At 45.2% G+C, this 50,822-nt stretch overlaps 1 protein-coding gene across 3 annotated transcripts; it reads left to right on the top strand.

The window, feature by feature from the left end:
- The first annotated feature begins 7,137 nt into the window (after positions 1 to 7,137).
- On the top strand, positions 7,138 to 42,967 carry TRIM35 (tripartite motif containing 35). 3 transcript variants are annotated; one of them, XR_010022636.1, is made up of 7 exons: positions 7,138 to 7,579; positions 21,828 to 21,923; positions 24,113 to 24,343; positions 26,502 to 26,524; positions 27,313 to 27,431; positions 28,438 to 29,536; positions 42,929 to 42,967. XR_010022636.1 is itself a non-coding variant. In XM_063086706.1 (7 exons), the coding sequence occupies exons 1-7, from the start codon at positions 7,145 to 7,147 to the stop codon at positions 29,381 to 29,383; spliced, it is 1,386 nt and encodes a 461-aa protein (XP_062942776.1). In that variant the 5' UTR covers positions 7,138 to 7,144; the 3' UTR covers positions 29,384 to 30,655. The 3 variants fall into 3 exon arrangements, 2 of the variants coding, with proteins under 2 accessions (XP_062942776.1, XP_062942775.1); XM_063086706.1 differs by lacking the exon at positions 42,929 to 42,967 and having other exon boundaries at positions 28,438 to 28,910; positions 29,375 to 30,655; XM_063086705.1 differs by lacking the exon at positions 42,929 to 42,967 and having other exon boundaries at positions 28,438 to 30,655.
- The last annotated feature ends 7,855 nt before the right edge of the window (positions 42,968 to 50,822 follow it).

Below are 50,822 nucleotides of genomic sequence, written 5' to 3' on the forward strand. Positions count from 1 at the left end.
AGTGTAGAGACTGCACAACCCTGGTCTTGCCATTGTTAACCTCAGCAATTTTAACAGACGTGGCTATCTGGTCCCAACCCACGACGTGCTGGAAGCATCCACTGGGCAGTGGAAGCAGATTGCTGCAGACAGATGCATCGTTAGCAACAAGCAGAACCTCTAGAAAGAAAGAGATAAAAAACACACCCAGCAAACGCAAGAGTGCTCAGAACACAGGTATCTGTGGCCATTTACAGGAAGAGACCAACAAGCCCACATACCTCATTAACTGCTGAAGGTGTCACTTCATTGCCCACACAGTACAGCCATTACTGTCTATTTGGTGAATCATGAAGAATAGTTTAATTTTATTCTGCATCCTTTATTTTAGAGAAAAAAGCACACAATATATTTCACAAAAGTTTCTGTCCAAAATGTTTTGCAATAAGATAATTGGGGCTTAAAGATGAATTTCACGGGCCGGCCCGTGGCTCACTCGGGAGAGTGCGGTGCTGATAACACCAAGGCCCCGGGTTCGGATCCCATATACGGATGGCCGGTTTGCTCACTGGCTGAGCGTGGTGCTCACAACACCAAATCAAGGGTTAAGATCCCCTTACCGGTCATCTTTAAAAAAAAAAAAAAAAAAAAAAAGATGAATTTCAGGAACATGGAAAATTCGCTTTGATTTTGTTTTGTTCAGTTGCCACGGTGCCTGTCGGTTCCAGAGCATTTTGCCTCTCTAGCTCCCTCACAATGAATAGCAGCAGTGTGTAACCTCCACTGTGGACGATCCAGACAAGGAGTCAAAAGCCCAAATGTCTACAAGGGCCAGGCAGGGACTGAGAGGCAGGCTGGATAGACACTACGGCAAACCAGACAACAAATGTGCCTCCCACAGGGAGCAGCTGCCATTCGCTCAAAACTCTATTGCCAGGCAGGAAAGTAAGCTAAATGTAGCCAGATCTTCCTTTTTTTAAAAGCAAAGGCAGACAGTGATCTATATGAAAAGGAAAAGGAAAAGAAAAAAATTACATTTGTAATAACATTGAAAAGAATGAAATACTTACAAATAAACTTAACCAAGGAGGTGAAAGACATGTACACTGAAAACTACAAAATATTGCTGAAAGAAATTATAGAGGATAAATAAATGGAAAGACATCCTGTGTTCATGGATTGGAAGGCTTACGATTGTTAAGATGTCAATATTACCCAAAGCAATCTACAAATTTAATGCAATCCCTATCAAATCCCAGCAGCATTTTATGCAGAAATAGAAAAATCCATTTTAAAATTCATATGGAATCTCAAGGGACACTGAATAGCCAAAACAATCTTAAGAAAGGAAAATAAAGTTAGAGGTCTCACACTTCCAGATTTCAAAACTTGTTGTAAAACTACAGTAATCAAAATGACGTGCTAATGGCATAAAGACAGACAGATAGATCAATGTACAGAACAGCATGCATGGCCAAATGATTCTCAACAAGGGTGCTAAGACCACACAATGGAGAAAGGATAGTCTCTTCAATAAATGGTGCTGGGAAAACTGAACATCCAGCTGCAAAAGAATGAAGTTGGTCACTTTCCTTATACCACATACAAAAAAATAAAAATAAAAACTCAACTAAAAATGGATCAAAAACCTGATATGAGACCTAAAACTATAAAACTCTTAGAAGAAAATATAGGGAAAAATCTTCATGACTTTAGATTTGGCAATGATTTCTTGGATATGACACATAAATTGCAGGCAATAAAAGTAAAAAATAGATGAATTGGACCAAACTTAAAAACATTTGTTCATCAAAGAACACAATCAAGAGAGTCAAAAGACAGCCTATGGCATGAGAGAAAATATTTACAAATCATATATCTGATAATGGATTAATATATGGAATATTTAAAGAACATCTACAACTCAACAACAAAAAATCAAATAACCCGATTGAAAAATGGAAAAAGGACTTGAATAGATATTTCCCCAAAGGTGATATCCACATGGCCAACAAGCATATAAAACTATGTTCAGCGTCATTAATCATTAGGGAAATGCAAATCAAAACCACAATTAGTTCTCACCTCCCACCTATTAGGATGACTACTATCAAAAAAAAAAAAAAAAGAAGTAATGAGTGTTGGTGAGGATGTGGAAAAATCTGAACCCTTGTGCACTGTTGGTTGGGGTGCAAAATGGTGCTGCCTCCATAGAAAACAGTACAGTAGTTCCTCAAAAAAGTAAAAATTGAATTACGATATGATCCAGTAATTCTACTTCTGGGCATATACCCAAAAGAATCGAAAGCAGGGTCTCGAAGAGGCGTTTGTACACCCGTGTTCACAGCAGCATTACTCACAGTAGAAGATGGGAGCAACCGAGTATCCATCGATGGATGACTGGATAAACAAAATGTGGTATATCCATGAAATGGAATAGCACTCAGCCTTAAAAGGAAGGAAATGCTGACACGTGCTACAACACGGAGGAACTTGCTGACATGTTAAGTGAATAAGCCAGTTACAAAAGGATAAATACTATATGATTCCTCTTACATGAGGTACCTAGAGTAGTCACATTCCTAGAGACAGAAAACAGAATGGTGGTTGCCAGGGGTTGGGAGGAGGAGAACATTAGGAGTTGTTTAATGGGTGTAGATTAAAAGTTTTGCAAGATGAAAAGTTCTGGAGATTGGTTCTCCAGAAACAAGTAAGTATATTAATTCCCAGCAATGGTAATATACTTAATACTACTGAACTGTACACTTAAACATGCTTAAGATGGTAATGTTTATGCTATGTGTATTTTACCACCCTCTGCTATGTAACTCAGGTAAATCCTGATGGGTTCAAGTCAGTTGTCATGGTCTCATTCCCCTTGCCAGGATGAATTTAGAGGTGGACATGTGACCCAGCTCTGAGGGGAAGTCTTCTGGAGGGTTTTAGGAACGTCTTCTTAGCTCTAAAAAGGAGACGTATGAGGGAGAAATGGCCCTATTCCGTTTCTAGATGTTGGCTCAAATCAGGGTAAGATGCTCAGAGCTGCTACAGTCATCTTCCAACCAAAAGGAAGTCACAGGCCAATGACAGTCTGGGGCCACCTACATCACTGGCCCTGAAACTTTGCCTCCAGACTTCTTGTTATGTGAGATAATTCAACCCCTTATTGCTTAAATCATTTTGAGTTGCATTTTATATATTTATAGCTTAAAAGATCAGAAATGATACACGGGGGGGGGGGGGAAGAATATCGATCAAATAAAAAATGTCTGCAGCCGAATCTGACCCAGAGGCAGGCAGTTTACTATCCTGTTTCCCTTGTCACTTGCCTTAAGCCCTAGTTCTTATGGAAGTTCTCCCTGTACTAGTTGGACCAACTAAGAGCCCAGGCTTCTTGTTTCTGTGGTTTAGGACTCAAGGAAGGTCCAGGCTGTCACTGTGTTTCACACCAAGGATCAGACTACAGTGATTTCCTCAAAGATTTCCTTGGTAACTCTCATGAACAAGTCCAATTCCATCTGCAGCTCTGACGCCTGTCTCTGAACATGCTACTGCCAGCCTGCAACTGTCCTATTCAGCAGCTGTTCTCCTTAATGTTTCTTGATCTGAAATCTGCTTTGTCTGATATGAATGATAACCAAAAAAACCCCAAAAAACAAAAAAACAAACCCTGTTCTGATCGGGTCAGCTAAACCATAGTGCCTTGGGAGATCTGGAATAAGTTAGTAATCACGTCAACCTGTCCTGGAAAATGTTATCATAAGACCATTTGTACTTACAAGCAGACTTAATGGCACCAGAAAGTCATAAAATAACCTAGAATGCTTCTTGTAACCTTTATGTAACTTAGTAATAATCCCAAATCCACATGTATGTACAACCAGTAGAAAACCTGATGAAGTAATTTAGGCAGGGCTGTCTTTTTCTTCTTTAATCCTTCCCCTTTATTGTGATTATATAATACTATGCTCTGCTGGCCCTCTTTGGAATGCATTTCTCAGGCTGACGTGCCTATGCGTCTCCCCACTTGGCAATTGTCATATTGGCTTGATAAATCCTTGCTGTATTTATTTGGTCTTAGTTTCTTTTTAGGACAACATTAACATAGCCACACCAGCTTTCTTTTGATTAGTATTAGCATGGTGTATCTTTTTTCCATCCTTTTACATATAATTTATTTGTATGCTTATATTTAAAGTGGATTTCTGTAGGCACCATGTAGTTGGGTCTTGCTTTTTTTATCCTATCTAACAATCTCTGCCTTTTATTTGCAGCAGCTACTTTCCAGTTCACTGCTTCAAAAGGAAAAAAACAAAGGCCATTCCCCCCTCTTCTCTCTGCACCTAGGAATTTTTTCCTAACACAACACTTAAGAAAGTTATCGTTCCTTACATAAGTTTACACGGTGATAACAAGGGGTTTAGAAATCAGCAGTGCCTGGCAAGGACGTTTCGGGTATGAGATGGGGGAAGTTAGAGGAAGGAAGAACTTTCACAGTAGGCTTTTGCAGTACTGTAATTTAGCTAGTATACATACAGCCTGAACATCAATAAGGACTTCTGAAAAAAGTCCTTATAAAGACTGCTGAATAAGGTCCTTTTAACTGAAAGAATAAACAGAAGTTGGTGACAGATTGATTAAAATCGCCAAGATTTCTCTTTCCTTGTCTCTGAGTAAGTCTTAGTCACCGTGTTTCCAGAAATTATGCAATGAATAAAACAACTTCGGAGTGTCTGAGCTGGTAAGAGCTTGGAGCAATTAGTTCCATCTTTCCTTTTATAGTTGAGGAAAAGGAAGCAAAATAATATGCCCCAGGTCATCCCACTGGCTGGTGGCAGAGCTTGAAATAGAACCAAGTCCTTCCCAGACTTCCAGAAAAACTGAAGAACCACATTGATTTAATGTTAACTGATAAGAGTTTGGATGTGTTGTCCCCCTAAAACTCATGTGGAAATCTGATCCCCAATGTGGCAGTGTTGGGAGCAGTTAGAGTCATGGGGGCAGATCCCTCATGGATGGATTAATCTCCTCCCTGGGTGGGAATAGTGAGTGTGATTTCACTTTATTAGTACCTGTGAGAGCTGGTTGTTTAAAAGACCCTGGCACCTCCCTCTCTCTCTCTCGCTTCCTCTCTCCACGTGATGTGCTTGCACCCACTGCTGCCTGCTGCTTTCTACCATGAGAAGAAACAGCCTGAGGCCCGTGCCAGATGCAGCTATCCCAGAATTGTGAGCCAAATAAACCTCTTTTCTTTATAAATTGCCCAGTCCCAGGTATTCTGTTATAGCAACACAAAATGGACTAATACATTAACCTTCGTATTGTAGTTGAAAAGATAGATATGATAATTTCTACTCCTCATGCTTGTTTTGATTTGCAGCCCCATTTGGAGTCTGAGGGGGAAAAAATTAAGGAAAATCATAAAAGAACAAAATGAAACACAAAGATAGCAATTCAGAGAGTAGATTAGCAGAGCAACTGGAACACATAGATAAGAGAACAAACACAAAGAAAGAATAAGATACAGGAGATAAGACTCTCCAGGGAGGTGCCTGGAGTGTAGCGTTACCCCATCTTGTGGCCTTTTTGGATATTGCCTCTAAGGTTAATTTTCCAATCAGTAATCATAGCTAGAGCCCTGACAACTTGTTGGGCGAGGAGATCAAGAATATGGCTCTCAAACTTTAGTGTGCCTGAGAATCACCTGTGATCAGGTGAAAATACAGATTCCTAGGTCCCTCCCCCAAGAAACGAGTAGACTGAAATGGGCCCAGAAATCTGTGCTTTTAGAAAGCTCCCCAGGAGGGCCGTGGACCAGCGTAAGAAACACCGAAGGCAATAAAAATTAGTGGTATCCATCCCCTTGGCATTGCTGAAAAAGAAATATTCTGAGGAAAAGTTTAGAAGGAAATGGTCAAAACTCTAAAGAGTCTGAGATTTTACCTTACTTGCAAATTAACAAGTTAGCCTGCCACACTTTCATACACGTTGACTCGAGACTCCTGAGTCAAAGACAAAGGATAGTTTATTACTAACAGCAACTGCAGTAGTCAGGGTATTATCAACGGGCCATTTCCTGAGCCCCCAGTTCCCACAAGCCTGTGTGATGAGGGCCACGTAGGTTGCTGTGTTATTCGAGTTTAGGAAACCCTAATCTTTTATAATGGGGAGTGAGTCTGCCAGACCTTTGCCTTAGGGAGACATTATTTCTGCTGTCCACTGCTGTTCACCACAGAAACATCCCTGAAAAGAAAGTTGGTTAGAGGCTCTGGGTGCCTCTGCTCTGAGACATGCAGGAACACGGGACAGGTGCAGAACCACCTCCCCACAGACGCCAGGTGAAAAGTGTCCTCCACGTGAAGGCCGCACAGTGACCGAGAGGTGGGAATGGGGAGTGGGGGGAGTTGGGGGGATTCGGGGGCTCCCCAGGCCACAGGTCAGCGTGGACCTCAGTGCGCACAGGTCTCCCGAACAGTCCCCGTCCCTCTGTTTCAATGGGGACCTGCCTAACATCACGAGCACCTTCCATATTTGCTTCACTTTCATCCTCACATTTCGCAGAGACGAGACAGAGTACAGCCATTTCACTAAGGGGGAAGTTTAAAGGATTGTGACTTGTCCACTTATCCACCACGGGACAAGAATCGTGTCTTTTCGGAACCCTTCTCTCCCCCTTACCGAGGGGGCCGGATAAGACCGGTCACGGCAAATAACGACTAACGTGGGAGTGGGGGCAGTCCTTGAGAAGGCCCCACAAACCCTACGCGGTGACACCATTACGGGGCTTTAGGGTCCAGCCACTACTTCGGAACCAGGAGGTTGGGATCTGGCTTCTCCCACCTCACAGGCCTGGGATTTGCAGGGACTGGTTGAAGAGGGGTTCCATTTCAAGTCGGAAGTAGATTCCGGGGACACGTGAGCCTTGCAGCGCCGCCGGAAGATTCTTCCACGCTGCACCCGGGACGCGTCGTGACCCACGCAAGCGCAGACCGCGGGCACAGGGCCCACCCCGCTCCTCCGGAAGTGGGGCGGAGCCGGCCGGGTGCGCCCCGCGCGATTGGCCAGCGCCGCCGTCGCTCAGCGCCGCGAGAGGGGACGGGGCCGGGAGTCGCGAGCGGCCAGGCGGGTGGGCGGGGCCGCTGTGCTGGAGCTGGCAGCCCGTGCCATGGAGCTGAGCCCGTGCGCGTCGCCCGGGCCTTCCCGCTCCTTCAAGGAGGAGCTGCTGTGCGCCGTTTGCTACGACCCCTTCCACGACGCCGTGACTCTGCGCTGCGGCCACAACTTCTGCCGCGGCTGCGTGAGCCGCTGCTGGGAGGTACAGGCGACGCCCACCTGCCCGGTGTGCAAGGACCGCGCGTCGCCCGCCGACCTGCGTACCAACCACACGCTCAACAACCTGGTGGAGAAGCTGCTGCGCGAGGAGGCCGAGGGCGCGCGCTGGACCAGCCAGCGCTCGCCGCGCCTGTGCCGCCTACACCGTGGCCAGCTGAGCCTCTTCTGCCTGGAGGACAAGGACCTGCTGTGCTGCTCGTGCCAGGCCGAGCCCCGGCACCAGGGCCACCGCGTGCAGCCAGTGAAGGACACCGCCCACGACTTTCGGGTAAGCGCGCCAGGGTGCGCGAGGGCGCTGATGTTGGTTCCTCTCCGGAGGGGTCCGCCAGAGCCGAGTGCCAGTGTCGCCCCCGCTTCCTGCGCCTACCCCGGTCCCTCCCCAGGACCCCGCCTGTCCAGCCCAGGTCACCTGCAGCCACTTCATCAAGGGAGAGCTGGCGTTGCATGGGGCTCTCAGGACAGCCCTGCCCCCTTCTGCAGGGCCTGGTCGTGCGCTTTGTATGCCAGGCCCCTTGGAGCCGCACAGGAGTGGCTAATACCCAGGGACCTCGAGCTTGGCAAACTCGGTTTAGAAGTGGATGAGGAACCTGAGACCTGGAGGGATATGGAGCCTTAAGACTTCCCCAAGGCACTCTCCTACTTCTCGAGCTGACACCATCTTTGTGTAGCTGTGGGGAGAGGCCTCTGGCCCTGGCCAGCTGGTTCTTCCTGGTTTACCTCTCTCAGAATCCCAAAGTTCCAGTGACTATAAATAAACCAAAGAGCAACTTACAGGGTAAAACTAACATAGATAATTCTTTGATATAAAAAAAAACAAATGATCAGAAAAGAAGGGTTGGCCTAGCTCAGCATTCTTCAGAACATTTGACCTAAACCCATAGGAAGAAATACAGTTTCCATTGTGACACAGAGCACCGATACATATGTACCAGTTGAAACAAAAATTTTCTGAAAATGTCCATTGTATTTTGGCATATTGTTACTTTATATTTTAAAATTGTACAATGTGAAACACCATAAATTTATTTTATCATCTACTGATAGTATGTGAGTCAGAACCGTAGTTTGGAGAACACTGGTTAGCCAGTAGGAAGCCGACTGTTCTGGAAAGGAACCCCCTGTGCCTGGTCTCCAGACGCCCCCTCCCTCCTGCTTTTTGCACTGCCTTTATTAAGAAATATCAAAAGTTGAGTACAATTCCATATACATTTTGACAAAGTTCAAGTGAAGGGGAATGTAGCGGTGCCATCAGTATGTATGTTCCAAGAAGTAACCCTATTACTCCTGTCCCCTTGTTTAAAAGTGGTTCACAATGGTGCTTTTTCCCATTTCCACTGGCAGAAGTGCCAGGTCTTGATTTGGGACAGCTGGAGTAAGTGGTTGATGGCATCGGAGCTGGGGTCCAGGTGGGTGGGAGGGACCATAGATCAAGTCATGACTAATTCCCATGAGGCCAGCAGAGGTATTGTGGCACGGTCCACGCCATGGCAGGATCCTAAAGGAGTCAGCTTGGCCCTCTCCAAGTTGGCAAGGCCGCTGGAGGGAGAGCTGCTGGCAAGGCCGCAGCTATGAGCACTTGCTACAACCATAAGGGTTCCTGCCTTGGCTTCGTGGCTTTTGCCTTCTCTTTCAATATTTTGGTTAGCGTGGCAGTTCTCTGAATTCCCAAAAGATTATAAAAATAACACAAATAATTATGCGGTCATTGAACTCAACATTCCCACAGAGGATCCGAGTAAATTGGACAATTTAAAATTATCCGCTTATGATAAATTGACCACACCAACATATGTTCCAAAAGCACCGCTCATGACTAAATATGAGCTGCAGCCTAATATAAGTTGGCAAACATCATTTACTGGAGATTATATTAATGGCAAGAGAATGGTTGGCATTAATGGGAAATTATATGATTGGGATAAATTAAGTATATGGGAATGAAAGCGTAGAATTCCCTTTACTTGCTGGTGTCCAGTTTTAAATAAATCATTAAGAATCAGGTGTTGGGATAAAAATATATGCTGTAAAATTATTAAACCTGCAAAATTAGATCTTAGAAAAGTAAGAGAGTACACCTAGTTTTGTGAGGGATGGTGCTGTGCACAAGAACACTTTAACATTTAGATCAAGATTACAGGGCCACAGCAAATGCATAACCTCAAAATGTACATGATAATGCTGCTCAAATACCCACTGTTCTTTTTCCATATGAACAGTAGGTTCATTCCGTTAGAACATAAGATCATTAGACCCCCATTAGAATTTAAATGTTAGCATTTTCCCTTTTAACAAATTTGTACTTACGTTTAGCAATAGACATAGGTCATATGATAGTACTGTCTATCACTTTGCAACTGCAATAGTCCCACCCTGTTAATAGGGTAGATATTAACCACAGCTTGCCAACCGGAAAAGGTCACAGGTTAACTTCAAGACAATGAGAAGATGGTCCCGATCTGATAACCTGATACCAAAAGGAGGAAGCACGAGCTAATCACCTGAGACGTGCTAACGAAGGAAAAAAAAACTGGCTTCCCCTGTCCTTTTAAAATTATTAATTCAAGCTTGCTGATGTAATAAAAATGGTACCCAAAAACCCCCTGCAGAGAAAAATCTAAATAAAAGGCATTGTCTCATGCTCTACTGTGCTCCAGCTGCAATACGCTGACAGCTCGCAGAGAGAGAACATGCATACTGATGCATTGAGGTCTCTGTCTGTGTTTTTTATTTTCGCCGGCTTCCTCATCCCTCTTTCAAGGACCCACAACTCAACTGGAGCTGGTCTCTGGCAGTATAGATCAGGAGATGGGCAGGGCTCAAGGCCTAGAACACTTAGGCAGAGCCCCCAGGTCGGAGCCAAGCCAGGATTCAAGAGCAGTGAGCCAGGCACCAGGGAGCACAGGGCCTAGAGACAGCTTTCTGTTTATGCAGCAGGTGCCTTGTACTGCTAGGTCCCAGGGATACTGCAGGAGACAGATCCCAATTCCTTCCCTCTGGGAGCTTTCAGCAGAGACCTGAAGGATGCACAGGTGTTATCCGGGTGAAGGAGGTGAGCAAGGGTATTACAGGCAGAGGCACAGGATAGAGAAGCGTCCAGAAGTGGGAATCCTGACTTTCCAGGAGCAGAGAATTTCAGAGTTATTAGAATGGGGATGGAGGTGCGGAAAAATCCAGGAGGCCTTGAGGCTTGGCCTAGAGGCCACAGGGAGCCTTTGGAGGGCTTTAGCAGAAGAGTGAGGCTGTCAGACCAAGGCTGCTCTCAGTGATGTCTGAGAGGGTAGGGAGTAAGTAGTTCAGTCTCCGAGGATCTGAGGAGAGTGCACGCCAAGTGTGGTCAGCCTGCTGCTTCATGACTTTTTCAACTGCAGGCGACAATCGCAGGTGACCCTGTATCTGTGGGTTCAACCAACTGTGGATCGAAAATATTTTAAAATATAAAAATGAAAAATAACAATATTACAAAAAGCAATACAGATTAAAAAGCAATACAGTGTAATGACTATATACATAGCATGTACATTGCATTAGGTATTGTAAGTAATCTAAGGATGATTTAAGGTATATGGGAGGATATGCATAGGTTATATGCAAGTACTTCACCATTTTATATCAGGGACTTGAGCATCCCCGGATCTTGGTGTCCTTGGGGGGTGCTGGAACCAATCTCCTGAGAATACCAAGGGATGACTATGTATTGAGGACCTGTCATGTGCCACGACCTATTCCGTTTGCTAAGGCAGCCAAAGTCAGTAAGACAGAGCCCCTAGCCTCCTGGAATGCACATTTTATTGGGGGAAGTCAAACAGTCCATAGATTGGTTGTACTGTTGTGTGATTGGAGGTAGGTGGTGGTTATGGGGCGGGGGATGTGGGAAGGCTCCCTGCACTGCTGGGTGAGAAGGGGCGAGGTTGGAAGCTGCGTGCCCTGCTGAGGGGGTTTTCCATGGTGTGTTGTGGGGGAGGCCTGGAAGATTTTCTGATGACATGCATGTGCTTTAGAAAAAGATCACTTTGGCAACCATGTGAGGAACTCAGCAAAAGTAATCACACCAGCCAACATTTGCATACTATGTGCTAAATGCTCTTGAGTGTGTATGTGTCAACAAGTTTAATGCTCCCAAAAACCTGTGGGGTTGTGTGTTAGCTTCCTATTACTGCCTAATAGATTGCCACAAACATAGTGGTTTAAAACAGCATGAATTTATTATCTTAAACTTCTGGAGGTCATAAGTCCTAAAGTCAGGGTGTGTCTGCAGGGCCACGACCCTTTGGGAGGCTGTAGGGGGAATTTATTTCCCTCCTTTTCCAGCTTCTGGAAGCACCTGCTCCATTGTTAAAGTGCATCATTCCAACGTGTACTTCTGTGGACTCGTTGCCTTCTTTCCCTAATTCTACTACCTCCCTCTTAGGAGGACTCTTGTGATTACGCTCGGACCCACCGCATAACCCATGCTAATCTGCCCATAGCAGGATCCTCAATTTAATCATCTGCAGAGTCTCTTTTGCCATATAGCATATTCACAAAACCTGTGAATTAGAACAAGGACATGGCAGGAGACATTATTCAGCTTGCTACAGGTAGGTACTATTATCCCCATTTTATGGATGATGACACTGAATCAAAGAGAGGTTAAGTAACCTTTCCCAAATCATAGAGCACAGACCTGTGGAGTTCACCTGGGGCCTTGTTCAGCACCTGCTCTGGTCCTGGACTTGGAAAGAGGCTTCTCTCATCCCAGGGTAAAACTTTCCTTCTGGTCCTCTGTTCTCAGTGCTGTGTGGATGCCAGCTGTAGGTGTGGGTGCTAGAGGCTGAGGGGCTATTGGCACTCAGTGGGCTGAGGGGAGGTGTGTGCCAGGCATGGTATGTTCCTAAAGGACAGGACAGTCCTAGATCTTGCCTTCATGCCATCAGATAGGCATGATTGGACAATCTCAGTGATAATAGTTTCAGACTGATGTTCCTGCAAAGTAGGGTACAGGATGTGGTGGGAGGTGGTACAAGAGAGGCCTGCCTTATCTGGTGGGGCACGGGAAGGATTTCTGGAAAGTGATTTTGCAGAGACCTGGAAGCTCCAAGGAGTTACATGAGAGGCCTCCAGCAGCCACGGTGGAGCACAGGGCAGGGACATGTGGTAAACTAGAGATATTCTGCCTGAGGAGTGAGGTCGTCTGGGACAGATCTTAAAGGGCAGTGAAGGGCACATCAAGGAGCTGGGACTTTGTCCCAAGTGTAGCAGGGCATGATGCAAAGGACTGATGAGATTTGTGAACATGACATAAGTGTTTAAACCAGAGCTCTAGGCAGAACTTCAGAGCTTGAAGAAGGGACCTTGGAGAGATCCTCAAGTGCAGTGTTTCTTAAACTTGAACAACGTACACGGTCTTCTTAAAGGAAAAAATAGTCCAAAGTGGGACTTAAATTATTTTAATATCTTACATGACTACAAACACAAAACTGGTATACGTTCCACTTGCCTGTACCCCATAAAATAGGTAAAACCAAAAGTAGTTGACAGATTAAATATAGACAAAACTAAAATCAATAAAATTCCAGTTAAAATATTAATTGCAAGGTTGTATTTTGCTGAAACTATGTCTTTGCTCCTGGGAGAGATACTTTTGATTTCCCCTTTACTCTGTTCCAAGTGGTGACTTGATTTGCCAGCCAAAAGTTCCCTGTTTGAAGAGCTCTGAACCTTCTGTATGACGTGAGTGGCCTTCGTTTGGTTCTTACACATCCTTTACCTGCTAAGTATGTTTCTGTTCTTTCCTTATTAGGCCACGACAATGAAAGTGTGTAGCCTGTTGTCAAGTAAGTTGTTAACAAAATACAATTGCTGGAGCTAAAGTTGCAGGAACTGAAAGTATGTGTCAGTACTGTTTATAAGGTGACTCAGAATAGGTTTTTCTTAGTATTTTTTTTGGTTATCGTTATATAAAAACATTTCCAAAGCCTGCAGACACAGGCCCACAGGGTACTGTGAAGAGACGGTTATCTTTTACTAATGAGAAAACAGAAGCTTGGAGAAGTACAGCCACTCATTGTAGGGATAGGGAGGTAAGGCGGGAAAGTTGTAGCATCAGAACTCAGGCTTCCGGACTCCCCACCTGGCACACTGACTTTGGCTCACATCTTAGCAGCAGACCTGCCCTGAGCCCCCACCTAGTTCCAGGCCTTAGAACTGCCTTGCCTGGACCCCTTTCTTATGCATCTGCCCCCTAGCCTCTTCCCCAGCCCCCTCTCTTCCCTTCCCCTTCTGGGGTTACCCTCTTAGAATCAGCCTGGCTGAACCCAACCTGAGGGTATTCCAGGCACCTTTAAGCCAAAAGTCTTCCCTCTTCCAGTTCTTTCCACCTTTTCCTAACTACTCACCTCCATGCTGGATTGCCTGGTTTTAGACCAGGCCTTACCAGGTTGCTGTAGATTAGATGGACCCCCCACCCGTCCCATCTCATTGAAGCTTAAATCCCCACCATAATTGTTGAGGGTGGGAAGTCCTATTATGGTAATTGAAAGGTGGGGCTCTGAAGAGGTGATTAGATTGTAGGACCATGCTGTAGTGAATGGATTAATAATGGTGGTCATGAGTGTGGTTCTGAGGGCTTTAAAAGGAGAGTGCAGGAGGAACTCTCTCCCTGCTCTGTCATTTTTTCACCATTGTGATTCCCTGCCGTCACTGTTGCCACCATCAAGGCCTTCACCAAGTGTGTTCCCTGGACTTTGGACTTCCCAGCCTCAAACTGTAAGCATTAAATTTTGTTTTCTTCTAACTCACCCAATACCAGGCATTTTGTCCGTAGCAGTAGAAGCAGACTAATACACAGGTCCCCACTTGTTCCAGAGGACATTTACTTTCTGCTTGTTAAGGCTTGTCCAGGGCCTGGGAGGGAGTCTGCTCACTGGGGCTCTGGAGTGACGTGGCCCCAGCAGTAGGCGCCATGGTAGACACCTGCTTCATTAGGAGGTCTGAACAGCAAGGAGAAAGAAAGATCCAAGAGACTGATTTGGAGTTGTATAAGAAAGGGATCTGGAGGAGATCAGGTTATCTTAGATGCATTTATTCCATACATTTAGGAACCCTGTAACCTATGCAGCAGGAGCGTTAAATTACCTGGCACATAAGTGGCACTTAGTAGTGGTAAGGGCTGACACTTACTGAATGCATAGCATGTGCTTGGCACACCATTTTAAGCATTTTACATGGATTGATTTGTTGAATCCTCCCAGCAGTCCTTTGAGCTCTGCACTAGTCTTTTTTTCTTTTTCCGCATATTATTTGTTTTCATCAGTTTTTGAAAAATTTCAACCGTTATTTCTTCAAATATATTTTCTGTCTTCATCTCTCTGAGAGTCATAGTTTTCTTATCCCTCTTATCAGATGAGGAAACTGAGATGTGGGGGAGTTAAGAAACTTGTTCAAGATCACTTGCTGTAGGTGGATGAGCTGGGATTTGAACCTGGGTGGTCAGAGCTCACTCTGCCTGAAAATGAACATTTGGAATACACAGGGAAAAAGACAGGCAGCTCTGGTAACGAGCCTGCTCAGCATGGGCAAAGAAAACAGCATTCTTTGTTTTTATGGTAAAATTTGAGAGATTGGAGAAACTTTCATGCCTTCATTTTTAAGGTGAGCAGCCTGACAGCCAGAGAGAACTTTTAGTGACAAAGACAGGGGTACAAATCTGGGTCCTGTCACCTTCAGTACAGCAGGTGATGTGGTGTAGCAGAAAGAGCACGGGACTAACATACTCATGACCGGGCAGGTGGTTAACTGAGTGTCGGCTTAGTGTCGGGACATGCAGCTATGCAGTGGACAAAACAGTCTCTTGCCTTGCATAGCACAGAGGACCTGGGGACCTGCCCTCAGGGAGACTACAGCTTTTCCAGGAAAGAGAAGCAAGGCCCTGGGTAGTGAGTGCTCAGATCCAGGTGTGTGAGGTGCTGAGAGAGCCCACGGAGCAATGCCTGAACTCTGCAGATGAGATCAAGGAGCTCCCTGGAGGAAATGAGGGGTTCCAGAGCGAGTTTTCAAGGTGATGTTGGGGTAGTTGGGTGAAACAGGTGAAGACTAGTCATAAGCAGCCCCAAGTGTACAGTCTCACAGGACAGAAAACCTGGCTTGGGCCAGACAGACCTGGCTTCATGTACAGCTCCAGCGCTCTGAGAAGTACTTGCAGGGTGCTGTGAAATAGGCCATTCTTTCCTATCCCCCGCTGTCCCGCTCCTGTTACACCACAGAGCACCTGTGTGGTTGGTGGGTATTGTGGATAACACAATTTTGTAACGTGTGTAAGGTATTAAATAGGTGATTGAAATTTGGTGCTTAAGGAATCAATGCATCATTTTTGAAAAACTGTGTAGACCATACAATCACATTCTGAATTCTTTAGTATGAATAAAAATTTCCTATTTGTGTGTGTTACAAGTAGTAACACATGTCACCCACATGTTACATATAATGTGATGCCAAGATCAGGGCATGTTTGCTCTCCTGGTCTTGGGGCAGGCTGAGGCTCCAGACCTGTTCTGGGCCACTGGGCTCCACCCAGGGCAGTAGTGATCCATGCTGCTCCTGACCAGGTTTCACTAGAGCGCCCCCAGTGACCACCTGTGCTCATTCAGGCACTCCCCGGGCTCCAGACAGGTCTCTGGAATGATGGGTCCATTTGTGATACAGGTGTGCTTAGTGTTAAAATCAGAATATCAAAAGCAAGCAAGAGAAGAATATTATTTAGATGTGTTCAAATGTAGTATTTTCTAGGTTATCCACTAAATGCATAGAAGGGAAGAAATGGAATAAAAGTGTACAATAAATCCAGAAAAAGGGCAAGACAAGAAAAAGAAAAATTGAATAAGCAGGACAGATAGTACAGAACTAGAGGGGAGATTTGAATGCAAATATTTTATTTAAATTACAAAAAGGGCCAGCCCCTGGCTCACTTGGGAGAGTGTGGTGCTGATAACACCAAGGCTGCGGGTTCAGATCCCTATATAGGGATGGCCAGTTGGCTCACTTGGGAGAGCATGGTGCTGATAACACAAAGTCAAGGGTTAAGATCCCCTTATTGGTCATCTTTTAAAAAAATAAAAAATAAATAAATAAATTACAAAGAATGTAATTATGGTAAATGCTCCAGTTAAATGACAGTGGTTTACTGGCTGGATTATATAACAAAACCCAGTTCTGTGCTGCTTAATCTGATTATCTCAATAGATGAAAAAGCATTTGATAAAATTCACCATCTTTTTGTGATTTAAGAAAAACTTTGCAAATTAGGAATAGAAGGAATTTTATTAATCTAATTAAGGTATCTACCAAAAAACTTATGGCAAAATACCACATTTCATGGTGAAATATTGAAAGCTTTCTTATTGAGGTTTAAGAAAAAGACAGGAATGCCCATTATGACCAAATTCTATTCAGTTTTCTACTGGAGCTCATAGCCAATGAAATAAGACAAGAATCATAAATAAAAGGTAGAAGGTTTGGAAAGGAGGGAAGCAAAACGGGCATTGGAATGTAGATGATATGACTGCATATTTCCGCACAGAAACTTTTATTGAATAGAAAATAAAAAGATTCTACAGCTAAATTGAGTATGAATAAGTTTAGGCAGAATAATGAACAAAATCAAGATACAAAATCAGTTGTATTTGTGTATGTCACTAGCAAATAGAAAATAAAATTTAAAAATATGTTTGCAGTAGTATTAAAACATCAGGTATCTAGGAAGAAATTAACAAAAGATATACAAAACTCAGGTAGGGAAATATATAAAACTTCATAGATTGGAGAAGATTAAATAACTGGTAAGATAGATCGTGTTCATAGATTAGGAGAATAAATATTTAAAGATGTCACTTTTCTCCCTATGGATCTATAGATTAGTACTATACTAATCTAAATCAGAGCATGCAACACTAATTCTAAAATTTACATGAACATCCAAAAGGCCAAGAATTCCCAGGGCATTCTTGAAGAGTTGTCTGTCAGAGATCACCTTGTTTTACAGCTACGGAAATTAAGAGCGCATGATATATGCCCAGGGACAGACAGATGGGCCAGGCAAGCAGACCAGAGAGCCAAGAAACAGGTCTGCATTTGATTTAGGACAGAGGTAGCCATTGCAGTTCAGTAGGGGTTGATAGTTTTTAAATAATGGTGCTGAGGCTATGAGCTCCTTGTCTGTTTTTCCACAAAAATAAACTTCATAGAAAAAAATGTATCTACATTAGACCTAAGTGTGAAAGGATAGCCGTAAAGCTTTGAGAAAATAAAATAGGTTATCTTTGTGACCTCAGTGTAGGGAAGTGTTTCTTAAAACCAAAATCCTAAAGGAAAAGACTGATAAATTTGACCAGATTGAAATAAGAAAGATAAACCATACAATAGAAGATATCCATTGCACATCTAACCAGTAAAGGACATACATTGTGCATAGATAATAAATTCCTACAAACCAGCAAGAAAATGGGCAAAAGACTTTAGTAGGTACTTAAAGATATAGGTGGTTGATAGACATTTTTCATTAACATTCCTCATGTTGTGTAAATCAGTACAACTGTTTTGGGAAACAATTTGGTATTATCTACAGAGGTTGAAGATACATGTTCTGTGGCCCAGTGATTGTACCTCCGGAAATATACTGTGGAGGAATTAGTGCATGTGTGCCCCCCGGAGACTGTACAAGAATGTTCATACTATTTGCATGACTCCCAGACTGGAAATAACCCAACTGTCCAGTAACAATGGAATAGATAAATGTGGTATATTCACACTGTGCAATACTTTACAGCAATGAAAAGGAGTAAACTTACATATAATGGTGTAGTAGAATCCTGCAAATCAATGTTAAGTAAAAGAGATCAGACATAAAAGAATACATGTAGTGTGAGTCCATTAACATAAGGTTCAAAAACAGGCAAAGCTCGAGTGTGTTAATTAGGTTAGGGGTGCATACATACATGATATACCTATAATAGAAAGCAAGAGAATACTATAAAAATTAGGATAGTAGTTCCCTGTGGGAGGAAGAAAGGGATGATTGAGAAAGGACACACCCTGGGTAGTGGTTACAGGAGTGTTTGATTTATAATTAAGAAATTACACATGTATGTTTTATGTCCCAGAAAATAAATTACCTAAATTACCAACCACAAATGTAATTGAAAGATTAAAGGTTCAGTTTCATGAGTTCTGGGTTTTTTTGTTGTTGTTTGTTTGTTTGTTTGTTTTGTGGCTGGCCAGTGTGGGTATCTGAACCCTTGACCTTGCTGACTGTTTTGTAAACTGTTCACCTGCCACCCAAAACAAAATATGGAACATTTCTATCACTCTGGAAAGTTCCCTCCAACCACTTTCTGATTTCTGTCACCTTAGTGTTGCCTGTTCTTGGACTTCATGTAAATGGAATAATAATAATAATAATATATCCTTTTGTGTCTGGCTTCTCTCCTCTCAAATAATATGTATATTTTTGATTTATCCATTTGTTATATATATCGGTACTTTGCTTCTTTTTCATTGCTGAGTAGCTTTCCGTTGTATGAATATACCACAATTTATTCCTTGTTGATGGGCATCTGGGTTTTTCCAGTTTTTGAAAATCCATTAGTTTTTAAAATGTGTTGTTTATTTTGACGTGTATAGGAGGAAAGTGTCATTAACATGCTAAATTTTTTAAGGAATTGGTCAAAGTAATTGCAGAGTTATAAGCTTTTATTCTCCAGAGCTAGAGAAAACTGACCACATGTTTGAAGACAGCAAATTTGGGAATAACATGATGCACTTAGAAATACAAAAGACAACTGGACAAACACAGTAGTAGCTCGTTCTCTCTCTCTTGTTGGCCAGTACAGGGATCTGAATGTAGCAGCTCTCTTAATGAAACGGGGTATGTCGTGTGGTGTCTGAGGGCGTGGCCTTTAGAGTTGAACAGTTCTGAGGACAGATCCTGGTTCTGCTCCTGTCTCACTGTACAATTTTGGCAAGTTACTTAACTCCTCTGGGAGTGCCTACCTCACAAGTAGAATTAGAATTAAGTAATTGGAATGATATAAAATGATGTTTGTAAAGTGTGTGATTTGGTGCCCTGTGCATAGTGCATGCTCAATAGTAACGGCTTGCCAGGAAAAAGGATATAAGCATTGGTTGGTCTCATCAGCTGACATCTCAGAGAAGGACCGTGTTAGGACTGGTGTTTTCTGAGATAAACTTTTCAAAAGATTGAAAAGTTTGAGAAGATCAAGGGCCTCTTTCCCTGCTTGTCCTCATTGTCCCACAGCTTTCTAACAAAATTTTTAGTGACATTGGTAATTGTTTCTAATGGCCAAGGTTGAAAGGCAGAGGGCTGGGCTGTGTTGTTTTGGGCCCGGCTCACCTCTGGGTAAGGTGTGTGGGCAGCTGCCTCACTCCTGTCATTCACACTTATTTGACAAATTATGGAATTTTCCTTTTGGACTCTGTTATATGATTTTTTATCAAAATCTTTTTTTACAAAACAAAATATTGGGATGGCATTTCAGTTTTGTGGGACACTCTGATTCATGTTCTTCTACTATTGAGATGCACCTTAGAAATGATATACTACAGAAAACAATGTTAAAACAAATCTGTTCAGCATTCTCACTAAGAACATAAAAATGATCAGAATGAATAGAAAAAACAGAACCTGCAGAAAAATGAAATCAGTAATTGTTTTATTTTCTATAGCGTACGAGTTAAAAGAATGGGCAGTGGTGCAGGACTGCTAGGCTAGTTATTTATTCTTGTATAACAAATTGCCCCAAAACATAGTGGCTTAAAACAACAAACGTGTGTTTCTGTGGGTCAGGAATCTGGGCATGGCTCAGCTGGGCACTTCTGCCTTGCGGTCTCTCACCAGGATGCAGTGAAATTGTCAGCCAGGGCTGCAGTCTCATCTGAAGGCTCAACCAGGGCAGGATCCTATTGCAAGCTCACTTGTATGAGTGTTGGCAGGATTCAGGTCCTCACGGGCTGTTGGCCTGAGAGCCTCAGTCCCTCACCAGCTGTTGGTCAGAGGCCACCCTCAGTTCCTCACCCCATAGGTCACTCCTTAAGGCAGATCACCCCATGGAAGCTGGCTTCCATCTGAGTGAGCAAGCAAGAGGGGACAAGGCAGGTTTGCACAGTCTTTTTGTCACCTAATCTTGGAAGTGATGTAGCCATCACTTTTGCCACATTCCTTTGGTTAGAAGCAAGTAAACAGGGCTGGCCCTGTGGCACACTCAGGAGAGTGCGGTGCTTGGGAGCGCAGTGGCGCTCCTGCCGCGGGTTCGGATCCTATATAGGGATGGCCGGTGCGCTCACTGGCTGAGCACGGTGCGGATGACACCAAGCCAAGGGTTGCAATCCCCTTACTGGTCACAAAAAAAGACAAAAAAAAAAAAAAAAAGAAGAAGCAAGTAAACCAGTGCAGCCTACTGGGGAGGGACTCCACACAGGCATGAATACCAGGGGTGGGTGTCACCAGGGCCATTTTAGCAGCTGCTTGCACAGCTGTCTGGGTTCACATCCTGGTTCTGCCCCATCCTGGCAGTGTGCTTTTGGGCTAGCCATTTCCCCTCTGTGCATCTCTGTTGCATCTGTAAAATTGTGCTAACATTACCTACCTAACAGGGATGACGCGATGATTAAGTGACATGATTTGTCAAGTAATTAACACCATCCCTGGCACATAGTAAGTGCTCAGTAGACGGTAGTCATTTATAATTAATATTGTTAGAATTGTTATTCCTATTTTTTTTTTCCTGAAGAAAAAACTTGAAAGTCTTTCTCAGAATCTAGGGAGGAAAGGATAAAGATGGGGAGAAAATGACAGGCCTCAGATACAAAAGGTGAGAATCCAACCTGAAACTCATAGTGCCTCTTTGAGGAGTCAAAGGAGATCAGAAACAGTAATTAAATTTTAAAAAACAAAAACTACTAAACAAAAAATATTTAAACCTGATGATTAAAGTTTTTCATGTGATCCAAGCAATATTAGAATGTCAGGATAAGGTGGGTTAGGGAGGGACATGTGTAGACCAGGCCTCATGGGAAATGACTTTACCCCACAGGGAATGCCTGGGCACTCCCCATGGTCACACCTGCTCTTAAGTGACCATGGACCAGTCCAGTTTAGAAGTTGCAGAGGGAGCTTGTGACTACACTGCCTTTAGAGTTGTCCATGCAGCTTAGGGATTCAGGGCCCCGCCTGGACTAGCTCCAGACCCGAGCAGGACGCCCTTCTGTGCTGTCTCAAGAGAGAGAGCAGGGTCCTTCCCCCACTGGAGTGTGCAGCGAAGGGGCTGGGTTAGAGGATACCTGAGGGTCCTCTCTCCTGTGAATGTCTGGTTCAGGTCAGGACCGTACCATTCAGCTGTACCCACGGTGCTTGGCACAACCGAGTTCAGTGAGTGTGGTGGGGTAACTCACATTGAGGTGGCATTCCAGTTGTTGCTGTGGTGTTGTACAGCCATAACTGTCTTTGCTCCTTCTTGTCCCCACATCAGGCCAAGTGCAGGAACATGGAGCACTCGCTGCGGGAGAAAGCCAAAGCCTTCTGGGCCATGCGGCGCTCCTATGAGGCCATCGCCAAGCACAACCAGGTGAGTGGAAACACCGGGGATACCCAGGGCAGGTGGGGGAGCAGCAAAGGTGGCTCGGCTTTGGCCACAGCCGACGTCACCCACGGGTAGCTGCTGACACAGAGTGGCCCTCCTTAGCTCTGGTGGCCTTCACAGCCACATTGACGTGGCTACTCTGCCTGGGCCTCTCTAGAGACCTGGGCAAGGCCACACCAGCAGCCACAGGAGCAGCTTCAAAAGCCACCTGGTCACACCATCTGCACTGCAATCTAAGAGCAACTTCAGTGCATGCCGCACATCACCATCCACCCAGGTGTTCTGGCCACGGTGACTTCCTTCAGTCCCCATGTCCACTCCACCAGCAGTCCTGTTTCACGTCCTGGTCCAGGTCCCCCTCACCTCTCACCGGGCCTACCTGGGCCCTGCTTCCGCTCTTGTTCCATGTCCCGCTCTCCACGCACTGGAGAGATCTTGTAAAGAAGCACATCAGCCATGCCACTCCTCTGCCGAAACTGCCCGGTGGCTTCCCGTCACTCAGGATAAGTCCAGGCTCCTTACCGTGGCCTCTGAGGCCATCATCTGACCCCCGCATGCCCCCTTGACTCCATCTGCTCCTCCTTGGCTTGGCGCTCCCTGCTTCTGCCACCCTGGTCGTCTGTCCCTTAACGTTAAAATCTCAGCTTGGGCGTCTTTTCTGAGAAGCTTTCCCTGATTTCCCTATGCAAAATAGCCTTCGCTTTTGCTCATTATCATATCTGTTTTCTTTTTCTCTTAACACTTTGTTAACTGTAATTATCTGTTTGCTTTCTATTTATTTTTTATCTCCTCCCATCAGAATATATTGAAAGCAGGACACACTATTCCCAGTATCTTGAAGAGTTCTTGGCACACAATAGGTGATCAATAAATGTTTGTTGAGTGAAGGAGTTGACTGGTGACTAATAAAGTGTTTATTGATGGAGCAAGTGAATGGGCTGTCCTCTGTCCCCATTCCTGTCATTATGCCTTGGTGTCCTCCCTCCATCTGAGTCCTGTGTGGATTGGCACTCTCGTTTTTGACTGTTTGCTGTGGCTCTGGTCTGTCACTTCCTGAGATAGCTGCTTCTAGAATTTACCACTTGGTGGGACTCATTTCAGCCACAGCTGAGACACACGTGGTAGGGGCTGTGGGGCCACTGCCCTAAAGAGCCTGCAGCATCCTCCAGTGCCCGTGTGTCCATGGATGAGGATTAGACTCAGTAAAAAGCCTCATTAACATCTGGCTATGGTGTTTGCCCCGAGCCACAGAGCTGGTGGGACAGAGCAGAAGAAAGGGTGGTGAAATACTAGGGGCCAGAGCAGTAATCTCAAAGCAGGCCTGTTCTCAAATGCAAGCCCGGTGCTCCAGAGAATTGCCTCAACCCACGCTAATCTCTTCATCTGTTAAAAAGAAGGTAATTCCCTCTTACTAGGATTTTTTCAAAACATTCAGATAAGAAAGATAATGCAGGTAAGTGCCCAACAGAGAGAAGTCATTCAGCATTTCTAATATCTTAAAGACCAACCCACTGATCTGAGAGATGATTTCACTTTTTCAAGGAGTCATTCTATCATCCTATGTCAGAGCCATCAACATACACTGAAATTACAATCTAAAATGAGATTAATAACCTGCGGTAGCTGAGGGCACCTGTGGAGTTGTTTTTCCAGTAGTAGTGCTGGAGTGGTCGAGCTGATTCATCTCAGTCCTTTGACCTGATTTCCTCTTGTGGCTAAAGCCATAAAACTGGCTTGCCTTGAGGGACTGGACTGGGGATGCATGTGAGAGTACATCTGTTCAGAGGGTAGCACAGTCTGCCCATCCCAGGCAGTGTAGAACTCATACGCTTTCTGCTGAGGCCAAGTGTACCGTGGTTGGGAGTGAAACCTCCAGGATTCCAGCTTGACTAATGCTTTTCCTGTTAAGTTCAATTAACCCGGGTAGATGAATGAAGGGAAAACGTGTATCAGAGCAGCCTCGTTATACTATTCGACTTTCCCTCTTGACACTTGAACTTACCGGTTTGTGCTGATAAACCATCACATCGATACTTTATCGCTAGGGGTTCAACAAATGATTTCTTTTGAATGTGTGGTTCCTTTGCTAAAACTCTGACAGTCGCTGGGCTGGGGCACAGCCGAGGCCCTGCACATCTGCACTGTCCGACTCCTCCTGCGCCCGCTCCCCGCAGGTGGAGGCTGCCTGGCTGGAGAGCCGCATCCGGCAGGAGTTTGACAAGCTGCGGGAGTTCCTGCGGGCGGAGGAGCAGGCTGTCCTGGAGGCCATGGCCGAGGAGGCGCGGCAGAAGCAACTGCTGGCAGAGGAGAAAATGAAACAGCTCACTGAGGAGACTGAGGCGCTGGCCCACGAGATCGAGCGACTGCAGATGGAGATGAAGGAGGATGACGTGTCTTTCCTCATGGTGAGGATCCTGGCGTGTGGACGCAGTGACAGGGCCAGGGACCCCAGCCCTGGCCAGCCTGGTCTCCCCAGGGCATCCTGGATGCACCTGCTCGCTTGTGTCAGGAGCCTAAAGGGACTGTACTCAGAGCAGAGTTCCTGGAGAGCCTCTTATTTCTCCCTTCCTCTCTCTCTTTCCCTTTCTCTTGCACTCAGTCACTCTCTTTACCCCTTAATAAAATGGAGTCTTTAAAAATTATTCAATTATTTAAATTTTTTGATTTTAATATGTCTTGGTATTTTCTTAAGAAAATCATTGGTCCTTATAGAGAAGTTTCTAACTTGAGAGCTGGTTTGTAAATTGGTCAGGATAGCAGGTGTTGTCTACCTGGAGAACAGTTGGCCTCTCTGGAAAGAGGAGTCTTGGTAGAATGCAGTGGGAAGGGACAGGGACATCTCTTTGTTTAGGCAGGTGTCACATCCCAGCCAGGACCTCTGTGGGTTCCCTGCCTCATGTAAAGCCTTAAACCATGATGTCTCCTGTCTCCAAAATGCTCCTAATTATAAAGTCATTTGGTGGGTTCTAAAGCTGGGTTCCTTGCCAGTTCTCTTCAGGAAATTGGGGGTGTCATTTTGTCCTCTGCCCAGGGTGCTTTCAGCAATGTTTTGGTTTGTGACTCTTTTTTTTAAATAACAGCTTTTTTGAGATATAATTTGCATACTGTACAATTCGCCAGTTTAAAATGTACAGTTCAGTGATTTGTAGTATATGCAAAGTTGTGCAACCATCATGATCATCAATCTTAAAACATTTCATTGCCCCCAAAAGAAGCCCTGTCCCACACCCATTAGCTGACACTCCCTCATTTCTCCCCTGCCAGCCCTGGCAACCATTAATCTATTCTTTGTAGAGAGAGATTTACCTGTTCTAGACATTTCATATAAGTGGGATCATATAATATGTAGCCTTTTGTGACTAGCTTCTTTCACTCAGTGTAATGTTTTGAAACATTATCCATGTGTAGCATCCATCAGTACTCAATACTTTTAATGGCTGAATAATATTCCATTGTATGGATATATTACATTTATTTTATTTGTCTACTCATTAGTTGATGGTCACTTGGATTGTTTCTACTGTTTGGCCGTTATGAATAATATGGCTATAAACATACGTCCTCCAGTTTTTGTGTGGACATGTTTTCATTTCTCTTGGGTGCATACCTAGGAGTAGATTGGCTGAATCACAGGTAACTCTAGCTTTAACTATCGGAGGAACTGCCAGACTGTTTTCCAAAGTGACTGTATTACTTTCTGTTCCCATCAGCATGTATGAGAATTCCAATTTCTCTACATCCTTGTCAACATTTATTTTTTTATTATTATTATTATAGCCATCGTAGGGGGTGTGAAGTGGTATCTCATTGTGGTTTTGATTTGCATTTCACTGATGGCTACGGATGTGAGCACCTTTTCATGTACGTACTGGCCCTTTATAGATCTTCCTTGGAAAAATACCTGTTTGGATCCTTTGCCCATTTTTAAGTTGGATTGTCTTTTTATGGTTGAGTTGTAAGAGTTCTTTCTATATTTTGGATACAAGTTCTATATCACTTTTAGCTCTACATTTAGGTCTTTGGTCTATTTTGAGTTAATTTTTGTATGTGGCATAAGGACCAACTTCATTCTTTTGAATGTCAGTATCCAGTTGTCCCAGCACCATTTGAAAGACTGTTCTTCCCTCAGTGAATGGTCTTGGTACTCTTGTCGATGATCAATGGACAGTAAGTGCAAGGGTTCATTTCTAGACTTTCAATTCTTCTCCGTTGATCTATATGTCTATTCTTGTGTTGGTACCATGCTGCCTTGGTTACCATTGCTTTGTAGTAAATTTTGAAATTGGAGAGTGTGAGTCCTCCAACTACATTCTTCTTTTTCAAGATTGTTTTGGCTATTCTGAATCCCTTGAATGTCCACAAGAATTTTAGGATCAGTTTTCAGTTTCTGCAAAGAAGCCAGCTGGGATAGGGATTATGCTGAATCTGTAGATCAACTTGGGGAGTATTGACATCTTAATAATATCAAGTCTCTGATCCATGAACATGGGATGCATGGCTCCTTTTGAAGTCAGGAACTTATACATGTCCTCTGTGTCTGTGTCTCTGTGTTCTTCCTTTTAGAAACACAAGAGCCGAAAACGTCGGTAAGTTGCCAAGTCTGCTAGAGGGGAGGGGAAGAGCAGGCAAAAATCCCAGGGGTGCAAACCCCAGTGGCCCTGGGGCCAGGCAAGTAACCACCCTGCTTGGTGAAATGCAGAAGGAGTGGCAGGGACTTGCCTGGTACAGAGGGCCTCTTTCCAGGCATCTCAGTCCCGGTTGGCACTGGGGCAGAGTGGCGTTCTCCTGGGTGTGGAGGGAGGAAAAGCCCCACCCTGCACGTGGCTGGATTTCTTGGGGGCTCATCCAACATTTAGGCTTGTTTCTTGCTCAACCCCCTCCTGTGCAAGCCTCAGGCCACACTGGCTTGTGTTGGTGGCAGTTGGGTTTACAGGGATGAATAATGAACTGTGTCCCATCAGAGCTGTCCAGAGATGGAAGAGAGTGCTTGGGGTGGTAGTGAGTTCCCTGTCACTGGAGGTGCTCAAGCAGAGGCCAGGTCACACCTTCAGACAGAGGGACTAGAGGACCCTTAAGCTTCCTCCCAACTCAGACCTCCTGTGAGCAGATGTGTAAGTGTGATTTCTGCCCACAAGGATGGCTTCATGTTGGAGAACCTCCTCTGTCTCTCTCCCAGGTGGGACAGGGTAAGCCCTTGTTCTTCATCCAAAAGGGGTGTAGCAGCCCAGTTGGCCCCTGGTCCCTCCCATCTGAGCTCAGTCCAGGTTCATCTTGGGAAACGTGGGCAGGAAACCTAGGCTCGTGTGCAGTTCACCAAGTTCGGCCCCAGATGTGTGGCCCGAAACCACCCTCCAAGCCCAGTCCTCCTTCCCAGGCTCTTCTGCACCATGGAGCCAGAGCCCGTGCAAGCCGGCATGCTCATCGATGTCTGCAAATACCTGGACTCGTTGCAGTACCGCGTCTGGAAGAAGATGATCGCGTCCGTGGAATCTGGTGAGTGGGGGTGGCAGGGTTCTGGTATGGGTGGAAGCACCTTATGCAATCAGAGAGTCGGCTGAACTTCTCTCTGCCAGGCTCCCAGATCCTCTGCTCTCCCCTGACCTCCCCTGGGTCCTTCCAGGAAGGTCCCTGGGCCCTGCTCCTCCCTAGTCCTGCCCAGCAGCCCACACCCCTCCTGGCAGAATGCTCTTGGCTCCAGGTTCTGCCGCTCTGCCCCTCTTTAGACAGAGAAACTGGCTTCCCTTTCTACCGAGAACCGTATTGTACAGACACTGAAAGACCATCTGCTCCAGGGTCACCTCTCCCAAGAGGACTCTCACCCACTTGAGCCACTGTGTCCTGGCTCTATAGGGAGAGATGGTGGTGACCCCGGGTATGCTCTGTGCTTTGCTAAGATGCCATGGGGTCATCTGAACATTATGAACCCCAGCTCGTATTAGTGTCCGATGGCTACCATGACAAAGGACCACAACCATGTGGCTGTAAATGACAAGCATTTATTCTCTCACAGTTCTGGAGGCTAGAAGTCCAAAATCAAGGTATGGGCAGGGCCATGTTCCCTCTCAACCCTGCAGGGGAGGGTCCTCTTCTGCCCCTTCCTGGCACTTGTAAGACACTCTTCGGCCTTCTGGGACTTGCAGCTGCAGGACGTTGATCTCTGCCTCTGGTGTGACGTGGTGCTCTCCCCTCATGTGTCTGTGCCTGTGTCCTCTCTTCTCATAAGGACACCAATCATATTGGGTTAAGGGCCCAGCCTATTCCATTATGACCTCAATTAGTCATCTGCAATGACCCCATTCCCAAATAAGGTCACGTCCTGAATGCCAGGGGTTCGGACTTCCACATATCTTTTCGGGGGACACAATTTAAGCCACAAAACCTCCCCTCAGCCCAGCAGCTCTCCGGTGGCCAGTTGAGGGGTACTGGAGTTGTCAGGGGGCATGGCAGGAGGGGGGGTGTCAGGTGTGCTGATTTTTCCCCCTTTCCACCCCGCTGTCAGTACCCTTCAGCTTCGACCCCAACACCGCAGCCGGCTGGCTCTCCGTGTCCGATGACCTCACCAGCGTCACCAACCATGGCTATCGTGTGCAGGTGGAGAACCCGGAGCGCTTCTCCTCGGCGCCTTGCCTGCTGGGCTCCCAAGTCTTCTCAGAGGGCTCTCACGCCTGGGAGGTGGCCCTGGGGGGGCTGCAGAGCTGGCGGGTGGGTGTGGTGCGGGTGCGTCAGGACGCAGGCGCCGAGGGCCACTCACACAGCTGCTACCACGACACGCGATCAGGCTTCTGGTATGTGTGCCGCACGCAGGGGGTGGAGGGGGACCACTGCGTGACCTCAGACCCAGCCACGTCACCCCTGGCCCTGGCCATCCCACACCGCCTGCGTGTGGAGCTGGAGTGCGAGGAGGGTGAGCTGTCCTTCTATGACGCCGAGCGACAGTGCCACCTGTACACCTTCCACGCCCGCTTCGGGGAGGTGCGGCCCTACTTCTATCTGGGGGGTGCTCGGGGGGACGGGCCCCCTGAGCCTTTGTGCATCTGTCCCCTGCGCATCATCGTCAAGGAAGAGCTGGACAGCTGAGCTGGCCCTGCCCTCTGGGCGCTGCCCAGCTCCTGTGCCGCCGTGGCATTCTCTCCTGCCCTCTCCTGAGCCCATGTGCGCCTGGCACCTCTCTGGCCCTGCCTCCTTGCCAGGGTCTTCCTCCTGTTTTCTGTCATCTTTTTCCTGACTCCAGGCTCCAGGCCTCTTTCTTCACCTGTGGTCTCTTCTCTGCCCACAGTTAAAGCCGTCCGGGAGGCACCTCGCCAGGCCCAGGCTCTCTCCCCAGAGTCATGATGCCTTCAGGATGTGTATTTCCTGAATCCCTCATTCCAGGACTTCTGGGGATAGTGTTTGCTGCTAGAATGGGCCTGTTTTTAAATGTAGATTTTATTATCCAGGTGTGGTGAGGCCAGCCATTCGGGAGACGACTGCCATTGGAAAGATGGTTCGTTGTTCGCAGTTCTCAGAAGAGGGGGCAGGCCACGCCACGGGGGCCACCGAGGAAAACACCAGCTCGATCAGGAGGCAGAAGGAGTGAGGGGAAGTGTGGGCGAGGCAGGGTAAGCAGGGTGGGCAGGCTTGGGATTGGCTGTTGTGAATAATTTCAGCCGGCTCTGGCATGTAGGGGCTACCCCTGGCTGTCTGCTACCTGGCCCTGGGGTGATTAGGATGGGAGAGTGGCTGGGAGGCTGAGAGCCGGTGAGAGCCAGATGGAGGAGGCAGGTGGGGTACAGCTCTGGAATGGTTGATTTGCCCAGAAGGCGCTCTCAGGTGAGGTGAGGGCCATCTCCAGGAATTGGCTAGCCTGGGAGGGGCAGTGTCTCCAGGGTGAGTGAGGCCCCAGATGCCGGAGCATCAAGAATACAGGAAACAAGGAAATACAGTTAATGCAGAGCCTCTGCTGTGGCTTTGGGACAGGACCCAGGGGTTGGCTTGTCTATGGCTTTATGTCAGTAGTTTAAAATTATGCCCCATGGATAATGCCTCTTGCGGGGCGGGAGGCAGGGCTGGGTTGGCTGCGATTGAACTATTTATGCTTCTTGGATGATTTCCTCTGAACAGAGGGTCCCAGAGTACTTCAAACCAAAACATTTAAAATCATGGTTTCTACCCATTCCCTCTCTGGACCTCAGTTTCCTCACCTGTAAATGAAGTAGCATCGTACAGGAAAGTATTTTCCCATGGGAGCAGTGTTACAATTGGGGACACGTTCCTGCCCGAGGTCTCAGACCCCATCTCCTGCCTGTACCCCCAGTTCACAAAAACTGATATCTTAAACGAAAATGATGACTCAAACCTATTGATTGGTTATAAGGGAGTGTGTGCATTGGTTATGTAAGAAGTAGGGCCACAGGGATGGGCAGGTGGGAGGGGCCACTGTGCACAGCTGCAGGGCTGGGAGTGACATGAGTGTGCCCTGGGGCAGATGCGCGGACCCAGGAAAGTGCCAGGCTCTCTGGGAGCCAGGAGTGTCTGGGAGCTGACACCTCACTGTGAAGTATCGATCTTGCCCATCAGTGGTAAATCCCATGTAATACCCTAGACCTGAAATTATTTTGTTAGTTATAATGAACTTTAAAAAATGTTCTTTATTTTCACCTTAGAGGTTGGAAGAGGTTTTTCTGTTTGTTTGGTTTTTTACAGGATAATTTGGATAGCCCAGGCCACTTCTAAAAAAATAAAAATGGCTTTTGAGCTAAATCCCACGTTTTCTTTTGACATTTTCTTTTCGCTGTTCTTGTAAGCAGAAGTTCATCCACGTTGTAGCATACGTTGGGCTGTGCTCCGTCTTACTGTCAGGTCATGCTCCAGTGTACGCGGTGATGGATCACGTTCTGCCTATCCACTTTTCTGGGTTGCTCTCACTTTGTGGCTATTAGGAATAACACTAGTTGACGCGTTTTTGTGTGGACGTGTGTTTTCATTTCTCTTTGGTGTGCACCTAGGAGGAGATTTGCTGGGGTCAGGTAGCTCTGTCTCACCTTTTCAGAAGCTGCCGCACCTTTTCGTGTTCCCACGGGCAGCGCCTGAGGGTTCTGGTTGCTTTACATCCTGGCTAACGCCTGTGCTTACCTGTCTTTTAACTTAGCCATCCTAGTGGGGGTGGAGGGGGATCTCATTGTGGTTTTCTTGTGCATTTCCCTGAGGACTAATGACACTGAGCATCTTTTCATGTGCTTATTGGCCATTTATTTATCTTCTTAGGACTGTCTTCAGATCTTTGCCCATTTTTAATTGGGTTATTTGACTTTTTATTATTGAATTGTTAGAGTTCCTTATATATTCTAGGTACAAGTCCCTTTATCAGATATGATTGAAAAACTTCTCTCCCATGTGGTGGGTGGTGGTTTCATTTTCCTGATGTCCTTCAAAACACAAAAGTGTTTAATTTCTATGTCCAATTTATTCATTTTTTTTTCTTTTCTTGCTAGTATATCCCAGAATTCCTACTTAATGCCCTGAAGCCCATGTAGTCTAAGTTCTGGATTTTGGCCCAGAGATGGGCAGTCATCCCGTTGACCTGCAGCCCTAGTCCAGGAGTCGTTCACTCCCCCCACCCCCCCAAATTCTCCCACCCTTGCCTTCTGCTCGGTCCCACTTCACCCTCTCCCCATTGCCACATCCAGGAGTGTGTGCTGCTGCCCAGCGTAGGCCCCATCCTTCAGTCCCCTCTGTCCCCTGAGTGACCCCGCTCCCAGCCTGCCCCCCCCGGGGTTTCTCCAGTGCAGCCTTCAGGGTTCATTGTTCCCAGCTCTGCCCTTGTACCCTGAGTTTCCTGACTTCAGTTGCCTGCACATGGCTCCAGACAGACCAGCCTCCCTTACCCTTCATTACTATTTTCATTGGAACGTCCTGATGTCCATCATGCTGTCTGTTCTGGTTGCACTGGCACCACTGCAGGTGTGGTGTGTGTCCTTGGGCACACTCCACCTGCCTGAGCTTATTCCCTCCCCTCCCCCCAAGGTGTCAGGCACTGTGCTGAGCACTTGGGAAGTGGGTGCATTGGGGGGTGGGCTACGAGTACCAAATGAGATGTCATGAGAATCCCTCATTTCCCCCCGGCTCCCTGTCACTTCGGCCACCAGTTATTTGTAGGTCAGAATTAAGTGCGTGGTGGCTGTTTTCTTGCTTATGGAGCATGAAATTTCTCTCAAAAGAGTGTGATTGCTGGTTAACTATCAGAATAGTGGAAGTCTTTCGTGACTTCATGGGTGGTGAGGGGCAGTGGCAGGAATTTTCCCAGCTTCTTAACATGACAGTCAAGAGCCCTGCCTGGCTGGCTCCTGCTGCCTCTGCCCTGTCTGCCTCTGTGTGTCGTCTGTCCTGCTGCAAGAGCACCGTGCTGTCTTCTCTGCGTGGAGATCTGCGAGTGCAGGAGCCGTGTCATCTTCACTTTTCCTGGCCTGGATCCAGGGGTGCCTCTGGGCCACAACAGGTGATTACTGAGTGGGTGTGTAGTTGGAGGTGTGCGCTGTAGGCCAGAAAAGCTGTCCTTGAAAGCCACATAAAACAGCCAGCAGCAGTTTGGTAAGGAGAAGGTGGCACGAGCCCAAATCCCAGATTCTTAGATCCAGATCCAGCTTAGGAGCTACCTGAGCCTTTTGAACTTGGGCCCTTCATGGAACGAGGATTATGACATCTACCTCAGGCTGCTGGGGATTCAGTGAGGCAGTTTGGGTAGAAATGCCAAGTTCTCTATTCTAAACCTAGTACAGGCATAATACCTGTTGGCTGATTCTTCAGGAAATGGGACATTCTCAATGTTGAAGCTATGATTCACAATAAAGAGGAATCCCAAAGAAAAATCAGAAATTGAAAAGTATAAGTTATCTATGTTGGGAGTGCCCAGATTTCTTCAGGTTTTTAACAAGGATGTGTACATACAACTTCTGTTTATGGAAAATTTCAGTAATGTGGGAAAATGGTTATGTTGTAATAACCAAGAAAAATAGGATTCAGAGTTATACGTACCGACATGCAACAAAAACATAGTCACAGAAGGACAAGCAGGAGCTTTAATTGTGCGTGTTGTTTGATTAGATAATCCATTCACACAGCAGTAAATTCCAAAGGTACAAACTGTACTCGAACAATCTTTCTCCCTTTTCTGCCCAAACGCTCAGCTTTCCTCCTTGCAGGCGATCTATATTACCATTTAAAAAAAAAAAATGCTTTCAGAGATATTTATGTATAGCATATACTCTGCTTGGGAGTATATTCTGGTCCCACCAATACGCTGTCATCTAAGAGCAGATACTGTCGGTCTGTATCTCCAAGCAACACAACTAAGAAGAGTAAACTCAAAGAATGTTATTAAAATCATTTTCTCTCCTCAAGGGGGAGGTTTGCGCTGGATGTTTCCATACAGTCAGTTCAGCTGGTAGATTTCACTTTTTGTTCTTTAAATATTCACCCTAGGGCTTTAGAACAAAGATGAAAAGCAAAATGGAAACCTTAAACCTGAGACCTCAAAGTACATTCTAAAAAAATCTCAATTCTCACAAAGGTATCTAGTGGTTAGGGGGCTGGGAGATGGGATTGGGCAACCTGGGTTTAAAGTCTAACTCATCACTGTGTGACCTTGTGGGAGTTACTTAACCTCTCTGTGCCTTAATTTCATCATGTGAAGAATGGAGATAAAAGGAGTCCCTACCTTGTCAGGTGGTTCTGAGATTAAGTGAGCAAATGTGTAAAACACTCAGAATAGGGTCTGGCACATGCTCAGCAGTTGAGAGTTTGCTGTTTCTTTACCTGGCACTGCTACTTCAATAGCTGAGAGGCTTTGATATAGCCGTTCGACCTCTCTTCAGGAAACAGGGAAATGTGGGCACTTGCCTGTTATTTTCCCAGGTTTTTACCAATTCTAACATCCTGTGATTCACAGTTTGCATCATTAGCAAAAGCCTATGCCTTGCACACAGTAGGGATGCTGATTCCGAGGGCTGCTGCTGACCAATATTCAAGAACTTGGGTGTTGTTCCAGAAGCTTTGCCTCATGTTTTGAGCCTGACAAAAAAGAATACTATGGAGTCATAATGTTTTAGGCATAGGAGAGGTTATTCTAGAGAGGAGCAGGTGTTGGAAAATTGTTCATAAAATGAATAACTGATCATGCAAATAAAGTTGTATTGTCATGTCTTATGTACTTGTATGTATGAGATTAAAGATGATGTCAAATAGTGACTTGTGCCTGCTGGGAAGATGATCTCAATGGCAGTGGAGTTATTTGGATTGGACAAAGACGATTAATTGCTAGTGATGCAGATGCTGTAGCATCTCCTTTCCAGGTTTCCTGAGGAAATGCAGCTCTGTACACTGGCCTGACATCCCCCTTCCCTGCCCCTTTTCCTTCCCCCAGTGCTGGGCAGGGTGCACTCCATACTGCTAATGTCTGATGGCCCAGGGCAGAGGGAAGCTCTGCTGTTTGTCCTTGTTTGTGGGTGTCACTGGGTGGGTTTCTCCTGCCAGGGAACAGGCTGAGGAAGATGGGCGATTTTGGTTTCTATGGATACTTGGGTGAGCTGGGATTTGTGTAATGTATTTCAGAGCACAGACAATCTGGGAACAATGTGGACCCGGGAGGAATGTGAAGGCACATGGAATGGGTTGGAGGCCTGGATAGCCAGGGACAGGAGTCTGAGTCCTCACCTGCTGTTTGGATAGGCGTCAACATGGAGCCCTGAGGACGGAGGGAGGTGGGGTGTGGACAGCGCCCCCCACAGGGCACAGCTCATACAGGGGGCTGCGTACACGCTGGCGCTCCTCTGCCCCTAACTCAGCTGTGGGCCAAAGCAGCCCTACAGCCGTTGTACCTAGTGTGTGAGGCTTGCCTTGTCAACTTACATGGCATGTCACGTGCGCTTTTTGATTTTATTCCCCACTGCCACCCAACCTCCGTGTGAGACAGTCTCCAGAGGTCAAGAGGCTTGTCCAAGGTCACGTGATGACTCAGTAACAGAGCCGGACCTCAAACCCAAGTCTCCTGGAGTTACAGTCCCCAGACCTGAAAACATCTGGGGTTTGCAAGCATCCCTGTGTCATCATTGAGGCAGTTTGGTGTATGAGGGCCTGAACTGAGGTTGGGGTCTGGAGGGGAAAGGGGGGTTAGAAAGAGGCGGGGAGGCGGGATCATCAGGCAGTGTTGTGCACAGAATGCGCCAGCCGAGAAAAGCCTGGAATCCGATGGCTGCCAGGTTTCTGGCTTGAGTGGCTGCTGCTTGTCCCCGAGGCAGGGACTGGAAGGGAGCGGGCAAGTTCCATGTTGTGTCTGCAGGACGTTCAGGTGGAAATGCAGAGAAGGCCTCCAGAGACAGAGCTTGGCACCCAGGATCTGGACAGGAGATGCGGGGTCAGGTGTCATCGCACAGTGGTCTTTTCCAGGCCACAGGAATCTGAGCTCTCACTGAGCGTGTCCAGAATAAAAGGAGACAGGGACAAAGTGCCGGGGGCCACTGATGCCGTTTAGAGATGGGCCAGGGGGTCGGGTTAGAGGTAGGAGGGATGAATAGAGGCAGAGCTGGGGAAGGAAGCGAGACAGAAGCAAACCTAACATGTTGGAGGTGAGAGGGAGCAAGGAGCGGTGTCCAAAGACCCAGAGAGTCAGGGAAAAGGAGGACGGAAGAAAAGTCACCGAATCCAGTTAAAGGCAACATACAACTTGTGGCCCCGGGCATGGTTTCTCCCAGTACCAGCGAATACAAGAAAAGATGAAAACGCCCATCACCAGCTAAAAGTGATGATGGCCTCCTATGGCAGAATTGGGGGGATGTCCCCTAACTGTAGAGAGTCTGTGGAGCTGGATTGTCAGCATCCACCCACCCAGAAACATCGACGGCTGCTTCCTCCGCGCCCCACCCCCGTCCCCCGCCATCTGACCCCGAGGATCGGGTGCTACTCAGATTCTGATGTTGGACTTTGGGGTTCCAGGGAGGTGATCTTGCTGCTGCCGCACAGTCATGCCCCGAAGCCACTGCTTGCATCACTCCCTTCTGCTTTCTCAGAGTCTGATGTGAGCTGTGGGAATTAGAGGAGCAGTCCTGCTCTGGGGCTCCAGGGACATCAGCAGCATGTGAATGTTTGCTGCGTGAATGCAAACCATGTAAACAAATGAACCAGCCCCCCCGCCCCGGAGAAAGGGAATTTGGAAAACAAAAACTGAGGTGGTGAGATCCAGCCATTCTCACCTGATCATTATTGAGATTTGGGTTCAGGGCATTATTTTAATTAAGAGCCATTCCTTACGTGTCCTAACTCTCCTGTTCCCAAGCCGTCAGGAGTACTGTTTTCTGTCCTTTGTCTTGCCATACCCATTTAGTTACTGCCAGCCCCAGAAAACAACGGGGCAAAGAGCAGGGCAACTGGTAGCAACATCTTGCATCCTGGGAGGGGTAATTCCTACAAAACATCAGGGCAGAAATCGGAAGGACCCATACCAGGGTGCAAGTTTACATTTTTGTTGTGATCAGTCCACTTTTTCGTAGTTTCAAGAGCGTTGCCGGCATAGAAGATCCCACTCCAGACAGCGCAGCAGCCACCCCACTGTGATGCTGAGAGGAGCCGGGAGGGTGCTGGGCACCAGGACACCCCAGCTGCCCTCAGTAGTGTGCATATTGTCACCAGAGTGGGTCTTGTGTGGAGCAAGAGAATCTGGTTAGGTTTCACCTGCTTTGAGCTAGTCTATTAATTAAAAAACAACATGGGGGCATGACAAAATGCCACAGACCAAAGGGGGAGAATTATCCCAAAGCCTTAGTGGAAGAATGTATCTCTCAAAAAGGTCACCTGCAGCACCCAGAGGAGAGCTTCGGCCTCCTCAATAAAAAGCCATCTCCACTTAAACAGGAGCAGAGAAAGCAAGAGGTGAGGAGGTGAAAATGAAAGGGAGAAAGTGGGTGGGGTCAAGTGGAACCTCAGGGGACTGAGCAGGTGACAGCAGCTGGAAAATATGGCAGAGACATCAAGGACGATTGTAAGATGAGAAAAACGAGTAAGTCAAGTGGAAGACAAATTTGAGAAACTGCCGGAAGACAGAGGAGAGGGACTTTTTAAATTTTTTTAAAGAGAAAAAAAAAAAAAAAAGATGGAAGACAGAAAATAAAACCTAAGTTAAAAATTATAGGAAAAAAAATCAGAACAAATTGGAACTAAAGTGACTGATACAATTGGAGATGGAAAGTGCTGCTTATCACATTCCAAACAAGTTCATGGCAAATACTTTGAATTATAGGATAAAACATAAATTCTACTAACATGCAGGACTACAAAGCTAAACAACACAACACAAGCCTAGTAATTTACAAAGGAATAAAAATTAGTCAGGTTTACCAAAACACAAATAATGGTGAAATTACTTCAACAAAGATTGTGAATCATCTGGAATTTTATACTCACACAAATTGTGTGCAGTTAAAAAAAATGACATTTTAAAAAACATAAGGATTCAGAAAATACACCATCAATGAACCTATTCGGAGTAATTTAATTGAATATGTGTTAATGTCAAAAGCTGTTCTTGGAAGAGATGATATACAGTGTTAAATATAATTTAATAACAATGGTCGGATCATGTAACTTCAGGTTATCTTAACCAAACCCAGAAAATTTGAAGGCAAGGGAAGTAAAGTTTCTTAACTCTCTTATGGGGAGGAAAAGGGATGGAAAGTAACAGAATTTAAATAAAATATTGATTTACTCTGTACTTCTGTTATTGAGAGAAGTATATATTAAAAGGTTGTTTTAAGGGAACAGTAAAACACTAGACTTAAAACAGCATATATTCCTTCCAAACACGAAAAAATGGAAGAGAGAAAAAAGTCCATGCAGCAAAAATGAAAACAAAGGAGCCATAAAATAAAATGTAATTGCTGCTATGCCAAAAAATACAAATTGTTCAGATATTCTTGTTTAAAAAAATGAGTTCAGATCCCTGTGCTGACCAGCTGCAAAAAACAAAAAATTAAGATTCTCAATTAAAAAAATAGATAGATAGATATAATCAGCTGCTTATAAAAAACATCTGAACATAAATGTCCAAATGAACCACATTAGCAAGGATTCTGGTTCCTAACACTATAGATCCAAACAGAAAGAAAACAGGGTTGGCAATAATTTGAGACAGGAATTTAAGAGAAAAAGATAAAACAGGATATAAAGAGGTTTTTTTGCTGTAAAAAGTTAAAATGGCAAGTTGTTAGGTACTGAAGTTTCCTGGTTTAATAACTGCCTAGAACCCCAAGAGAATCAACTGAAAATTTACTAGAACTAGTAAGAGACTTGGTAAAGTGAATCCAAATGACATTAGTTTATAAATATCAACACTTTTTATGTCAGCAATATCCAGTTAGAAAATATAATGGAAATAAGATTCCATTCACAATAGCAACTAAAATATAAAACTATCTTGATTTAAATTTTAAAACAGAACTACAAAACTTCACTGAATTTTTTTTAAATTGATTAGAATAAGCCGATAGTCATAATTCAAAATACTTAGAGGTTTGGTTTTGAAATTAGATGAAATGACCTTAATTTAATTTGGAATAACAAGAAAAGATTAACTACTAAGCTGACCATTTTAGGGAAATAGTCATATAATGGAAAAAGAAATAACGTACAAAAGATCCATCTTTATTCATCACAGAATCATTTGAAGTAGGGAGTAACTGAAAATTATCTAAATATCCAGGAATAGAGGAAGAGTTAAATACTCTATTTCATATACTGGAGTACTATAAAGCCACTTAAAAAAAAAAAAAATTAACATGAGGGAATGCCTAATTGGCTAAAGCCAAACATAAAACTATAATCAGTGCAACTCCAAATTTATAAATTTATTATACTTTTGAAGGGAACAGCCAATATTGTTAACCATGGATATTTTTGGAAGATGTGTTTACACATGATTTTCGTTTTCTTCCCCCTTCCCAAACCCTCGTTCTCCTTTGTTTCCTAGAATGAGAAATATCACAGTTACAGTCAGAAACGGTGACCCTCAGGAAGCGGGGGCCTGTTAGATTTGGCTGTTAGGTATCCTGGACACAGGGCTTTGTTTTAAGAACTGCGAGGCTCCGAGGGAGAAGCCCAACACACAAGAAGGGGGCGTAATCGCTGGGAGGGACAACCAGGGGACCACAGAAAGCCATCGCCTTGAGTCATCAGGCGTTCTGGACGTGCTCAGCGAGACGCAGGGTCACCTGCTAAAAAACAAGCGGCACAGGTGTCTGCAAAGCGGTGACGCTCCGGAATGGAGGGGCTGGGGGAGGAAGCCAGGGTTGCAGGAGACCCCAGGTTGGCGCTATGTGCAGACCAGACACAGCCGACAAGGCCCCGGTCTGCGGGGCGCGCGCCCGCCGTGCTGGGCCGGCCACGACCCGCGTGGAAACCGCTTCTGGGGAGCTGCTGCGGACGCCTCATCACGCGTCCGGGTCTGGAGAAACTTCACGGGTACGAGAGCTGCTATTGGCTCCTGCGGCTGGCATGATGTCACCACCAGCCAATCAGGAGTCAGTTCCCCGCCCCCTTGGCGCTAATTAGGAGTTGACTCTTCCTAAACCAGAGGAACCCGCAAAAACAATGCCCGTCACCTTTCTCGCCCCGGTGGAAAAGGTGGAGATGGAAATAAACTGAATAACAGCAGAGAGTGCCGGGTTTTGGGGGTAGACGTATGATTAATATTTTTAAAGTTATAAAAGTGATGTATGTTTATTCAGAAATTTGTAAAAAGGCTCACCCAGAGTTCCACCATCCAGAGTTAATACTAGTAAACTCTTTGATGCAATTTCTTCCTATATTTTTTAACTCAAAAGTGTGAGAGTTTTACAGAAATTAGCTCACTATATTTTTCTGTAGCCTTTTAAAAAATTAACTTACAGTGAGAATTTTCCTTTGGTATTAAATAATCTTGAAACCCGTAGCATGCAGTGGCTGCAAAACTTTTCAACTAAATGGACGTTCCGTAAGTGCTTCATTTCCAGTATATAAATCTATGTCATCAATTTTATTGGCTGCAAGGAATGGTATATCAGAATTTATTTTTAAAATGCCCAAGTTGCTATTGTAAACAATGCTGCAATGAACACTATTGTACATACATGTATTATGAGAGTCCTGTTCGACTAATTCCTTAGGGTAAATTCCTAGAAGGGAAACTCCTGTGTCAAAGATGAAAGTACATATTGCCAGATTGCCCTCCAGAAATGCTGTAAGCAGTCTATGAGAATGACCAGTTCTTCATACCCTAATACAACCTTGGGTGTTTTCAACCTTTCATATCTTTGTTAATCTAGTAAAAATGACAGCTTGTGAATATTTTTTACTATTTTCATGTCTTTCCTTACTAGTGATGTTGACCATGTTTTCACATGTATTCAATGTCCTCTTATATTTCTTTTCTGAATTATCTGTGTTCTTTGCTTGTTTTTATATCAGGGTGTTTATCTAATCCATTTGCAATATCTTTAATTTCAACCTGACAGTATTTTCTTGAGTCTTTTTTCTTATGTACATAGTGGGTGTGCTGTTTTTTTTTATTATGCTTGGTCAGGCTTTTGTTTCAGTGTTCCCTTTTGTACTGCATGTGGATGGCCTTACCTATTTTTCCTGTGCTGTGATATAGTTTATGTAGTATGTTCCTGGGAAGTTTAGAGAACCAGAGCCATTATTGAAGGTAATTCTTTGATGGCTTTTAAAATATCTTACATAATTATTAGTCAATTCAATTCAATTCGTCAGTTCTTTATTATAATTTTTAATTTTAATTATTTTTAGCTAAAATAAAGTTTTAATTGCTATTTATACATTTTTAAGATTAGTAATATTTACTTGAGTATAAAGCAAATTCAAAAGAGAAAACAGTGAAAAGTTTCTTTCTCCTCTGCCCCCAACCACTTACTTCCTCTCCATAAACAACTGCTAATCCTGGTTTATTGTTGATATTTCCAGAGCTATTCTAAAAACAAGCACATCTCTTTTTTTATCTATAAAATTGTTACAGACTATAAATACTCTTACCTTGCTTTTTAAAAACATGATATATCTTGAAGATCATGTCTTATTTAGTACATATAGTTACTTCATTCTTTTAAAGAGCTGTATAATATACCATTGTATAGAACTTATAATTCACTTAATCACCTCATTTTTTAGGGAATTTAAGGTTATTTCTAATATTATTTACAACATTACAGATAATGTTACAAGAACTACCCTTACACTGATCAGTCAAATCTCTAGTTGTTTCCTTTTATTAAGAAAGTTTAGCCCATTTGTAATAATTATCATGACAGCAAAGCTTGATGACTTAATACTGTGTCAGATTTATATTATGAATTGGTTTTTACTGCTTCTTCTGGATTTTTTATGTTTTACTCTGTGTCTGTGTTTGCTTTGCTTTTTTGCGTGTATGTGCTGCTTCTGATAATTGGGAAGGTTTTTATTTTTGGTCTAGTGGTTATGTTTATTACTATAAACTTTATGTAAGCAGTTTTTATTCATTGGAGTTGAAGAATGTGGCCTGTATAATTTCTTCTGTTTGTAATTGTTGATGTTTTCTTTGTGGTTTTGTATATAACTACTTTTTTTAAAGTGTTCTGTGCTTCACGTGGTGGTTTTAAAAATACTTCCGTAAGTGCTTTGATGCTCCTCCCTTGAAGGAAGAGATCTAATTCTTAAGTGTGGGCAGGACTTAACAACTCAGTTCTGAGCAGCAGGATAAAGCAGAGGCCATGGAGTGCAACTTTGGAAAGTGGGTCTTATTGAGGCGCTGCAGTGCCCATCTGGGCTGCTGTGCCCATCTTGGACCCTTCTCTGCTGTGTCTCTAGCACGTTGAGGAAGCTAGTCCTCCAGGCCCCATGCAGCCCTGTGTGTTCCCTTTTTAAAATGCTAGATTCATGTTCCACTTTCCCGCTAGCTGTTCTCAGTCATTTTCACTATCACATGCTTTGGGAAGCACAGGGCTGAGACAACAACTTCCTGAGTCAGGGGGAGTCTCCCTAAGAGATGACGTGTTCACTGCAACTGCAAAGATGCTGGCCAGACAAGTGTGGGGGGTCACCCAGGCACAAGGAACAACAATATATTCAAAGATGGGTGGCAGGAAATGGTTTGGTATCTTTGGAGAGCCCACAGTATTTTTTTTTTTTTGCAGCTTCAAAATAAGTTCAATGTGTAGGGTGGGTGTGGTGGTTAATTTTATGTGTGAATTTGACTGGGCTAAGGGATGCCCAGATAGCTGGTAACACATGATTTCTGGGTGTGTCTGTGAGGGTGTTTCAGAAGAGGTTAGCATTTGAATTGGGAGAGAGAGTAAGGAAGATCTACCTTCACCAACGTGTGTTGAGGGCTGACCAAAAAAGGCAGAGGAAGGGTGAATTCCCTCACTTTTCTTGAGCTAGAACCTCCATCTTCTCCTGCCCTTAGACATTGGAGCTCCTGGTTCTCATGCCCAGGACTTAAACCAATGGCTCCCCACTGGTTCTCAGGCCTTCAGACTCACTGAATTAAACCACAGGCCTTTCTGGTTCTCCAACTTGCAGACAGCAAATCGTAGGACTCCTTGGCCTCCATAACTCGTGAGCCAAGTCTCATAATAAATCTCATATCTATCTATATCTGTGTCTATAACTTTATCTGCATCTGCATCTATATATGCAAGAGTACTTCAAAAAGTTTGTGGAAAGATTCATATTATCTTTTAATTCTATTTTTCTACAAACTTTCTGAAGTACCCTCAAATATTCATATTCCTATCCATATTTGCATCCATATCCACAACCTCTTGGTTCTGTTTCTCTGGAGTCCCCTGACTGACACAGTAGGTCTGTGTGTGCGTGTGTGTGTGTGTGTGTGTGTGTGTGTGTGTGTGTGTGTGTGTGTGTGTGGCATGAGTTGGAGCAGAAGGGGAGAGTGTTGCCCAGGGAGGGCCATGCTGAGAAGTTTGGATTGTTTCTTGCAGGTGCTGGGGAGCCATTGAAGGTCTTAAAGGAGGGTCAAGGTATGATCAAGAGCAGGTCCCCCTCTTTCTCTTCCCTGAGCCCCCAGCCTAGTGAAGTTATTCTCTGTATAGCAAAAGGCTGGCGACAATGGCCTGAGTTCCACAGCCATGGACTGGTTGGACAGGTTGCCAAAAGACCTGCAACCGCTCGAGGTCCCTGGATCCTCGTTCAGCAGCGTTCCTGGGGAGCTGAGGGCTTCACTGGAGTCCTCACGGCCTCAGCTAGCCAGTATGATGTCATGCCCGATGTGACCTGCATCTTCCTGCTCCAAGGACAACAGTCCCTGAGCTGGTTCCTAGTGAACCTCTTCCCAGGCAGAGAGGGCGTGCCCACAGGTGGGGGAGCCACAGTGGTGAGCTGAGATCTGTGTTCTCTCCACTCCCCAGACCAACTCTGAAAGGGGATGGTAGGTGACACAGCAGAGTGGATGTAGGTGACACACCCTTCCGCTCCAGGGTGGGACTGGGCCCAGGTTTCTCTCCTTCTCTTTCTGAGACATCATAAAAGTGTTAGCAAAGTTATGAACCCGCAAGAACAAAAGAAATGGGGCCATGCACCGTAACCCATAAGGTAGTAAAAATTAGCATTATTGCCTTGGAATGAATCCACCTACGGCCTCTGTCCCCAGAATTCTCTTCTTCTTTGTTTCTCTCCTTGTTTCCTACATTCTAGGCTTAGAAGTCTGTTTTGGATTAATCCCCAATACTTGTCCATGGGTTTCTGTTGAAATGCACCGCCCAGTCCAAGGAGAGAAGGGCGCAGACAGAGACAGTGCACTGCACTGTCTTTTTTCTTTCTTCTCTCTGGACCCCTTAAGAGTGACAGGGATAGCCCTTGAAAGGGCCTCATATAGAGGCTGAGGGCTTCAGCCTCCACTCTCTCTCTGTCCTGGAGAACACCTGGGACACCCCTCCATCAAGTTCTGTAAGCTGATTCTTGGGCCCAGGTTGGGACAGCCAAAGCTAGTTTATTCCTTATTTATTTCCTTGTTTGCTCATGGGTTGTTCATGCCTTCCTTCATCCTGTGGTTTTTGAGCCTCTGACAGGCGCTGAGGTACATGCAGAGAATAGCAGATTAATAAGAGGTGCCTCACCCTCAAGAAGCTCAGGGTCTAATGGGGGAGACGATAAGTAAAGTTCATTGTGAAAGTGCAGTGTTGACATTCTGCTTGAGACCTGAGGGGAAGAGAGGGCTGGGGTGGGGAAGGCAGGGGCTTCCCGGCACGAGGAAGGAAAGAACAGAAGAGAAGGAGAACAGGATAATGTATGTCCCATCTGGATTGCAAACTCCTCACAAGCTGGTTCACAGTTGCAGATTTTACTTCCATATCATCCACCTACGTAGAACATTTACTCCTCGGTCCAGCATAGCGTAGTCTTGGAGCCAGAAATTTTCGGTTTGCCGTCCAGCTCCACTGCATAGCAATGTGACCTTGGCCAAGTTAGTTAACTTCTCTGAGACTCAGTTTCCTCATCTGTAAAATGGTAATAGTCATCTGCACTAGATAGGTGCATTGTGAAAATTAAATAAGACCGTCTATGTCAAGAACTTAGCAGAGCACCTGACCTGTGCAGCGATCAGTGTGTAGCAGCTATTATTGGTATCATTTCAGGCTGAGATTCCAAGAAAATAGGGGCAACCAGGGCTACGTTCTACAGGGAGGAGAGGGACCCTGAAGCAGGGAATGTAAGGGGGACTGACAGGCAGTTTCACAAACCCCAGCCCGCCTTCCTCCTTCAAAGGGCAGAGCTGGGGTTAGAGCGGGGATTTCTTCGAGGAGCGTTGCTGGCATGTCGTGGATCCCATGTTACCTCCCAATCCCCCCAACCCCAACTCCTTCCCACAGCCATGGAGAATGAGGGACAAGTCTGTCTCTTACCCCAAGACTAATGACCTACCTGGAATATTTGCTCCTTGGCCTCTGTCTGTCATGGAGATGGAAGGAAATAGCATTTTTAGACAGATGCAGATGCCCAGTGGGGGGTGGGAGGGAGAGGAGAGAGCGAGAGAGAGGGGGGAGAGTTTTCAGCTTGTCTTGGCTTTCCCAGCCCAGCTGTCCTTTTTGTGTTGGTTTCTATGTGATATCCCTCTAAACTTGAATGAATTTCCTGTTTTTGCCTGTGGTAATTTGGAATTGTTTCCTGTTAATTTGCAGACAAATGAACTCTGAATAAGATGCAGCCTGGAACCAGGAAATGAAGTGCACATAACCACGTAATTTCACGTAACCATGCCATTTCAGGGATGGGAACAATAGATTCCACTGTTCTGGGACAGGAAGCTGGCTGTGGTGACATACAGACCAAAACAGCTGGTGAAATTAGTGTCGGCTGGTTTTTGGAACTTGGACAATTTTCTACTGAGACTGAGTCTTTAGGGACTAGAAAGGCCCCAATGAAGGATGTCAGGCTGTGCTGGTGGCTTCCTGGGACTTGGATAAGGTGCACGGGAGATGTCAAGTCTGAGGCTGTGTGGCTTGGAGTGGCTGGGGAAAAACAGGTCAGTTACGCAACCCTGCTCCTAAAGTCCTTTCTGCTTACAGTGTAGGATCTGAGACCACTTAGCGTCCATTTTCACAGTTAATCACAGGACTCACTGAGCTGCAGCAGTTACACTCTGCAGCAACCTACATCTAGAGCTAAATTTGGTGCAACCAATTATGAACAGTGAGGTTCTGGCAAGTGGGACAGGTGTATCTGGGAAGAGCTAGGGGAGTTGCAGAACTTCTTTCAAGTGTGTCTGTGGCACCCTCTTGCTGGACAAGGGTGGGGATACCTCCCACCGTGAAGCATGCTCTAGGACCTGGTTTGGGATGTTCCACAGACCTTCTCCAGTGCTCTCTGCAGCCTAAGGCAAAATGCATTAAACAGAGAGTGTGGGCACAGCCCTCAGGCTTCCTTCTAAGAAACCAAAGCCTCCTGGGCATGGCCCAACTCTGACTGCTTGGCTTAGCCACCTGTCTAGAAATGGCTTTTAGCAAATGCAGTCCCCCTAAATTAAATCAATGGTTGCCAGTTAAGGTTTTACATTATTGCAAATCAATGCCACACGTGTCTTGGTCCATCAGGCAAGTCGCAGTCCTGAGCCACAGACTGCCAGCTCACTTCAGGAGTTATCAGGTAGCCACAGCCAATCCTTCCCTAGTTTCCTCCCAGGTGGTCCCAGAGGACACCAGACAAGGCCAAATCCATGTGGGCTAACCAAAGAACTCGCTCCAGGTGCCAACAGGAGTCACCATGAGGATGGTTAGGAGCGTTGTCAGGTGGCCAGCAGGAGGTGGTGTGCCTTTCAGCATGTGAGCTGCTGTCTCGGAGGTTCCTCCTCCTTTGTTTTTAGGTGGGACAGCTTTATGGTTTTATTGTCCAGTCCTTCTCCCAGTGTCCTGCATCCAGTGGGCTAGAGACAGTGGACTTACCATTTCCTCTAGACAGGCCCTGTTTGAGGCTGACATGGAGGAGAAAGGGGTCACCTGGGATCGGGGCCTCACCTCTGTGTGTGATGGGAGGAGGTGAGGTTGCTCCTCACTGCCCTGGAACAAAGCCTGGACTCCAGGCTCAGACAGGGCTGGGGATTTTGAACTGGATCTGAGAGACAGCTAATGCATTCTCTGTATGGCCCAACTACAAAGGAGACCAGCACCAGCGGAAGGCAGCCACGTGCATGCGGCAGCAGAGAAGGTGGTCTACAGAAAGAAAAAGGAAGCGGCTTTGCAAAGAGGGAGAGAGAGTGAACGTGCTGATTCATGACTTCCTTCCTAACTCTTTAACTCTTATTTTGTGGGAGAAACCCTCTCCTTCGTGTTCCTTGAAATACCCTGTCTCCCATTATTTCTCTCTTTCTCTTTTTTGGGGGGTAAATTTTTATTTTGAAAAAATTATAGATTCAGAAGAACTTGCGTGGATAGTATAGAGAGGTCCCATGTGCCCTTCATTCAGCTTCCTCCATGGTTACAGTTTACACAACTGTAGTGCAATGTCAAAAGCAGGAAACTGGCATGGATACAATGTATGTGCACAGCTCTGTGTCATTTTATCACATGTGTAGATTTGTGTAACTACCACCACAATCAAGATACAGAACTGTTCCATTCCACAAAGATTTTGTTTCTGCTACCCCTTTACAGTGATCACCCCCTCCCTGTAGTGGATTGACATGTCCCCCCAGCCCCCACAACTCCCTGAAGCTTGAATTGTGTCCCCCAAGTTTTATATATTAGAAACATGGCCACCACTGTGACTGTTAAGAGGGTGGGAAGTCCTATTATGGTAGTTGAAAGTCCTATTATGGAGCCTCAAATAGCTGATTAGATTGTAGGACCATGCAGTAGTGAATGGATTAATAATGGTGGTCATGGGCATGGTTCTGAGGGCTTTAAAAGAAGAGCATGTGAGAGGTTAGTCTCTGCTCTCTCTGCTCCACCATTTTTGCATTGTGATACTCTGTTGTCACTGTCGCCACCACCAAGACCCTCACCAGATGTGTTCCCAGAACTGTGGACTTCCCAGCCTTTGAAACTGTAAGCAATCAGTTTCGTTTTATTTGTAAATCACCCAGTTTTAGGCTATTTGTTTTGAGCAACAGAAATGGACTAGTACACTCCCCCATTCCTAACCTCTGGCAGCCACCAATTTGTTTTCCATTTCTATAATCTTGTCATTTTGTGAGTATTCTATAAATGGAATCATACAGTTTGTGACCTTTTGAGACTGGCTTTTTTTTCCTCAGCATAATTCCCTTGAGATCTATTCAAGGTGCTGTGTGCATCAATAGTTTTTCCTTTTACTGCTGAGCAGTGCTCCATGGCAGGAGACACCACTGTGTGCTTATTCGTTCACCTGCTGAGGGATATTTTTGTTGTCTCCAGTTTTGAGCTATTATGAATAAAACTTCCACGAACATTTGTGTACTGGTTTTTGTGTGAATATAAGGTTTTATATCTCTGGGAATATCGCCCAGGAGTTCAATTGCTTGGTCTTCCGATAAGTGTATGTTGAGTTTTTTTTTTAAGAAACCTACACTATTTTCCCTAGCTGTGCCATCTTACATTCCCACCAGCGGTGTGTGAGAGACCTAGTTTTTCTGCATTCACACCGGCATTTGATGTCATCACTGTTTTTATGTGTTTTTTGTTTGTTTGTTTGTTTGTCTTAATTTTAGCAGTTTTAATAGGTGAACAGTGATATCTCATTGTGGTCTCTAAGTGCATTTTGCTAATGGCTAGTAATGTTGAATAGCTTTTCATGTGTATATTTGCTGTCTGTAGGAGGGTACTTCAAAAAGTCCATGGCAACATTCATAGTGTCTTTTTTGCGCTCTCTCAAATTTTCTAACATTTTTTTTTTTTTTTGAGAAAGGTCAGCTTGACTTAAAATTTTTCAAATCACTTTTCAAGTTTCAGAAATGTCTTTTTTTTTTTTTTACTGGGAAATTAGGCTTTTATTTATTTATTTTTAGTTTTGTTTTTTTCTTTTCATTTTATTTTATCATTACACAATGCAAACACTTGTTTGTGGCCCTCTACCAATTTTTCCATGAACTTTTTGACGTACCCTCGTCTATCGTTGATGACATGTCTCTTCACATCTTTTGTCCATTTTCTAACTGGATTGTGTGTTTTCAAATTTTTTACTGTTAAGTTTTAGTATACATTCTCTCTCTTTTTTAGCAAGTTTGGAATGGGTTTCCATTACTTGTAAACCTGCCTCATGGGTAGTTGCTTTTGTATTTAACGACCATCATAATAACAGCTAACGTTTATTGAGCACGTGCTTTGTGCCAAACACTGTTCTAATTGACTTACAGATTTCATCTCACTTGATGCATGTTGCTTTTATAAACATCATATGTTGCTGTTAAAAACATTAACCACCATTACAATTTACGAATCTAATCATCAACATAAACAAATGAGCTCTGGTAATCCGGCATTGCTTAAATTCAAATTGGCTGAGTTTATTTGTGCTCCATTTGGTTGAAAGAAAATCTAAGTCGCTGGTTTCACGGAGCACATGAGTCAAGATGACTATTCTTCAAGTGAAATAATAGCATTCACATTAAAAAAAACAAATGATCTAGTGCATACGTGTTTTTGTTTTAAGCAAATATCTGACAATGTTCAGTTCAACAAATTCTACAGAAGAAAATCCCCCAAACTTTAGTCTCCTCCTAAAATAAAGGCAGAAAATTAATGCCCCTTTATGTTCTATAGTTTTTACAAACCACATCAGTGAGAGCAAAACAGATATACATGCATTGATCAGATACTCTGATTTCCCTTGTGAGGCTGGGACCATGTTTCCTGAGGGTTGGAAAGAGGTCAGAGGCTCCACGAGGGTGCCCTCTCGGTTGGTTCTCCAGTACAACTGCCTCTGTGAAGGGCAGGGGCCCCTTGGGGCCAGGGCCTCTCCTTTGTCCCCCAGGAGTTGTGTGAGTTTATATATGGTGAGTCAAGTCACTGAGCAGTGGCTGCCCTTGGATTCCTGGGCAGACACAAATGAATCGGGTCCCCACAGCACAGCCTGGCCACATGTGAGGATTCAGGGGGTGGACACACCTGTCCATCCAAGTGTGAGGCTGTAGTTTAGCCTGAGCTGTGAGAGGGGGCATCCCAGAGGCAGTATTGCTGATCTGTGCACTGTGGGCCTGACATGCCTTTGACTAATGTCCAGCAGCTGCATTTAGGTGGACTGATCACAGTCAACTGGCCTGACCCAAAGCTGACTCCGCAGGTCCAGAGACAGCCTCGGGTCACCCACTGCTGTGGGTTGATTGACTTGTGTTCCCCTAAGTCCGTGTATTAGAAGCTTAATTCCCACTGTAACTGTTAAGAGTGGGGAATCCTATTATGGTCACTGAAAGGTGGGACCTTGAAGAGGTGATTAGACTGTAGGACCATGCCGTAATGAATGGATTAATAATAGCGGTCAGGGGTGTGGTTCTGAGGACTTTAAAAGGAGAGCACATGAGAGGTTAGTCTCTGCTCTGCTTTCTGCCATGTGAGACCACTGAGCTGCCACCACCAAGACCCTCATCAGATGTGTTTCCTTCACTGTGGACTTCCCAGCCTCAGAAACTGTAAGCAATACATTTTGTTTTCTTATAAATTACCCGGTTCAGGTATTTCTGTTATATGTAACAGAAACAGATTAATACACCCACCTTTCTCAGTGAGGCTCACAGGGGCATTGACATCAAGGGATGAGGACCCAGTGGTCACCAGCCCTCTCCCTTGTCTGTTCCCTGAACCTTACCCCTCTGAACCTCCTAGCTTTGACGTTGCAGGTTTATTTTCTGGTTTCAGTCTCTCCTCACCCCCATTTGGACTTGATGCTTGGCACATTTTCCTATAACAACTGTTTCTTTTCCCATTTTGTGACCATATTGCTTTATATGGCCTCAGGGAAGCCCCTAGGACTGCCCCATCCAGGAGGTCTTGAGGCCTGCCTGTCTTCTCCATATGACTTTCCTCCTCCCCCCAAAGTTCAAATCTAGGCATCACCATTGAACAGCCAAGCTGTTTGCTGGTTGTCTTTCCTGTCTGAGTCTGTTTCTTTTATAAATGGGTGGGCAGCTGTAAGATTTACAGATCGTGTGTGTGCGCGTGTGTGCATGTGTGCGTGTGTGTGTGTGTATGTATGTGTGTGTGTGTTTGCCCATCACAGCCCAGTACTCAAATAGTAGCTGGATAATTCTAGAAATGGAGTCACCTTCCCCATTTCCCTTCTCCCCCACCTTAGTCTCTGCTCTTGGGTAATGCTGTCCTGTCCCCCTTCACCCCCACCCCTGTCCCAACCCCATCCTGCTCCAGGGTCAGTTAAGGGGACACAGACCAAGCAGTCTCCTCCCCTAGTAGC

Source organism: Cynocephalus volans, chromosome 2 (assembly GCF_027409185.1).
Source record: "Cynocephalus volans isolate mCynVol1 chromosome 2, mCynVol1.pri, whole genome shotgun sequence".
NCBI lineage: Eukaryota > Metazoa > Chordata > Mammalia > Dermoptera > Cynocephalidae > Cynocephalus > Cynocephalus volans.

What these genes read in the sequence shown, in the direction of transcription:
- TRIM35 (XM_063086705.1), top strand. Translation starts at nt 7,145, where the DNA reads ATGGAGCTGAGCCCGTGCGCGTCGCCCGGGCCTTCCCGCTCCTTCAAG. An exon ending in CACAAGAGCCGAAAACGTCG is followed by an intron (nt 26,525 to 27,312) that starts GTAAGTTGCCAA and finishes CCTCCTTCCCAG; the next exon opens with GCTCTTCTGCACCATGGAGC. An exon ending in GATCGCGTCCGTGGAATCTG is followed by an intron (nt 27,432 to 28,437) that starts GTGAGTGGGGGT and finishes CCCCGCTGTCAG; the next exon opens with TACCCTTCAGCTTCGACCCC.